This window comes from Hyla sarda, chromosome 1 (assembly GCF_029499605.1).
Source record: "Hyla sarda isolate aHylSar1 chromosome 1, aHylSar1.hap1, whole genome shotgun sequence".
Taxonomy (NCBI): domain Eukaryota; kingdom Metazoa; phylum Chordata; class Amphibia; order Anura; family Hylidae; genus Hyla; species Hyla sarda.
In genome coordinates, this window is record NC_079189.1 from 164479063 (window position 1) to 164551151 (window position 72089).

The 72089-nt window shown below is 42.6% G+C and overlaps 1 long non-coding RNA gene across 1 annotated transcript; it reads left to right on the plus strand.

The window, feature by feature from the left end:
* Nucleotides 1-32455: 32455 nt before the first annotated feature.
* On the plus strand, nucleotides 32456-55554 carry LOC130303014 (uncharacterized). Its single transcript, XR_008853147.1, has 3 exons — nucleotides 32456-32635; nucleotides 32825-32885; nucleotides 55373-55554. It is a non-coding gene; the product is annotated as an uncharacterized LOC130303014 (long non-coding RNA).
* The last annotated feature ends 16535 nt before the right edge of the window (nucleotides 55555-72089 follow it).

Consider the following 72089-nt stretch of genomic DNA (forward strand, 5'->3'; position numbering starts at 1 on the left):
CTAGGCGCAGATTGCAGTGGAGACTGTGGGAGAGGTGGCCAGAGATCTAAGTCTTTTTCCTGGCGGAGCTCTTGATGCCTCTCAGAAAAACGCATGTCAATGCGAGTGGCTAGATGAATGAGTTCATGCAGGCTAGCAGGAGTCTCTCGTGCGGCCAGAACATCTTTAATGTTGCTGGATAGGCCTTTTTTAAAGGTCGCGCAGAGAGCCTCATTATTCCAGGATAGTTCAGAAGCAAGAGTACGGAATTGTATGGCGTACTCGCCAACGGAGGAATTACCCTGGACCAGGTTCAGCAGGGCAGTCTCAGCAGAAGAGGCTCGGGCAGGTTCCTCAAAGACACTTCGAATTTCCGAGAAGAAGGAGTGAACAGAGGCAGTGACGGGGTCATTGCGGTCCCAGAGCGGTGTGGCCCATGACAGGGCTTTTCCAGACAGAAGGCTGACTACGAAAGCCACCTTAGACCTTTCAGTAGGAAACAGGTCCGACATCATCTCCAAGTGCAGAGAACATTGCGAAAGGAAGCCACGGCAAAACTTAGAGTCCCCATTAAATTTGTCCGGCAAAGACAGGCGGAGGCTAGGAGTGGCCACTCGCTGCGGAAGGGGTGCAGGAGCTGGCGGAGGAGATGATTGCTGATGAAGTTGCGACTGAAGTTGGTGCACAATGGTGGACATTTCTGACATCTGGTGGGTTAGATGGGCGATCTGTCGGGCTTGCTGGGCGACCACCGTGGTGATATCAGAGGCAACTGGCAGGGGAACCTCAGCGGGATCCATGGCCGGATCTACTGTCACGATGCCGGCTGGCAGGAGGTGGATCCTCTGTGCCAGAGAGGGATTGGCGAGGACCGCGCTAGTGGACCGGTTCTAAGCCACTACAGGTTTTCACCAGAGCCCGCCGCAAAGCGGGATGGTCTTGCTGCGGCGGTAGTGACCAGGTCGTATCCACTAGCAACGGCTCACCTCTCTGGCTGCTGAAGATACTGAAGAAAGGCGAGGTACAAGGGAGTAGGCAGTAGCAAGGTCGGACGTAGCAGAAGGTCGGGGGCAGGCGGCAAGGTTCGTAGTCAGGGGAGATAGCAAAGGTACTGGTACACAGGCTATAAAACACACAATACGCTTTCACAAGGCACAAGGGCAACAAGATCCGGCAAGGGAGTGCAAGGGAGGAGACTAGATATAGCCAGGGAACAGGTGGGGACCAATTAAGCTAATTGGGCCAGGCACCAATCATTGGTGCACTGGCCCTTTAAGTCTCAGGGAGCTGGCGCGCGCGCGCCCTAGAGAGCGGAGCCGCGCGCGCCAGCACATGACAGCAGGGGACGGGAACGGGTAAGTGACCTGGGATGCGATTCGCGAGCGGGCGCGTCCCGCTGTGCGAATCGCATCCCCAACGGCCATGACAGAGCAGCGCTCCCGGTCAGCGGGACTGACCGGGGAGCTGCAGGGAAAGAGACGCCGTGAGCGCTCCGGGGAGGAGCGGGGACCCGGAGCGCTAGGCGTAACACATATGAGGTATGTGCTTACTCGAGAGAAATTGGGCTACAAATATAAGTATACATTTTCTCCTTTTACCCCTTTTAAAAATTCAAAAATTGGGTCTACAAGAACATGCGAGTGTAAAAAATAAAGCTTGTGAATTTTCTCCTTCACTTTGCTTCTATTTCTGTGAAACACCTAAAGGGTTAAAACACTGACTGAATGTCATTTTGAATACTTTGGGGGATGCAGTTTTTATAATGGGGTTATTTGTGGGGTATTTCTAATATGAAGGCCCTTCAAATCCACTTCAAACCTGAACCGATTCCTGAAAAATAGTGAGTTTGAAAATTTTGTGAAAAATTGGAAAATTGCTGCTGAACTTTGAAGCCCTCTGGTGTCTTCCAAAAGTAAAAACTCATCAATTTTATGATGCAAACATAAAGTAGACATATTGAATATCTGAATAAAAATTTTTTTTATATGTAATATACATTTTCCTTACAAGCAGAGAGCTTCAAAGTTAGAAAAATACAAAATTTTCAAATTTTTCATCAAATTTTAGGATTTTTCACAAGGAAAGAATGCAAGTTATCACAAAAATTTACCACTATGTTAAAGTAGAATATGTCACGAAAAAACTATCTTGGAATCAGAATGATAACTAAAAGCATTGTAGAGTTATTAATGTTTAAAGTGACAGTGGTCAGATGTGCACAAAACGCTCTGGTCCTTAAGGCCAAAATGGGCTTGGTCCTTAAGGGGTTAAATATGGTTTTGCCATAATCATGCTGAACCACAGAATGAAAATAACATGTCAGCATGGTTAATGTCATGAAAATGACCCCTGAACAATGTTTTTGTTTATTATATGTGTTTTTCATTACATTATGTGCACCACTGAATGGCACCATAAAAAAATGCAACTCGTCCAAAATGTAATGTTTTGACTCTGATGAAACATTTTTGAAAGGAATCATTTTACCCTTTTTTAGATGGCATTTTCCTTTAAATGCATCACTTCTATTTATTTTTTAATTATTTTTTTTAAATTATTTTTTATTATGTATCTGCTAATGGAGGAAGCAATCTTATGAGTTGCGACTCTGAAATGTAAACAGCAGCTTAGAGATATGCTGTATAATAAATACATGCGCACATAGTTACATAGTTACATAGTTAGTACGGTCGAAAAAAGACATATGTCCATCAAGTTCAACCAGGGAATTAAGGGGTAGGGGTGTGGCGCGATATTGGGGAAGGGATGAGATTTTATATTTCTTCATAAGCATTAATCTTATTTTGTTCCAGGAATGTATCTAATCCTGTTTTAAAGCTGTTAATTGTTCCTGCTGTGACCAGTTCCTGAGGTAGACTGTTCCATAAGTTCACAGTTCTCATGGTAAAGAAGGCGTGTCGCCCCTTGAGACTAAACTTTTTCTTCTCCAGACGGAGGGAGTGCCCCCTCGTCCTTTGGGGGGGTTTAACCTGGAACAGTTTTTCTCCATATTTTTTGTATGGGCCATTAATATACTTATATACGTTTATCATATCCCCCCTTAAACGTCTCTTCTCAAGACTAAACAATTGTAACTCCTTTAATCGCTCCTCATAGCTAAGATGTTCCATTCCCCATATTAGTTTAGTCGCGCGTCTCTGCACCCTTTCCAACTCCGCAGTGTCCCTTTTATGGACAGGTGCCCAAAACTGAACAGCATATTCCAGGTAAGGCCGTACCAATGATTTATAAAGGGGGAGTATTATGTCCCTGTCCCTTGAGTCCATGCCTCTTTTGATACATGACAATATCCTGCACAAGAAATTTCAGTCAGAAAACTGTAGGCCTGTTCTGTGACCTATGCAGAGGTCATGGGGCAAGGAGGGGAAGCAGGTGAGCTGTGACTGTGAACAATTGTCAATTGTGGTTATATGACATCTTTCGCCATCTTTTATAACAGATGTTTTATCTTATCCTGATGATAATAATTTGACTGCAGCAAACAGGAAGTTATGTGGTTACATAGTTGATAAGGTAGTAAAATGAGAAAGGTCTGTAAAGTCAAACATCAAACCCTACTGTGATGATCAGATGAAGGAAAAAAATCTTATCATGCAGTTGCCAATTGCCCATGCTAGGGAATCTATGGGACTTCAGGCCAATACGTGTAAAGTCTGTTATAGCTGCACGGAGTATAAATGCAATGACGGCACTTGGAGCCATGTGTCTTTTTGAAATGAGGGATATCTAAAGAGGTATCTAGAAAAACATTAGAATTTTAATATGTGAAAAAAGCATTTTCTTTAATGTTCAATTTTTCTATGATGTTTACTATCATTTCTAAAGTATTTATTAAATGTAATTTTTACACATTTTATAGATTCCTATGTCAATATCTATATGAACTTACAATGACTTATGCAATATAAACCTTAAAGATTTAACCTTCTATTTATCCCATTACATTAGCTTTGAAGTGGTTAAAGAGTACCTGTCACCAAACGAAACTTTTGATTTATTGTTCCTTATGTAATCTTAAAACACTTTGCTATTTACTTGCTGTTAAAATTCTCAACTTTTACATGTTTTTAATGTCATTGAAAAAATGGCCACTAGGTGGCTCTGTTCTTTCCCCTGCACAAGTCAGTTAGTTTTGTCTCCTCCTGGCCTCTCAGGAGACCAAACTCAGGAAGTGCATGCGGGGCATTGCGAGGCCTAGCTCTCGCAGGCTTTAGTGACATTGTGCCTGCTGGAGAATGCCCACTTTCTCCTGCCAAGAGCTCAAATAATGTGAGCAAGGGGACAGATATGATACAAAACTTTTTAAAGCTCAGAAAATGTTAGTGTTAGGAGTAGTAAGGGGATATAGTCTGAGTTATTTTAGAAAATACAATAATACAGGAATGTAGGTGCACTACTGTGGTAGATGTAAACAATGACATTGGCTAACCCTCAAAACTGATGTAAAAATTTACAGACATTAGCCAGTATATCCTTATATAAAGGACATACCTGAGCCCGCACACCAATGCCAAGGTTTCTCAAGTGGCACGGGACCTAATACTAAACCTATCTGTGCCAAATGGGCAAAACAAGGGGCCAGTGAGCAATTACAGAAGCATTAGGTCCGACTCACAGCCTGCTCCGAGGTTTCCTCCAGTGTGGCTGGGCACACATACAGTGGGAGGAGGGAGGCAGACTATAAGCCCCACCCAAGTTAGCTGATATGTTGGCATCCTCACAGGTGAACCTAAATGCTGCCTATAATAGTGATCAAGGCACATTAAATATGGAGTTTATACACCTCCAAGTATAAGACTTAAACAACAACAAATATATTGTCATTCATGCTGGAGGATTAGTTTAGAAAATATGATTTGATGACATGTACTCTTTAATAAAGGAAAATCATACCTATTATTAAGTGAATAGAAATTAACAAGAAAAAAATGTACTGTTGGATTCAAGTTAAGTGAAATACAAAGTTTTTGGTAAAGTATATATAAACTGTGAGTGAAAATAAAACTATTCATTAATTTATGTATTTATATTTATGCAAGTTTAACTTTTATTTTTTAACATTGTGTTTTTTTTCCTCTTAAGTTCTCACTATATTCGATAATAAATACTGGCAATGTTTAGCAACAACTGCAAGTGAAAAAATCTGTATCTGAAAAATCTATGTGACTTTAAGCATTGTCTACTTACTTTGAATTAAAATGCAGAACCTAAATCCACCTTCTGCCAGTAATTACTCAAGATTATATTTTAACTACACTCCAGTGTATTATAAAATAAATAGTTATCTAACATTATTTCAGATGGTTTTGACAGTAAAAAAAAAATCAGCATTTACCAGCAGCAGCTTTTATTTATTTATATTTCTTTTTAAACAGTGCATTAAGCTAGTCATCCCAAATAATACCTTTTAAATACGATAATTTTTACCTTGTATTTTTACCTTTGTATTGTTATTATTATTATTATTATCACCAGTATTTTTGCATATCATTATATGTGAATATTGTTGTTTATTTAAAAGCAATACCAATTATATATAATGACAAATTTACCATGAAAGGTCAAGAAAGATTACAAATATCATAGTTCTCAAGAAGGAACTGGATTTGAGAGTATTAAGATAAAGGATTAATTTAACTATTTAGGGCCTTAGGCTATGTTCACACTGTATTTTCAAGCATAATTCAAATTGTGGAAATTTTGCATCCGTTATGTTGCGGCCTCGTGCTATAATAATAATTTAAAAAAATGTGTAAATGTCCCGTCCCGTCCCCCCCCTCCCATCATTCTGCACTTAGTAATAGCCCATAAAAGCAACTTCCAGACTTCTTGGGCATGATATCACAAGGTTTGCACACTTAGATTTGGGGGTTTTCGGCCATTTTTCCCAGCAGATTATCATAGGCTCTGTCAAGTTGGATGGGGACTCTCAGTGGACAGCTATTTTAAGGTCTTTACAAAGATGTTCATTGGGTCAAAGTCAAAGCTATGGTAGGCCGGCCCACTTGTGAACATTTTTTCCTAAGCAACCTAAGTTCCTGTGTTGTCTTGGCTGTGTGCTTAGGCTCACTGTCTGGTTGGAAGGTCTAGTGTGCTGTAGATAAGGTTTTTATTAGGAATATATCTGTCTCAGCTGCTGAAAAACACCCTTACAACATGATTCTGTCATTGTCATGCTTCACTGTAGGGATGGTATTAGACAGGAAATGAGTTAGCAGTGTCAGTTTCCTATAGGCTTGATGCTTTAAATTGAGGTAAAAATTATAATTTGGGTTTCATTAGGCCAGTGAATAATGTTTTTCCCAGTCTGAAGTACTTTTAGGTGTTTTGCAAACACCATACATGTCTTGATTTATCCTTTTCTGAGAGGCTGCTTTTTAGAACCCTTCTCCAGATCTGTGCATCCACACAATCCTGTTTCTAATCTCTACAGGATCTTTCCTCCTCATGGCTTGGTTTTTGCTCTGATATGTAATGTCAGCTGTGAGACCTTATATAGTCAGGGCTGTGTCTTTCCAAATCATATCCAATCAACTGAATTTACCACAAATGACTCCAATCAAGGTGTAGGATCTTAAATGGACTATTTAAGATCACAAAGGGTCTACGTACTTATGCCCATGCAACATTTTAGTTTTTCCTTTTTAAAATGTTTGAAAAACATTTACAATTCTGTTTTCACATTCTCCTTCTGAGGTATTGAGTGCAGATGGATTGGAGAAAACTTAAATATTTTATTTTTTTATTTTAGCACATGACATTAGTATAAAACAATTGAGAAAGTAAAAGGGTCTGGAGATTTTCTGAATGCATTGAATGTCTCATGTTTGTCAGTTTTCTACACATTTTGTTTACAATGATATTAAAAATGAATACCGTTAGCAATACAACAAGACAAAATGTGTAATTTTTTTTTACTACATAAAAAATATTGTTACTATTAGATTTCAAATTTCCACTTCATTGGAGGTTAATGTAAAGATTACTTATATTCACATTACTCCAGAAAGATGTTCAGCTACTAATAATATAGTGATGCCTTTAATTTATTGATCAATTCAACTAAAATCCATTAATTCATTTTTCATTACTTTTGATACTAGAATATTATTCTTATTCTCTTTTAAGTCCATTAGCCAATGACCTTAAATTATGTCTTTAAATTAGTGTTTTTTGGAATGTTGCCCAGTGATGCAAATTTTACATTTTTTATATGGAAAAATTATTTAGTTAGAAAAGGCGAAAGATAAATGATTTTTCAGTGAAATGTGCTATTGAATCAGAATACCCTCTGTAGAGATGTTTTAAGAAATTAAGAATAACAAAGACAAAAAGAGCATTAATATTTCCTGGAGAGATGAAGGTCACTTTTTTAACTTATGGCTCTTAGGATTCTTTTTAATATACCATTTTACTTGTATTGATGGCTTAAAGGGGTACTCCGCTGGAAAACATTTCTTTTTAAATCAACTGGTGCCAGAAAGTTAAACAGATTTTTAAATTATGGATATACAGATATGTGTGACACATTATTATTAAGAGTGCTATTAGTACCACATATGTTCGCTCTGTAGTGTAACAACTTACTGCATTTTTATATTTATTATCTTTTAACCACCTGTGCGCCACCGTAGGGCCCTGCGGGAATGCACTATTTAATACATATTAAATACTAATTTTTATATATTAATTTTATTTTCTCTATTATTGATACCAGACATCCACCAATTAATCTTTTTGATATTGAGCTGAGGACTAATATCCTATTCTTATTAGATTTTTAAATTACTTCTATTGAAAAATATTAATCCTTCTAGTACTTACAATCTTCTGTATGCTTCAGAGGGAATTCTTTTCTTTTTGAATTTCCTTTCTATCTGACCACAGTGCTCTCTCCTGACACCTCTGTCCATTTTAGGAACTGTCCATAGTAGGAGAAAATCCCTATAGCAAACATATCCTGCTGAGAGCAGAGAGCACTGTGGTCAGACAGAAATGAAATTCAAAAAGAAAATAACTTCCTGTGGAGCATACATAAGCCTATGAGTACTAGAAGGATTAGGATTTTTAATAGAAGTTATTTACAAATCTGTTTAAAGTTCTGTCATCAATTGATAAAAAAAAGTGTTTTTCAGTGGAGTACCCCTTTAAATAGAAATAAAAAATAAATAAAAAAATAGAGGTTATGTCCATTTCAAATTAAATAACTATTTATGTACAACTGTTATTGGAAATTATATTGAAATAGCTGTTGGTTATTGTCAGTTTGACACATTGATAACAGTACGCATTTTATTTTTAACACATTTCTCTCCATCATATTCTTTTACAGTATATCTAATACATAGACAATTGAATGTATTTCAGTACTGTAATATGAAAACTACATAATTTATTTAACACTTACCCAAATATACTTGATTTGAGAATCTGTTTATATATGCATTTATCCATCTATGCATATGTATTAAATTCAATGTGTGTGTGTATGTGTATGCTCCTGCATCATGTCCAAATGGCTAAAGATATTAACATGAAACTTGGCACACATGTTACTTATATGTATACAACAAACATAGGATATGTAATTTAACCCTTACTCACCCTCATTTGCCAGGGTAAGGGTTTTTGTTTAAAGTCCCATACAAGTCTATGGGAAATATATGTTACTGCACAACTTCCAAACAGCTGGAGGTAATTTGATAATACTTGGTCACATGTTATTTATATGTCCACTAAAAATATAGCATAGTTAATCTAACCCTTATCTACCCCCATTTGTGGGTGTGAGAGTTTTTGTTTAAAGTCCCATGCAAATCTACAGGAAATGCATGTTCCGGCAAAACTTCCATATTTCAATAATACTTGGTGCACATATTACTTCTATGTCAAATAAAAATATATGATAGTTAAATTAACCCTTACCTACACCTTTATATAAAAGATGGTTTTTTGTTTCAAGTCCCATGCAAGTATATGGGACTTCTAGTACCCGACTCCACAAGCTCCACTCTGCATCTCCTGGTGAATGTGTCAGTACGGCTTGCAAGTGACATCGCATCTCACAAAGACAGGCCCACTGTTTAAGCCCCACCCCTTTTGTTATGTACGCTTTTTGTGCATTGGTCTGGCTAGCAAATCACGCCCAGTCCCACAAAGCCACGTCCCCTTCTATTTTCAGCTTACAATATCTTCATCACAAATCAGTCTCACCTGAGGACAGGATAGAAGGATGGGATATGAGGACAGGATATGAGGTCGGGATATGAAGCCGGGATAGGAGGTCGGGATATGAGGATGGGACAAAAGGACGGGATATGAGGATGAGACATAAGGATGAGATATGAGGACAGGATATGAGGTCGGGATATGAGGATGGGATATAAGGATGAGATATAAGGACAGGATATGAGGTCGGGATCGGAAGATGAGATATGACGACGGGATATGAGGTCTGGATATGAGGTCGGGATATGAGGATGGGACATAAGGACGGGATATGAGGACGGGATATGAGGTCGGGATATGAGGTTGGGATATGAGTACGGGATATGAGGATGGGATATGAGGTCGAGATGGGAGGTCAGGATATGAGGACAGCATATGAGGCTGGGATATGAGGTTGCGAAATGAGGGCGAGATATGAGGTTGGGATAGGAAATTGGGATAGGAGGTTGAGATATGAGGACAGAATATGAGGACAGGATATGAGGACTTGATATGAGGTGGGATATGAGGTTGGGATATGACAACAATAGATGACTATGGGATATGAAGTCAAAAGCTTCCTCCTTTGTTGATTTTCCTCCCCAACAAGGAAACAAGGATAAGGAAGGAAAAACTGGACAACGCCAGGTACTCAGCTAGTATATAAGATAAACTCAATGTATGTGTGTGTGTATGCTTAAGCATCACATCCAAACGGCTAAAGATATTAACATGAAACTTGGCACACATGTTACTTAAATATCAACAACAAACATAGGATAGGTAATGTAACCTTTACTCACCCCCATTTGCCAGGGTTGGGGTTTTTGTTTAAAGTCCCATACAAGTCTATGGGAATATATATGTTATGCATAATTTCCAAACGGCTGGAGATATTTGGATAATTCTCGGCCACATGTTATTTATATGTCCACTAAAAATATAGGATAGTTAATTTAACACTTGACTACCCCCATTTTGAAGGGTCAAGGTTTTTGTTTAAAGTCCCATGCAAATCACACATAACTTCCGTACGGCTGGAGAAATTTCAATAATACCTGGTACACATGTTGCTTATATGTGAAATAAAAATATATGATAATTAAATTAACCCTTACCTACACCCTAATATAAAATATGGATTTTTGTTTCAATTCCCATGCAAGAATATGGGGCTTCCAGTACCTGACTCCACAAGCTCCGCTCTGCATCTCCTGGTGAATGTGTCACTGTTACGCCTAGCGCTCCGGGTCCCCGCTCCTCCCCGGAGCGCTCACGGCGTCTTTCTCCCTGCAGCGCCCCGGTCAGTCCCGCTGACCGGGAGCGCTGCACTGTCTTGGCCGTTGGGGATGCGATTCGCACAGCGGGACGCGCCCGCTCGCGAATCGCATCCCAGGTCACTTACCCGTCCCGGTCCCCTGCTGTCATGTGCTGGCGCGCGCGGCTCCGCTCTCTAGGGCGCGCGCGCGCCAGCTCTCTGAGACTTAAAGGGCCAGTGCACCAATGATTGGTGCCTGGCCCAATTAGCTTAATTGGCTTCCACCTGCTCCCTGCCTTTATCTGACCTCCTCCCATGCACTCCCTTGCCGGATCTTGTTGCCTTGTGCCAGTGAAAGCGTTTAGTGTGTCCAAAGCCTGTGTACCTGAACTTCTGCTACCCATCCTGACTACGAACCTTGCCGCCTGCCCCCGACCTTCTGCTACGTCTGACCTTGCCTCTGCCTAGTCCTTCTGTCCCACGCCTTCTCAGCAGTCAGCGAGGTAGAGCCGTTGCTAGTGGATACGACCTGGTTGCTACTGCCGCAGCAAGACCATCCCGCTTTGCGGCGGGCTCTGGTGAATACCAGTAGCCTCTTAGAACCGGTCCACTAGCACGGTCCACGCCAATCCCTCGCTGACACAGAGGATCCACTACCTGGAAGCCGAATCGTGACAGTAAATCCGGCCATGGATCCCGCTGAGGTGCCGCTGTCAAGTCTCGCTGATCTTCCCACGGTGGTCGCTCAGCAATCGCAGCAGATTGCCCAACAAGGACAGCAGCTGTCGCAGTTGACCGCCATGTTACAGCAACTTCTGCCTCTGCTACAGCAGCAACCATCTCCTCCGCCAGCTCCTGCACCTCCTCCGCAGCGAGTGGCCGCTCCTAACCTCCGCTTGTCCCTGCCGGACAAATTTGATGGGGACTCTAAACTCTGCCGTGGATTTTTGTCTCAGTGTTCCCTGCATATGGAGATGTTGTCGGACTTGTTTCCTTCAGAACGGTCTAAGGTGGCGTTCGTAGTAAGCCTTCTTTCAGGAAAGGCCTTGTCTTGGGCCACACCGCTCTGGGACCGCAATGATCCTGCCACAGCCACAGTCCAGGCCTTCTTCGCTGAACTCCGGAGTGTCTTCGAGGAGCCAGCCCGAGCTTCTTCTGCCGAGACTGCCCTGTTGAACCTGGTCCAGGGTAATTCTTCAGTGGGCGAGTACGCCATCCAATTTCGTACTCTTGCCTCCGAGTTATCATGGAATAACGAGGCTCTCTGCGCGACCTTTAAAAAAGGCCTATCCAGTCGCATCAAGGATGTGCTGGCCGCACGAGAGATTCCTGCCAATCTGCAAGAACTGATCCATCTAGCCACCCGCATTGACATGCGTTTTTCTGAGCGACACCAAGAGCTCCGCCAGGAAAAAGACTTAGATCTCTGGGCACCTCTCCCACAGTATCCGCTGCAATCTACGCCTGGGCCTCCCGCCGAGGAGGCCATGCAAGTGGATAAGTCTCGCCTGACCCAGGAAGAGAGGAATCGCCGTAGGGAAGAAAATCTCTGTCTTTACTGTGCCAGTACCGAGCATTTCTTGGTGGATTGCCCTATCCGTCCTCCACGCCTGGGAAACGCACGCACGCACCCAGCTCACGTGGGTGTGGCGTCTCTTGGTTCCAAGTCTGCTCCTCCACGTCTCACGGTGCCCGTGCGGATTTCTTCTTCAGCCAACTCCTCCCTCTCAGCCGTGGCCTGCTTGGACTCCGGTGCCTCTGGAAATTTTATTTTGGAGTCGTTTGTTAATAAATTCAGCATCCCGGTGACCCGTCTCGTCAAGCCGCTCTACATTTCCGCGGTCAACGGAGCCAGATTGGACTGCACCGTGCGTTACCGCACAGAGCCCCTCCTCATGTCTATTGGACCCCACCTTGAGAGGATTGAGTTCTTCATTCTCCCCAACTGTACCTCTGAGGTCCTCCTCGGTCTGCCTTGGCTCCGGCTTCATTCCCCCACCATTGATTGGACCACCGGGGAGATCAAGAACTGGGACTCTGCCTGCCACAGGAAGTGCCTCTCCCCCCCTCCCAGTCCCGTCAGGCAAGCCTCTGTGCCTCCCCATGGCCCCCGTCCTGGTGTCACACTGCCCCGTGCCAGGCCTCGTCCTCTGCCCTCCCTCCCCATTCCCACTCCTGCTGTACTGCCTGCCGTTGAGGAAACCCTCCATTCTTTCCCGGTGTCCTCATCCCAGGGGAGGCAGTTACCGGACAAAGAGAAGGGGAGACCTAAGGGGGGGGGTACTGTTACGCCTAGCGCTCCGGGTCCCCGCTCCTCCCCGGAGCGCTCACGGCGTCTTTCTCCCTGCAGCGCCCCGGTCAGTCCCGCTGACCGGGAGCGCTGCACTGTCTTGGCCGTTGGGGATGCGATTCGCACAGCGGGACGCGCCCGCTCGCGAATTGCATCCCAGGTCACTTACCCGTCCCGGTCCCCTGCTGTCATGTGCTGGCGCGCGCGGCTCCGCTCTCTAGGGCGCGCGCGCGCCAGCTCTCTGAGACTTAAAGGGCCAGTGCACCAATGATTGGTGCCTGGCCCAATTAGCTTAATTGGCTTCCACCTGCTCCCTGCCTTTATCTGACCTCCTCCCATGCACTCCCTTGCCGGATCTTGTTGCCTTGTGCCAGTGAAAGCGTTTAGTGTGTCCAAAGCCTGTGTACCTGAACTTCTGCTACCCATCCTGACTACGAACCTTGCCGCCTGCCCCCGACCTTCTGCTACGTCTGACCTTGCCTCTGCCTAGTCCTTCTGTCCCACGCCTTCTCAGCAGTCAGCGAGGTAGAGCCGTTGCTAGTGGATACGACCTGGTTGCTACTGCCGCAGCAAGACCATCCCGCTTTGCGGCGGGCTCTGGTGAATACCAGTAGCCTCTTAGAACCGGTCCACTAGCACGGTCCACGCCAATCCCTCGCTGACACAGAGGATCCAATACCTGGAAGCCGAATCGTGACAGTCACTCCAGCTTTCAAGCCACACCTCATCTCTCAAAGACACGCCCACTGTTTAAGACCCACCATTTTAATTATCTACCCTTTTTGTGCATCGGTCTGGCTTGCAAATCACGCCCAGTCCCACAAAGCCACATCCCCTTCCATTTTCAGCTTACAATATCTTCATCACAAATCAGTCACAACTAAGGACAGGATGTAAGGATGGGATATAAGGACGGGATATAAGGACGGGATATGAGGTCACGATATGAGGACGGGATATGAGGTCGGTATATTAGGTTGGGATATGTGGTCAGGATATAAGGAAGGGATATGAGGTCGGGATATGGGGACGGGATATGAGGTCAGGATATGAGGTTGGGATATGAGGAAGGGATATGAGGATAGGATATGAAGATGTGATATGAGGACGGCATATGAGGTCGAATATGAGGACATTATCTTCATTATCTTACTTGGGTACAGGAACTTCTCCCCTTCACAATTCGTGTAGGAGAGTGCTTAAAGACATTATTCAAATGACTAGCAGATCATATTAAGAGAAAAGAAAGACAAAAGAGCACTTCCTGTGAAGAACAGTATTATACCGGACAGGCCCCAATGTTTGGAAGGATTCACCGGGTTCAGTTGTGCTGAAAGGAGGCACAACGCTCGTAAAGGTATATCTGGTGTTTTCCTTTCGGAAGGTTGTATGAATCCAGAGAAACACTTAGGACTGCAGCTGGACCCGCCCTCGCATGTAGCATGGGATTGGAACAATGGAATTTTTTGCACCACCTGTGCAAGTAATGGGAGTATAACAGCGCTGTCCACAACCAAAAAGGGTATTGCTTTTTCTTTATTTAATTTAATACATGTATTAAATTAAATAAAGAAAAAGCAATACTCTTTTTGGTTGTGGACAGCGCTGTTATACTCCCATTACTTGCTCCGGTGGTGCAAAAAAGTTCCATAGCAGATCATATGGCCTGCAAGTCATCCTTAAGCCATAGAGGAAGAAGACAGCAAGAAGAAAGGTGGGTATGTTGTTTCACTATTATAAATATTATGCTTTTTACACCATGTCTTAAACTTCAGTCTCCTCCAAAGCTGCACTCCCTATTCTATTGTTACACCATATCTTATCATCCTGTCACTGTAACGGCTGGTGATGGAGAAGTCAATCCGCTGGACCTGTCTGGAAGATGACGTGGGCCAAAATAGGGAACGGAGACTAATGTGATGCTGGTTTCCACCAGAGCCCGCCTCAAAGGGTGATCAATTTGCTGCGGCAGGCAGCACCCAAGTCGTTACCCCTGATACGACTCATCCACACAGGCTGCCGAGGTGTAGCGTGGCACAGGAAGGATAAAGCAAGCTTGTAGTGAGGTCAGGCAAAAGGTCAAGGCTGGTGGCACAGGAGCGTGGTCAGGGACATAGCAAGGTGGCCAGAGGCTGGCGGTACAGGAGCAAGGTCAGGAATTTAGCAAGAAGGTAAGGTACACGTATAACACAGAAAACGCACAGAGAACACTTTCTCTAAGGTTCTAGGAGACACAAAGATCCAGCAGGGGTCAATGGGAAGTCAGTCCCCTTTATAGAGTCAGAACCCTGCAATTACCAATTACCGGCATGCTGGCCCTTTAAATCTCAGAGAGCCGGCGCATGTGCTCTAGGGGACGGGAGCGCGTGTGTCGGCAACCAGAACACATAGAAGCGTGGACGGTTGAGTAGGGGCAGGGAATACAGGAGTGACCGCGATCTGGGGAGCGGACCCCAGCACCAGAGGGGGCAAAGGCAAGCGCCTGCAGCCTGGACAACGGACAGCAGGAGCACCCATAACAGCAGAGGAGTGGCTGCGGCTGGGGCACCGGACCGCAGGAGCGCTTGTAACAGTACCCCTCCTTAGGTCTCCCCTTCTTTCTAGGGTGCAGAAACCTGAGAACCAGATCCAGGTCCAAGATTCTTCAGGTTCCCAGGATTCCCAGGATTCTTCAGGTTCCCAGGATCTCTACTCTGGACCAAACACCTTCCAGATTAATACGGCATAGAACTTTAAAAGGACCCAAGTATTGCGGCTCCAGTTTGTAACTAGGTTGCTTCAGACAAACATACTTCACAGAGAGCCAAACTTTGTCCCCAGGAGAATAGACTGGTGGAGATCTCCTCTTCTTGTTGGCCTGGGACTTCATGAACTGCTGGTACATCAGAAGAGGCGGGCAGAGGAAGAGGAGTACAAGGATGATGACCGTAGACAATAAAAAATGGAGAGGTACCAGCCAGTAGACTCTAGGAGAGGTACCAGCAGTCACAATGATTGTAAGAGAACTCATCCCAGGGTAACAGATTGGACCAGTCATCCTGCCGAGCAGAAACAAAATGGTGAAGATATTTTCCAAGGACTTGACTCACCTGTTCTACTTGGCCGTTGGTTTGCGTATACTATGCTGATAAAAAATCCAATTTGACTTTGAGACGAGAGCAGAGGGCCTGCCAAAATTTGGAAATTAACTGAACCCCTCTGTCTGATACGATGTGTAGCGGAAGACGATGTAGGCAGAAAATATGTTGGAAGAATTGATCTGCCAACTGAGGAGCAGAAGGAAGTCCAGGCAGTGGTACAAAAGGATCCGTCTTGGAGAAACGATCACCGGCAACTCAGATGACCGTGCAATTAGAGGAATACGGCAAAACGGTGATAAAATTCATGGCAATAGGGTCCACGGACACTCAGGGACGGGCAGAGGCTGTAAGAGGCCAGCAGGTTTGCTACAAGGTTTTTTGTCACGGGCACAAATTTTGCAGGTGCTGGCATAGTCAGCAACATTGCGCTCCAGGTTCTGCCACCAGTAATGATGGGTGATGAGCAAAGTAGATTTCCGAACTTGTGGGTGGCCAACCAATAAGGAAGAATGTCCCCAGGTCATCACTTTAGCCCTTAGGAGAGTGGGCACAAAAGTATTTCCCTGGGGAACTTGCTGAAGATCGACCGGTGCTGCCGAAATCAATCGATCAGGAGGCACTATATGACGAGGCTTAGGTTTCTGGTCCACCACATCGGAGGCTCTAGAAAGGGCATTGGCTCTGACGTTTTTTGTGCACTGGACAAAAATGGATGAGAAAATTAAACCGGGAAAAGAAAAGTGACCACCTGGCCTGCCGAGGGTTTAGACGTTGTGTGGACTGTACGTAAAGAAGATTTGTATGGTCCGGATAGATATTGATGGGAAAAGTTGCTCCTTCTAACAAGTGATGCCATTCTTCCAGGGAGAGCTGAATGGCCAAGAGCGCCCGATCACCGTTGGTGTAATTCCTCTCAGCAGGAGAATTTTTTTTTGCAAAAGAAGCCCTTTTGCCCTTGGAGGAGTCAAAACTGCTCCGGCACCAACTGAAGAGGTGTCCACTTCGAGGTACAATGGTTTGTCAAGATCAGGTCTCGTAAGTTCAGGTGCAGAGGCAAATGCCAACTTCAAACAAGAAAAATCCTTCTCCGCTGCAGATGACAAGGACTTAGGGTTGGTACCTTTATTGTAAGGGCCACAATCGGAGCTACCAAGGGGGAGAAGTGCGGAATGAACTGCCAATAATAGTTGGCAAACCCAAGGAAGCGTTGAATAGCCCGTAGGCCAGAAGATTGCGGCCAGTTAAGAACCAAAGAAAGCTTATCAGGATCCATCTGTAGGCCTTTGTTGGAGACAATATAGCTGAGGAAGGGTAAACTCGATTTCACGAAAAGGCATTTCTCTGGCTTGGTGTAGAGGTGGTTGCTCCGAAGGCGTCGCAAAACCTGACGCACATATGTGCGATGAGCTTCTAAGTTGGGCGAAAAGATCAAAGTGTCATTCAGATACACCTCCACGCAAGTGTAAAGGAGATCTCGGAAAATGTAATTAACAAATTCTTGAAAAACGTCCGGGGCATTACAGAGACCGAACGGCATCACAAGGTACTCGTAATGCCCATTACCAGTATTAAAAGCCGTCTTCCACTCGTCACCTTTCCAAATTCTGATAAGGTTATGTGCCCCTCACAAGTCCAAATTGGTGAAGATCTTGGTTTCCTGTAGGTGGTCGACTAGTTCAGAGATTAGTGAGAGAAGATACTGGCTCTTGGTGGTGATTTTATTGAGTCCCTGGTAATCAATGTATGGACAAAGAGATCCTTCTTTTTTTCCACAAAGAAGAAACCAGCTCCTGCTGGACAGGAAGAATTATATATAAAACCCTTCTGTAGGTTCTCTCTGATGTATTCAGACAGACAAGGGATAATTTCTTCCCTGAGGGGGTGAAGTACTTGGCAGAAGATCAATTGGACAATCATAGGGTTGATGTGGGGGAAGACTCTCCGCCTGCTTCGTCAGCGAAGTCTTGATACGAGGTTGGCAGACCCGGCAAAGAGGGACAAGGAATGGGGTGCTTCAGTTGAATTGTCAACAGACAGCATCTACGAAGTTCCCTGAAGAACCGGAGTCCACAAAGGCAGAAATGTGGAGCGAGGATCCGGTAGAGGTGAAGTACTGGACAGGAATGTATAAAGGAGGAGAGGAAGTATTCACACCTAGAGACGCCTCTCCCATGTGCCCTAGATGCGTGAGTTTCCCTGACACTGAGGCCGAAGAGGGCAATTATTACGAAAATGCTTGCACAGTACAGGCACAGGTTCACTTCCCATCGGCGCGACCTCTCTTGTTTGTACAGGTGAGCACGATCCACCTGCATGGGCCCTTCCGCAGGAGGCTGTGCTCTTCCATTGTTAGAGGCCGGGCTCGACCCGCAATGATGTGGGGCCGCGGCGTGGCTCTGCGTTATAGACAGGGAGCGGACTCAGGATGTACCTGTACGTCCTGGGTCCTTAACAGGTTAAATAATAACTGTAGTGTAGTGGGATTAGTTTTGGACCACTTGAAAAAAGTGATGTCTTCTGATGTCTCTGTGTGCATATAAACCGGCATCTGCCTCTAAAAAGGGATTATTTTTGAACATTAAGTTTAAAAAACATAAAATATCTGCTAGTGCACATTTATTCTGCATGTTATTTACCACAATTTTTATCTAAGTACATGCATACCCTAGGTAACCTTAATGTTATACATTGCTCTTAAGGCTCTCATACAGTGTTATGCACTCATTTTTGGGCTATTGGTAAAGTACAGGTTCGGCTCCCTTAGTGCTAAATTGTGTGTCATATATCAGCTGTTGTTTTTTTATGTCACTCATTATAAAGTTCTTTATTTCATGATAAGTAATATCAGAAATAAAAAAAAAATGTTATTCCATTGTCAAGCAGCTACATACATGCACAATGCCACAATGCCACAAAAACCTTACTAAATTCCTCTTAAGGTATATATGGAATGCCAAAGCTGATTTCATTACCTTTATGGACAGAAAATAATAATACATTTCAATTTCCAAAACATGACGTTGTATGACATTCTACATGTTAAAAAAAAAAAATATGTTTATATCACGTTGCAAGATATTGTAATATTATTTTAATTATGAGATAATCTCACAGGAACAATGTTAGAACACTATTATATATATTGGTAAAGTTCAAACATTACATAAGTTTACATAAAACATAAGTATTCCTATTTTAATGACTGCAACCATTCTCTGTGTGCTTCCACTCTGAAACAGTTTCACTTGATTCTCATCTTCATTTGAAGCATAGCCAAAAAGTAACAAATAGTTCAGCAGTATACTTCCCAGTGAGTGATAGGGTTATGATGGCTGAAAATATGATATCCTTTACCCATGAAGCCTTCAAAGTGTCGTTTCTTTCAAACATATTTTGTGGCAGTGGGCCAGTATTTCTCTTTTTACAAGAACATTGTCATCTTCTGTGAACAGTTCAATACATTTAATTTAAATAATTGTGGCAACCGAGAAATAAAATCAATGTTTTGCACTAACTAAGAGCGACAATAACGATTGGAAACTTTGTAGATGCAATAACTGTTGTATAAAAACATAAAAATAATTTAGCTATTATAATATTTCTAGTTTATGTATTCGTAAATACACAGAAATGTGTCAGTACCTCAAGTTTTCTTTTAAATAAGTATTCAAGTTTGGAAGATTTTTTATACTGGCTGAGCTTGATTTTTATTGCTGACATGTAGACAATTCAAAAGCAAAAATTAACTATATGGGAATCACACCATGAGGCTGGGTTCACACAGTGTAAAATAAAAAATAAATAAATAAATAAACTGCCATAAAAAAAGTTAATAAAACTTCAATTTTTAAAGGGGTACTCTGGTGGAAAACAAATATCAACTGGTGGCAGACATTTTTACAGATTAATTCGTAAATTAATTCTATTTGAAAATCTAAACCAGTCCAGTACTTATCAGCTGCTGTATACTACAGAGAAAATTGTGTAATCATTTGTGTAGTCTTGCAGTCTTATTATATTGCTCTCTGCTGACTCCTCTGTCCTCCTCTTCCATGTCAGGACCGGCCCAGAGCAGGAGAGGTTTGCTTTGGGGATTTGCTCCTACTCTGGACAGTTCCTGACATGGACAGAGGTGTCAGCAGAGTGCACTGTGGTCAGACAGAAAGGAAATTCAAAAATAAATAAACTTCCTCTTTAGTACAGCAGCTGATAAGTACTGGAAGGATTAAGATTTTTAAATGAAAATAATCTGTTAAAATCTGTTTAACTTTCTGGCACCAGTTGATTTAAAAAAAGTTTTCCAGTGGAGTACCCCTTTAAGATTTTTTAATAGAAGTAATTTACATATCTGTATAACTTTCTTGGACCAGTGGATTTGAAAACATTAGTTTTTTCCTCCTTTTAAATGGGCACTGTCAGATACAAAAACTTTTGATATGTTGTAAGGCATGTAAAACCAATAGGTTTTGCAATTGCTTTCATTAGAACATTTTCCATTTTTCATACTGAAAAAGACAGTCAAACAACTGCCCCCCCCCCCCCCCCCCCCGCCTGCTTGCACACATACTAGTCCTGCTATGTCCATGCGTTATCACCTATGTCATGGACACACTTCCTTGATTGACAGCTGTGAGTGCAGGGCTCACAGCTGGAGGAAAAATCCTCACACTGTCAGCTTGTGTCTCGCTACTGTCAGTGAGGACAAGCTGGGAGTTGTAGTTTTGCTAATGCTAGTGGAGGTGTGAGCAGACAGCATACTGAGGGAGGGTGCAGAGACCTGCACAGTGGGGCCATGCCCCCTCCCTTTCAGGGGAATTCAGACTAGTGAGAAAAATTAAAAGTGTAATAAAAAATAAATAAATGTGCTAGACACATAAAGATTAGATGTACATGGTCAGGATTAGGTACTGAGTGATATATTTTAAAAAAAATTGTTGGATCTGACAGGTACGCTTTAACTTATAAGTCTTTGGAAAAGCTGCCACATTGTTTTAATTAAACAAAAAAATGTCAAATTTCCAATGTTTATTCAAGGTTGTCTACCTACAAGGAAACATTTTTTTTTTCTAAAGGAAACATCTCTGTGCATTTGTAAGTCTTTAGTGTTTTTGTACAATTTTATTAAAAAGGAAATTTAGATACTAAAAATTGTTTAACTCTTCACAAAAGAAAATAGTTTCAAATTAATCTGGAAACATTTGTAGTATTCATAAAATGAGTAGGAAAGTCTTATCCATTTTCTTTGATAAACTATTCTAACATTATGTGTGCCATCCACATGAATGTTATTACTCAAATGAGGTTTAGAAGCATATTCAATCTTTCTCACCAATATAAGATTAATGCAGACAAGTCTCTAACCACTTGTGCATCTGTGAATCCGAACTCCAAGGGTAACACTCTTTATTACTCTGTCCTGTTCTATATCATAGTTCCTTTCCCAGTGGAAAATAACATTTTACTGGGCCAATATTTCAAGCAAACTCCACTTCTAATGTTTCCTCCATTTCTAATCTATTTAAGTATCATTTCATTACAAACACTGCAATTTTTTTTTTTTTTAGAAAACTTAATGAAATAGAAAATAATAATTGATGTTGCAACTTATTTAATATAAAATTTTTTAGGTAAAATTAATCACTGAAGATTATTACTATAAATGCATGTGTGCTAAAGAAGGTCTTAAACTACATAGTTATTTTACATTTTATTTATTTATTTATTTTTACACACACACAGGGGATATGAAAATGAAACTTAGAGATTAAATTATTTATACACAAATTTTATTAACTGAAAGAGAAATATATTTTACAAGCCCTCTTGTTCAATGCAGCTTCATGTTTATTGTTTGTCAATCAGGTCGCAGAGACAGGTAATGGTCAACTGCCTGTTTCACGCTCAGATGCGCTTATTCATGACCTTTGTGAGGTAATAAATAAGCGTATCTGAGTGTGAAACAGTCTGTTGGTTGACATGTGAAGAGCTGATCTGCTGCTCTTGAACATAAAAGTCTATGTAGCTGGAGGCAGCTGTGGCTGTGAATAGGTATGGGGCAAGTCCATATGCTTATCAGCAATGCTTCCATATGGGAGAATGGAAGATTCAGTCTTTGCTCCATAGCACAATGAAAATAAAGTTATTTTTCTGAAAATACCTCACTTTTCTGAGGCATTTAATCAAAAACATGGACACGCAAAGTCAGCCACTAGAGTGCAGCTAAAAATAAGGCTTAAAAACAGTGCATCATCTCAGCTTTTAAAAGTTGTTTTATTATTTTGTATGGCTGTATTGAAATTACACATGGAATGTTATAAAAATCTACAAGTCCAATAACACCTTAAGAACGCAGGGCGTACATGTATGCCCTGTGTCCACACCCCTTCTATGATGCACGCTCAGAAGCTGTGTGCACGTCATAGCAGGATGGTCCCAGCAGCTGATTGTGGTGATGCTTTGCATTAACCCTTTAGATGCCACAATCAAAGTTGATTGCTGTGTCTAAAATGTGGGGAAAAAAATGATCCCCGTTGCTCAATCTGGCTGATCCAGATCACTGACAAGCTGAGGGGACTGTGGGAGGGCCTTTACATGCCCCCTCGCCATCATAACATTCAGATTCAATAATTGTTTCCTATATTCTATCGACTGGGTCTGGGATACTGGCACACCCACATATCTGAATGACTAAGTAGTGCTGCATTTATTGAAATATATATATATATATATATATATATATATATATATATATATAGCAGCACATTAGTTCCATTGAAGTAAGACCTTGTTAATGGAGAAAAAAATGGCCAAAAGTAAGCATAGCTTTTTTTTTACTCTGTGTGGACATGGCTTAACCCCCTAAGGATCAAGCCCATTTTCACCTTAAGGACCAGGCTAATTTTATTTTTGTGTTTTCATTTTTTTCTTCTCGCCTTCTAAAACTCTTTAATATTTCAGACCCATATAAGGGCTTGTTTTTGAGTGACCAATTGTACTTTGTAATAAAACCTCTCATTTTACCATGTAATGTACAGCAAACCCAAAAAAATATTGAAATATTTTTTTAGGGAGAAAATGTAAATGAAAACCAAAATTTTGCACATTTTGGAGGGTTTCGTTTTCACACTGTACACTTTACAGTAAAAAGGACATGTGTTCTTTATTCTGTGGGTCAATATGATTAAAATGATACCCATGGCTAGATACTTTTATATTTTTGTATCACTTAACAAAAAATCTAAAACTTTTTGTACAAAATCTAAAATTGCCTTATTTTGACCACCTATAACTTTTCATTTTTTCTGTATATAGGGCGGTATGAGGGCTCATGTTTTGTGCCATCATCTGTACTTTTTATTGCTACCACATTTGGATATATAAAACTTTTAGATAATTTTTTATACTTTTTTTGGAATAAAATGTGACAAAAAAGGTGAATTTTTGGCTTTTTTTTCTTATGTTTACGCTGTTCACCATACGGGATCATAGACATTATATTTTCATAGTTCAGACATTTACGCACGCGGTGATACAAAATATGTTTATAAAAAAATGTTTATGCTTTTTGGGGGTAAAATGGGAAAAACTGACAATTCTTATTGGGGGAGGGGATTTTTAATTTTTTTTTACTTTTTATTTTTAAATTTTTCTACTTTTTTTTACACTTTTTATGTCCCCATAGGGGACTACCTATAGCAATCATTTGATAGCTAATACTGTTCAGTGCTATGCATAGAGCATTGCACTAATCAGTATTATCGGTCATCTTCTGCACTGGTCTGCTCGATCTCAGACCAGAGCAGGAGATGCCTGGAGACGGACGGAGGCAGGTGAGGGGACCTCCGTCCACCATTACAGATGATCAGATCACCGCGGCAGCTCTGCGGGTGATCCAATCATCTATTTTAACATGTGCATTGCCGCAGATGCCGTGATCTGTACACGATTGCGGATGTCGGCAATTACCGGCGGGTCCCCGGCTGATGCTAGCAGCAGGAACCTGTCATGTATGACGCGAGTACCGCTCCGATGCTCGCGGTCATACACAGGACGTAAATGTACGTCCTGGTGTGCGAAGTACCGCCTAACCAGGACCTACATTTACGCCCATGGTCGTTAAGGGGTTAAGTGTGCCAACAAAATAAGGATTCTGATCACAATTTAAATTTAAAAATGTCCCTGCACATGGCTCAATGTGGATGACAACATGGTTATTCAGGCCTATACAAATCGCTTGAAAATGGTCTTTAGAAGTAGAAATAGTTATACTTGTCTGTAACACAGTAATGACGCTCATGGCTAAAAAGGAAGGTTTTTAAAATATTAGTTCAAATTGAATTGTATATTCTGCAAACATGACATTTTGAAGGTGAATTTTCTGTTGGATACGTTTAAAGAGATGCAGAACTCACCTTAAAGGGGTACTCCACTGGAAAACTGTTTTTTTTAAATCAACTGGTGCCAAAAAGTTAAACAGATTTGTAAATTACTGTTATGATCCACAGGAAGATCTTTTCTTTTTTAATTTCCTTTCTGCCTGAACACAGTGCTCTCTGCTGACACCTCTGTCCATTTTAGGAACTGTTCAGAGTAGGAGCAAATCCCCATAGAAAACTTATCCTGCTCTGGACAGTTCCTAAAATGGGTAGAAGTGTCAGCAGAGAGCACTGTGTTCAGGCAGAAAGGAAATTCAAAAAGAAAATAACTTCCTGTGGATCATAACAACAGCTGATATTGGAAAGATTAAGATTTTGTAATAGAATTAATTTACGGATCTGTTTAACTTTCTGGCACCAGTTGATTTAAAATTAATCTTTTCCAGTGGAGTACCCCTTTCACAATAAGCTAAGCTTTAGAAAAGAATAAAGTCACTAATAACTTTGTTTATTTTGTATACTACATAACATTAGAAAGATGGTTCTTGAGTTGCCATATTCTGTCATATATATCAGACAAAATATAGATACTATTGAATTAAACCTATATGAAAAAGTAAAAAATGTTATGTAGCAAGCATAGACAAGAATACATTTGTCAATTTAGATATATCAGTTTAGGTATATCAATAAACCAATTGATTTTCAACTGTAAAAAGGGAATAACTGAATTTACTTGACCATCATTCATCAAAACAATGAAATTCATATTGTATCTCCTAAACTGAATTGCACCGATTTCTTGTTTAATAAATCTAGAAATGTTCCCAACTTAATAAAACACATGACTTCAATGTTCGAAAGAAGCTTATACAGCACTTCTTATATAATAGTACATTGCGTATTGGCTATAATATAAATGGAAAATTTACTGATTCATGAGTAATGTTGATTGTATGTGAATGCAGAGCAAAATACTACAAGGTGTTAAAAATAAAGTTGGGATTTTTCTCTGCTTTATTTCAGAATGTACAGAAAATAGAAATCCATTTTTACTGATTTGTGTGGTCAAATATGTACCCCATAGGAATGTATTCGTTATTGCTTTTGAATATTTTAATTATTTTCAGATTTAAAACTACTTGATGTATGAGGTTAATAATGCCATTGAGACACTTGTGAATGATGACAATTTAAAAGAGAACTAGATTACATCAAGATAATATAATTGTATTTTAACAGGACACAGAAGATAATTTGCATTAAATAACTGTTATTGTAATTTTTCTTTTTTGGACATTTTTGTCGTGGTACAAATTATTATAAAGCTATTGGAAATGGGCTGTATAGTTATAACGCGAATGAACCAGTGCAAATGTAGCAATTCCTTATGTACTTTTTGATACGGTGATCAAATTGCTACAATTTTCTAAGCGCATAACTAAGAAAATAAATTATATTTTCATTATATTGTTTAAAATCAAAAGTTGTTTAGAATTAGAATTAGCTATTTAGCTCAATCCCCAGGCTTCCGGCAAACATGATCAGGAGAAAAGAATGAGAGTCAAGTCCTGCTAAGCTTTTCTTTTTCTCCTCCAGTGAACCTCCTGCACAAGATAGCAACAGCTAAAAACTAACATTGTAAAAATGACAGACCAAACTCTGAAAGATCATCACGGACGTTAAAGAAAATAAAAGCAGCAATTCTAGAAAACCTTTACTCCAACCCTTCCTCCTTTCTGTAATTCTGATCACGTGATCACGAGTCGCTCTAATAAAAACAGCTGAACCAGACCAACCCATCTTAATGATGGCTATTAAAATGCTTATTAGTTGATTTGACTCATTAATTGATATGACACCTGAATGACTACTATACCATGCTTTTACAGAGGGCATTTAAAGAGTACCTGTCATAAAACCATATTTTCTAAACTAACTCAGATTATATTCCCTTACTAGTTCTAACACCCCTCGTTCCCCTAAAAACCTCTGCATCATATCTTTACCCTTGCTCACATTGTGTGAGCTCTTGGCAGGAGAAACTGGGCATTCCCCAGCAGGTGCAACATCACTGAAGCCTGCTAGAGCTGTGCCTCGCCATGTCCCACATGCACTTTCTGAGTTTGGTCATCTGACAGGCCAGGAAGAGACCAAATTAACTGTTTGACTTGCGCAGGGCACAGAACAGAGCCACCTTGTGGCCATTTTTTCAAAGTGTCCTATAATTATATGAGGAGCAATATATTAAAAGTTTAGTTTGGTGACTCTTTAAGGGACTTATTCTGATGCATCTGCTTTTTTGGTACTTCAAAAAAATATAGCAAAAATGTGTTATACACAGCTGAAGCCCCGCCTTGGGCATTAGGGCAAGATCCAAGACCAATAAAAGTTTATTTTTTACTTCTTGGTGCCTTAGATGCTACATTGAATGAAAACCAGAGTGTCTAAGATGTTTGACAAAAAAGCTGCCTCATAAAAATACCAAAAAGGGCTATGATAATAATAATAATATGTTAATTAGTACATGATCCTGACAATGTACATCTATTTTTATGCATCTATCACCTATATTTATTATGAAAAATACCTTCTTACATTAGCTCAAAGTGTTAGAAATCCTTTCAGGGGAAGGTGCCTGTCTCTCCATTGTGATGGTGGGAGGTGATTGGTGATTCTGCTCATGCAGCCTTGTCCATAAGTCATCTCTTGTCCATGACTCATGGACAAGCTGATACTGCTACAGGACTGGTTAGTGTCCCTAATGGAGGGATTTTCAGACAACCAAACAACCATTTTACAAAAGGTCTTTAAGTTTTATCAGTAAGATTTTTGACATAAATTAATAAAAAAATGTAACAAAAAGCTCAAGCTTACTTAGTTAACCCCTTAAGGACTCAGCCCATTTTGGCCTTAAGGACTCAGACAATTTAATTTTTACGTTTTCATTTTTTCCTCCTCGCCTTCTAAAAATCATAACTCTTTTATATTTTCATCCACAGACTAGTATGAGGGCTTGTTTTTTGCGCGACCAGTTGTCCTTTGTAATGACATCACTCATTATGTCATAAAATGTATGGCGCAACCAAAAAACACTATTTTTGTGGGGAAATTAAAACGAAAAACGCAATTTTGCTAATTTTGGAAGGTTTTGTTTTCACGCCGTACAATTTATGGTAAAAATGACGTGTGTTCTTTATTCTGAGGGTCAATACGATTAAAATGATACCCATTATTATATACTTTTATATTATTGTTGCGCTTAAAAAAAATCACAAACTTTTTAACCAAATTAGTACGTTTATAATCCCTTTATTTTGATGACCTATAACTTTTTTATTTTTCAGTATAAGCAGCGGTATGGGGGCTCATTTTATGCGCCATGATCTGTACTTTTTTTTGATACCACATTTGTATATAAAAAACTTTTAATAAATTTTTTATAATTTTTTTTTTAATAAAATGTATTAAAAAAGTAGGAATTTTGGACTTTTTAAATTTTTTTTCGTTCACGCCGTTCACCGTACGGGATCATTAACATTTTATTTTAATAGTTCGGACATTTACGCACGCGGCGATACCAAATATGTCTATAAAAAATGTTTTTTACGCTTTTTGGGGGTAAAATAGGAAAAAACGGACGTTTTACTTTTTTATTGGGGGAGGGGATTTTTCACTTTTTTTTTACTTTTACTTTTACATTTTTTTACATTTTTTTTTACACTTGAATAGTCCCCATAGGGGACTATTCATAGCAATACCATGATTGCTAATACTGATCTGTTCTATGTATAGGACATAGAACAGATCAGTATTATCGGTCATCTCCTGCTCTGGTCTGCTCGATCACAGACCAGAGCAGGAGACGCCGGGAGCCGCACGGAGGAAGGTGAGGGGACCTCCGTGCGGCGTTATGAATGATCGGATCCCCGCAGCAGCGCTGCGGGCGATCCGATCGTTCATTTTAATCGCGAACTCCCGCAGATGCCGGGATCTGTATTGATCCCGGCACCTGAGGGGTTAATGGCGGACGCCCGCGAGATCGCGGGCGTCGGCCATTGCCGGCGGATCCCTGGCTGCGATCAGCAGCCGGGATCAGCCGCGCATGACACGGGCATCGCTCCGATGCCCGCGGTTATGCTCAGGACGTAAATGTACGTCCTGGTGCGTTAAGTACCACCTCACCAGGACGTACATTTACGTCCTGCGTCCTTAAGGGGTTAAAGACTAGTGCAGGAACAGCAGGACAGCATCTATTTTATTTATATTTAGTAACAATGGGAGAGATTTATCAAAACCTGTCCAGAGGAAAAGTTGCTCAGTTGCCCATAGAAACCAATCATCTCCCTTCTTTCCTTTTTAACAAGGCCTCTACAAAATGAAAGAATTGATCTGATTGGTTACTATGGGCAACTCAGCAACTTTTCCTCTGGACAGGTTTTGATAAATCTCCCCCCTGTGTAAAATGATACAATGAACAGGTGTAAACATTTAGTAAATTCTGACAAAAAACATTCTAAGCTGTAATTTCCTGATGGGAAAAAGCCCATATACTGAAAATGCTAGCTAGAATGATAGAAAAAACAAAAAAAAAACAAAAAAAAAAATTATATGTCCTCAGTGGTTGATAGCTTTGAATAGTTAAATGAAAGTATGATATCAAATTTCAAGCTTTTGTGATTACTTTTGTTAAAGAAAAGTATCATTTTTTTTCTGTTAGCCATTAAAAGGTATCAACTAGAGATCACTGTAAATTGTATAATTAATTCCAATTCCTCTCTTCTTACACTAAAGACTTTTCTTTGAAAATGTATTTGTATTGATCTCCACAACAAGTTAAAATGTTAAGCGCACATTAACCCCTTAAGGGGTACTCCGGACAATTTATTTTTTTTAAATCAACTGGTGCCAAAAAGTTAAACAGATTTGTAAATGTCTTCTATAAAAAATTTATCCTTTCAGTACTGATCAGCTGCTGTATACTCAACTGGACGTTCTTTTCTTTCTGAATTTATTTTCTGTCTGACCACAGTGCTCTCTGCTGACACCTCTGTCCATGTCAGGAACTTTCCAGAGCAGGATAGGTTTGCTATGGGGATTTGCTCCTGCTCTGGACAGTTTCTTACATGGACAGAGGTCTCAGCAGAGAGCACTGTGGTCAGACTGAAAAGAAATTCAAAAGAACTTCCTCTAGAGCAAACAGCAGCTGATAAGTACTGGAAGGATTAAGATTTTTAAATAGAAGTAATTTACAAATCTGTTTAACCTTTTGGCACCAGTTGATTTAAAAAAATGTCACCAGAGTACCCCTTACATGATTTTTTTTTTTTCATTTTTGCACCTCCGTTTTTTCTTCATAAACTTCTAAAATTCATAATACTTTCGGTTTTCCAGATACAAACCTATATGAGGGCTTGTTTTTTGCACATCCAATTTTACTTTGTTACAACATCAATTATTTCACCACAAAATCTATGGCGAAACAAAAAAATTGTGGGACAAAATTGAAAAAAAAAATAAAAAGCCCTCCTATTTGTACATTTTGGCATCTTTCGTTTGTATGAAGTGCAAAAATGACACCTTATGTTTATTATGTAGGTACATATGATTAAAACGATACTCAACTTATATAGGTTTGATTTGTATTACTTCTGTTAACCCCTTATGGACTTAGGGTTTTTCTGATTTTGCACTTTCCTCCTTACCTTTTAAAAATCTTCACCCTTTCAATTTTGCACCTACAGACCCATATGATGGTTTGTTTTTTTGTGCCACCAATTGCACTTTGTAATGAAATCAGCACTAAATCTGCTCTATTAAAGCGATTTAAAAATGTTTGAAGCCAGGTAGGGGGTTAGGGCTAGATTACTACTAGGTAGGGACATATTAGATTATATAGTACTTGGTGGGAGCTACCCTTTAAATTTTTTTTCATTTTTATTTTACACTTGTATAGCCACCATAGGGGTCTATAACATACAATCTTCTGAATGAATGCTATGCCGTAGTGCAGTATTGATCAGTGTTATCCACGCTCCATTGCTACAGCCTCGATTTCAGGCATGGAACAATCAAGCGAAGATCGGAAGCCTAGGAGGAAGGTTGGGACCCTCATCGTGTGTCTTGAATGGCCTGACTGGGACATATTTTTTACATTTTAGAGGCGGTGATCAACATTGATCTTGGCATCTAAGGGGTTAATACAGGACATCACCATGATCGGTTATGTACATTATTAGCCACAGGTCCTGGCCGTTGCTAGGGCCTGGGACCGACCCGCTATGACCTGGGGTTAGCACGTGACCCTGCATTATAGCATGGGACCAGGTGAAGAGTGCACAGGCATGCCCTGCGTCCTTAAGAGGTTAAAATTGTCCTCTTCTGAACCCTATAACTTTTTCATTTTTCCATATATGGGATGTGTGAGGGATCATTCTTTGTGCTGTGAGCTGTAGTTTTTATCAGTGTCATTTTTGTTTTGATCACTTCTTATACTTTTTTTAGGTATACAAAGTGGCCAAAAATATGCAATTTTGGACTTTGGTATTTTTTTTACGTATACACCATTGACACCAAATAACATTACATTTCAATAGTTTGGACATTTACGCACATGGCGATACCACAAATGTTTATGCTATTTCAAGCACATAGTCCATAAGAAATACACACAGAGGAATACATATGCAAATTCTTCCGTTTACATAGAAAAAATACTTTACAATTTACAATTCTATGTGAAGCATATTCACCCTAGTGCCCAGTCCAGAGTCTATATTGTAAAGGCTTGCATCTTTACTATTTCTTTATTTCACTCAATTAGGAGCCTTTCATTCAGCAGCCCATGCCACAATTAGTTCATGACAGAGACAGGAAACTCACACCCACATGGAGTGGCCCACTGGATGACCACAAGCCTTATGGATTGGTCTGGTGCTGTTTTCTGCGTGTTTGTTCTACATATGGTTTATGTTTATTTTTGTTTACATATTTTTTTTTATAGGAAATGGGGGGTAATTCAAACTTTTATTAGGTAATTTATTAGGTAAATTCACATTTGTTAACTTTTTTTTAAACATATTTTACGCTATTTTTACACTATTACGTCAAATCCTTGGATTGCATACACTGTTCAAAGCTATGCCATAGCATAGCATTGATCAGTGATATCAGTGATCCATTGCTACAGCCTGCCATGGCTGGCTGGAGCATCAGATCACCGATTAGACGGCGAGGAGGCAGGTAAGGGCCATCCTCTCAGCTGATTGGGATACCGCGGTTTTACCGTGGTGGTCCCGATCAACTCCGTTGAGCTGCTGTGATTGTTTTACTTTAATTTTAGACACAGTGATTAACTTTGATCATGGAGGCTAAGGGGTTAATGCTGGGCATCACCGCAATTGGTCCCTTTAAGGAGTTAACAAAGGTAGCTAGTAAGATCAACTCCTTTTTTATATATATGCTTTATGTGACTCTTTATGTGTTAAGAGTTTTTTGGTAAGATCTTTCATAAGAGCTTTATAGATAAATGTTTGTGAGAATTGAAGGTCATTATTTCCTGAAGAATCACCTTCATCATTTAAATCCCTTTTCCAGAACAACTTTCAAGACAGCTATGGAGCTATATGTAGAACTATTGGAGGTGTTCTTCATAAATGTATCCATATCTTCTTTAAGCTGGGTTATTTTTGAGATTGCTCCTGTATCTATCTATCTATTATCTATCTATCTATCTATCTATCTATCTATCTATCTATCTAGTATCTATCTATGTGATTCCTGCTTGATCCTCAGTCATCCACCTGCACATAAGTGTACACAAGCACATTTCCATGCTTTCTCTTTCAGATATTTTATCCTTCTCTTTCAGTGTTGTGTAGGTTACTCTCATATTCATTCTCCCAAGTCCTGATTCCTCAGTTATAGTACATCATTAGTACACAGCTGAAAGGCAATACTACTACAGTGGGGTACAAATAACCAAATCTCACTTGACATGCTGATGCATTTCAAAGCAAATCTTAAGCTCTTTTCTTAGGTTTCCAATTTATTTAAACAGAACTAGATTTGCTGTGGCAAAGGCACCGTATTCATAATGGGGGAGATTTATCAAAGCCTGTCCAGAGGAACAGTTGCTAAGTAGCCCATAGCAACCAATCAGATAGCTTCTTTCATTTTTGAAAAGGCCTCTGAAAATGAAAGAAGCGATCTGATTGGTTGCTATGGGCAACTCACCAACTTTTCCTCTGGACAGGTTTTGATAAATCTCCCTAAGGGTCTATTCACATGTACAGTATTCTGCGCTGATTTGATGCACAGGATTTCAAGCTGTGTCCAGTTTACATTGAAATCTGCACAGAATACTGTACGTGTGAATAGACCATAAATGTGTTTTGGACAAAAAGCTGTGGCCTTAGCAAAAGAGGTATGGCTATCATAAAAGAGGCAAGTGCACCAAACAAAATAATTGCCAAAGTGTTAATAATCCATTCTGTTTTACTATTACTATTGTGCTTTCTTTTTTGTTATCATTTTTTATTTTCATTGCTCTTTTACACTGATACTGGAGACGTGGTCATCAATGTACATGTGAAATATATATTTGCATTTACAGCATCCACAAAAAAATGAATTAGGCATCAACACCCCTAAGGATATATTTTAGCTTGAGAAAAGTAAGTACTATTTACTAGTTTATTTCAACTCTGAAGTAGTCTGTACAGTATAACTAAATCATATATAAAAAAAAAACTGTCTTTCATCATCAGGTGTTGAGTTTAAAAGCTCATTTCAGCTAGTTACAAAGGATTCTCCATATATGCAAGTTCAAAAGATAAACATTTCCTTTGAAGATGATTTGTTTTGATTATCTACTCATGCGCTTTTTTGTTGCACGGTTGCATGATATGGTGGTATAAGTACATATCTCAAAATAGATATGCTTTCATGGATAGTGTTTTGTCTGGATTTCATTTTTCAATCCACATTTGTAGTGATGTAGTTACAAATAAATAGAAACCAGAAGAAACAGTTTTGATAATTATTGCCAACATTGTATATTAGTAATTATTTATCTTCATAATATTAAAGCAGTGGTCTACATTTTGCAGAAAAAAACACAACTCTAATAAGCACTGCTATACTGGAATTTACAGCTTTATTGCAGCTAAAGAGCCCCTGATTGAACACCAATGTCAGATTTTTTACCCCTTTGAGAACCAACTTATTTAAGCCTTAAGGAAGGGTAGTGATTTTTTTTTTCAGCAGGCATAAGATAATTTTTTTTAAGTATTGTTGTTATATATGGCCATATGAGACCTTGTATGTTGTTGGAAAACCCAATTTAAGCCTATTATATTGTATTGGACAATTCTACTCTTGTTATTATTTTTTTCTAGGAGGGTAAGGCAAAAATATATATATATTTGAGTACATTTGGATATTAAAAACATCTTTGCCATTTACCATTAACCCCTTCACACAAATGGACGTGTATTTACATCCACTTAGCGCTCCCGCAGTTACGACGCATGCACAGCAGGTGAACGTGATTCATACCTGGTGGGTCTCGGTTGCTATCAGCAACCAGGACCCGATGCTAATACCGGACATCACTGATTGGGCTGATGTCCGGTATAAACCCTTTAGACGCCACAAACAAAGTTGATTGCAGCATCTAAAACGGGAGATCGTCATTGCCGGTTAGCTCAGTGGGCTGATCAGGACTGCCGCGGCGTCCCGAACAGCTGAGAGGACAGCGGGAGGGTACTATCCTCTCTTCCCGATCGTCGCTTGATCATCCGATCGTCTGATCGTCGATTGATTGCTCTAAGCCTGAGATCCAGGCTTGAGCAATAGAGCACAGATAACACTGATCAATGCTATGCTATAGCATAGCATTGTTCAGTGTATGCAATCAAAGTATTGCATGTAATAGTCCCCTATGGGGACTAACAAAAAGTGTGAAATTTTTTTTTTTTAAAGTTAATAACTGTGATTTAACCCCTTCCCTAATAAAAGTTTAAATCACCCCCCCTTTCAAAAAAATAAAAAATAAACATATGTGGTATCGCCCAAACTATGAAAATATAATGTTAATTAAACCACACTGACAATTGTGTACACATAAAAAAAAATGCCAAAGTCCAAAATTGCGTATTTTTGGTGTAACGGGATTTGGCAGGTGGTGGATCCTCTGGGCTTGTGTGGATGATGACGTTAGCTGTGCCAGGGAGCGGAGTCTAAGGTGCCGCTGGTTTTCACCAGAGCCTGCCACAAAGCTGGACGGTCATGCTGCGGCAGGTGGCACCTAGGTCGCTACCCCTGGCACGACTCATTCCACACAGGTAGCTGGGAGGTGACGTTGCACAGAAGGAGACTGGCAGGACATGGCAAAATGGCAGTAGATCAGGGCAGCAACACAGGTGCAGGGTAGGTAAGGTAGCAAGGAACAGATGCACAGTAACAGATACACAGAACGTTCACTATGGCAACAGACAACCAAAGATTCAGCAGGGAACCAAAGGAGGAGCTGATATTTAAGGACCAGGGTGCAGGTGTAAACACTTGACTAAATGAGCCCTGGCCCTTTAAGAGTCAGAGCTCTGGCACGCGCGCTCCCTAGGAGGCGGGGGCACGTGCTTCGGGGCTGTGAGGACACAGAGAGGCAGAAGATGAGGGAGGTAAGTGATGGGCTGGGATTCGCATGCGGACGCGTCCCATGATGAGAATCCCAGCCCCGCTGCCAGCGGTAACATGAGCAAAAAGCGCTTACGGCCGGCGTGTCTGGCCGGAGTGCAGGCGTTGTATTTGGTCACTTTGTGTACCCTAAAAAATGTATAAAAAGCGATCAAAAAGTCCCATCAAAACAAAAATGGTACCGATAAAAGCATCAGATCATGGCGCAAAAAATTAGCCCTGTATACGAAAAATGTAAAAGATTATATACTAATACTAATTTTGGTGCGTGTAGTTCCAATTTTTTTACAGTAGTAAAATAAAATAAAACATATATAGATTAAGTATAATTGCGACCATATGGACTTACAGAATAAAGATAATGTGTCATTTGTACTGAAAAGTGCAATGCGTAGAACCGAAAGCCCCCAAAAATTACAAAATGGCTGTTTTTTTTTTCAATTTTTCTGAACAAATATTTTATTTCTGGTTTTGATGTAGATTTTGTGCTGAAATTATTAATGGTTTTACACAGTAAAATTGGTGGTGCAAAAAACAAACCCTCATATGAGTCTGTAGGCGGAACATTGAACGTGTTATGATTTTTAGAAGGTGAGGAGAAAAAAAGTGCAACAGTGAAAAATGGCCACAGGAAAGGGAATATTGCATTATAAGGCCTTGGATATTTTTGGTTGTTGTTTATATATTTATTTATTTTTTTCTACAAAAAAAAAAAATTGGTAGAAACTCCCACTCTATTGCCAAATCTGTTTATAACTCAATATTCAACAAACCTAAAAATTGTCAATTATTATAACTTTTTAATTCAGCAAAATATATATACTGCAGAAGCTTAATCAGGCATGGGATGCACAACTCCAGAGTGTAACACAAGCTCTGCTTCGTTCACACTGCTGTCAGTGCCTGCGATATGGAGCTCTACTGCGAGCCCAGAAATCAGCTGAATTTAGAATGTGTCATGCTGGGCCGATAGAGAAGAAATGTCTCATATTTAAACTATGTAAACTATGTCAAAATATAACGATATGGAACATATTATAATGTATATTTGATAATGGCTGACTAAGGCTCCTTTTGTGCCCTGCAATTTGTGCTTGCAACGTCTTTTTCTCCCGTTATCTTATCATAACGGACGTCAGAGAATCCCATTCAAGTGAATTTAATCCTCTGTGCATGTTATGACTCCCGTTACACTCTGATACAAAAAACTGATGTTAATGGTGGTCAAAGGGGGAAAAAAAAGAGCCTGTTTGTAATGGAGCATAGTTTTTCCTTTGTCTTTTTCTCCATTTTTCTTTCTTTTTCTCTATTCCTGTCTTTTTTCTTTTCCTTTTCCTTCTTTTTTTTATCTTGTATTGTTCTATCATCTTCTTTTTTCTCTCTTCTTTCGTTCCTCCTTCTCTCCAATTCTTTTCTTCTCTTTTACAGATACCTGGAATGTCTGCGGATCCTGAGTTCGGCGATTCATTTTATGCACCCATTAACACCACTCTATATTATATTCCATGTCACACAACACATTGCATTTAATTATATGATACATCTATCTCATCACTTATGTTTACTTCCATACACATATAGAGGAATAGACACACCTATGGATTACACTAATTGATTCACGCTATATCATTTCTTTATAAAATATGTTCATAATTTATTGTTCACTTTCTATGCCATCATGATTATTCATTATTGTAATAATTTTGTTAGCGAGTGGTATATAATATGATTTCTCACATTTCCACTGCATGTATTACTTTATTTTGTTTGGGCACGAGCACCTTGCAAGTTCTTTTCTATGTCACCGCTCTATGTGGTCTAGGTCTGTTGTTCTAAATGTGAAAACCCGCTATTTTATCTGTAACGATATGTATACAAACACGCATGCGCTCGCATATTACGTGCTGATTCATGTTTTGCATGCTCAGCGAATTAGCTCCCCTGCGCATGCGCACCAAATTATTTTGCCAGCACGGCTTCTTGTGTTGTCTGCACGTGTGCCCGCTAGCATCGTGATGACGTCAATGCGTACCCATCCCGGTGGTGCCGTTCGCACGGGCAGTGGTACGCAAGATGGCGCAGATTACTACAAGTCACGCGAACAGCGCACAGCTGCACCAGGTATTCTGTTAAAATGAAATCTGATTGGCCTATGCTATGTATATAAATTTCTGTCTACCCTCCATAAGACACACCCTGAGGAAGCGAGTGAGCAAAACGACATAGGGGTAGGCTCCTGACTGTTTGTAAATATAGCAAGGTGTCATATGGCTGTATGCATGGACAGTTTTGTTTAATTCCACTGTTATAGGGGCACCTGATGCTCCAGCTTTCACAGAGGTAGCCTTTAGCTCCTCAGTCTTGCATGGTAACATCCTTGTTTCCCTTTATATTATATACTGCCGTTGGCATCAGGTAAATTACACTACCAATGCTATACTACTACATATGTCCTTCTTGTGTTTACAGTAGTGTACTGGGTTTACAGATTGTTTTATAGGTATATATTTATACATATGTATTGTGGTCTTTTTAGTCCACCTTGTACAGAGTACCATATGTTATTATCTGTATGGCTTCCTATGAACGTCCTTGGACATTTTTGAAACTTTTGTCTAGAGTCTTTTTCTTCTGACTGCTACTGATATTTTTAATGTTGTCTATTTTATTGGTAATAATAAAGATTGATTTTTTCATGATTTTTTGTGACAGTTTGGTGCACTTTAGGTATACAACAGCGCCAAACAGTGGTTAGTACTTTGTTTGATTTTGGCCTTTATATTGGTTTACACTAGTTTTTAGTGTGAAAGAAGCCTGATATATAACATGGTGTATTCTAATATATAAAATATAAATAAATATATATATATATATATATATATATATATATATATATATATATATATATATATTGTGACACTGTGGCAAGGAAAGGGTGTGTTTCCCTAGCTAACCCTGGAGAAACTTCCACCTGTGGCCTAATTAATTAACTGGCCAGGATAAGCTCACCAGTTGTTAGTTAGTGCATGCTCATCTGTTTAGTTAGTGACCAGACGGTCTAGGGTTTTGTTTTGTTCCTGCTTTATGTTTATTTATCCTGCAACCTATCTAATAAAGTTGGCAAGGTGCCATACTTGCATCAAAAACTGTTGTTTGCCAGTATATTGAGAGGAAACATGTCCCATGGTGGTGTCAAGGACGATCCCAGAGCTATCCCCAGGGAGGAATCCTTATATATATACCCCAAAGAAGTCGCAGCACACCCAGGTAGCATATAGTGCAAAATAGTTGAGCTTTATTGGCCCATGTTATACAACATTTCAATGGTATCATACCATCTTTGTCAAGCATGGTTATGGTGTCAAAATTGAAGAGGTTAAAGGCTTACTCCGACGCTTAGACATCTTATCCCCTCACGTCACAATGCTCTGTCCCCGTGATCAACAGTAATCAGCCCCGGAGCGAACACGTTTTGGGGACTGATTCTAACGGGGTGCGGTGTGCAAGATCACGGGGGTCCCCAGCGGCAGGACTCCCGCGATCAGGCATCTTATCCCCTATCCTTTGGATAGAGGATAAGATGTCTAAGCGCCGGAGTACCCCTTTAAAGAGATTTTTTAATGTAATTTTTATTCATTTAATTTGAATTTATTTTTTTATTTTTTGAGTACCCATGGTGAGCATCAAGCTGATGTTCCGCTGTGACGTGAGCTGCCACCTGTTCCAGCCCCTGCCTCTCAGTCCACCCCCGACTGTCTTACTCAGTGTGGTGGAACTCCAAATGTTTAATTTAATCAGCTTTGGTTCATTGTTATAGCTTCAACCTGTTTAATTGGATTCTTGTGGTAATTCCACAGGTAATATATGATGTTGACGACCATAGGGCCTCAGTCTTGAAAATATTACATTCATTTTTATTTTATTTAAATTTAGGATTTTGATTAGATACACAAGTTTAATGTCCCTGATGCTCAAAGCGTTTACATTGAATTAATACTGTATGACCACAAAACACAATATAACACGAATTCACATGGCGGCACAATGACAGAGCCTAGAGGTGGCAGCAGCCCGACTAGACCATAGAGCCTCACAATAGAAAAGATTAAAGATATTTTTGAAAATTTAAATTTAAAATTTTAGATGGATTGGGGGCGTGGCTTGGCGGTTGAGATGAGCGGTCGCATGGAGTAAGTGCTCCCGCTCAGGACCTGCAATTTCATTATCCTGGACTGAATCCTGGAGACTTTGACCCCACGAACCCGACTGAGGACCCGTAATATGCCTCCTCAACCGGATCAAGCTAAACAAAAAGACCGCACGGCGGTCGAGAAGCTCAGAGATTATGCCCGTGCTGAAAAACAAGATGGCGCTGGGCAGGCCGGAGCGCGCTCTGCAGCAGTAGGGGTGAAGGGCCTGCCGCCTGATCTCCCAGACTCTCCTGAACTGACTCTGCGGGAGGTTAGTGACACCCTTCTCATGGCCATACAGAACTGTCAGACATCTCTTACTGGCAAACTGGAGGAGGTACGGGTGGACGTCGGCCTCCTGCGTCAGGACATGCAGACTCTCCGTGAGCGGGTAACGGAGACGGAGTCCCGTATCTCAACGCTGGAGGATTCTGTGCAGCCCTTGCCCTCCTCCCTCCGGGAGGTGCAGGAGCAATTGGAGGGCGCCCGGCAGAAAAATTATGATTTAGAGAACCGGCTGCGCCGGAATAACATCAGGGTGATTGGCCTACCTGAACGGGCGGAGGGCCAGAACCCCGGGGCCTTTGTTGAAACCTGGATTAAGGAACTCTTCCCGGACGCTCAGTTTTCAGCGGCCTATGTTGTGGAGAGGGCACATAGAGTTCCTGCTAGGCCGCCGGTTCCTGGGGCACCCCCGCGCCCGCTGTTGGCGCGCTTTCTCAACTGTAATGACAGAGACATGATTCTCCGTTCTGCTAGACGACTCCCTGAGATCAAGGTGCACAATGCTAAGGTATCCATTTTCCCTGATTTCTCATCTGACCTGCAGCGCAAGAGGGCCTCCTTCACATCCGTGAAGGCTCGGCTGAGGGAGCGTGGTGTGCCCTATTCTATGGCTTACCCTGCACGCCTCCGGGTGGTGGACGGAGATCGAGCCATCTTTTTCTCCTCCCCGGTCGAGGCGGACGACTGGCTGCGCGGGCGGCGCTGATCCGGGACCTCCCGTTATGGACTGTGACCTGCTATCTTGCACTCAGACTGGGATGGCTCCGAGGGCCCTTTTCTTCTATTTCTTCTCCCTCTTTATGAATGGCTGCAGCTTGGGACCTCTAGGCCACGGAACAGGTACTGTGCCCCTTTCTCATACCTGGATGCCCCCTTCCCAACTGGTCCCCTGGACTTCCACCTTTTTCCCCGAGCCCTGATGATATATTCCCTCCCCCCCCCCTCCTGATCCATGAGACGGTTCTTTGTGGCAGACCTGTGTCACTATCTGACCGCCTGATTGTACCGTGGACTATGCTCTGGGCACCATGTCGGACGCTCTGCTGCACCTTTGCTAGGTTCCAGCTCCCTGACACTCTGGCATATCCGCTCAGGGGCATACAGTGAATTTTATCCTGGACTACCTCTATAACTCATACTGTGGATGATATCAGGATGTCGGTACCTGAATGTTTTTTTTATTTTTATTTTTTATTTTTTTTCTGTGTCTTATCTCCCTGGACTCTCCACCCTCCGCAATATACACATCCCCTCTGATTGCTGCTGGTCGGGATGTACCCTGGCATATTTGCTCACACCTACACCGTCCCCCCCTCCTCCCTTTCCCTTCCCCCCCCCTCTTCCCTTCCTTTCCTTTCCCCCCCCCCTCCTCCCTTCCTTTCCCCCCCCCCCTCCTCCCTTCTTCCCCCCCCCCCTCCTCCCCCCCTTTCCCCCCCCTCCTTCCTCCCCTTTCTCCTCTCTTCCCTACCCTTTTCCCCACACCTCCCTTCCTTTTATTAGGTTCTCCTACCCCTTTCCCAATCCATGTCCGCCTTTCCCTTCCTTTTCTCTTCCTTTCCTTCCCTCCCCCCCTCTCCCCCCGCACGTGTGCACTTTGACTTGTATATATTCTTATGCCCTTCCCCGAGCGGGATTTGATGCTACTTTCTCTTTTATCCGTCTGTTTTTCTCAATGGCCTCTGATACCTCTTCTCCTTTCCCCCTTTTTTCTGCCTTCCCAGCTGCCCTTGCCCTCCCTCCCTTAGCCATTCTTCATTCTAAATCTCTCTCTCGTCTCTCTTGTCCTCATCTCTGGTGCTCGGACTTGTTCCTTTCTCTAGGGGCTCCCTCCTGGTCTGCCTTCGACTTACATTCTCTTCTGACCCTACTTCTGGGTCACTATCTATGCATATATTGTATAGGTCAATTTCTCTATTTTTGCATATGTAAGCAGGTTCTCCCCACTAGATGGAGCTGTTGCTCTTCTGATGCCTGATTGGCTTCAAGTATACATTGTTCTATGTTCTCTTTGGTTAACTGGTTATATAATTGTTAGGGGGATGTTGCTTTGTATATATACTCTTCCTCAGATGCTATCTGGTGAATGTGTTCGGCCATTGATTGCTTATCTGTCATGTGTCAGCAGACCCGTGCGTCCTTGTCTTATATTGTCTGGTGTGTGGCTGTTGTATGTATATGCCCGTGCAATGCTCTACTATGGCGAGTCTTAGAGTGATGTCATGGAATGTTAGGGGTGTGCGTACACCGCGCAAGCGCGCCCTGACATTTGCACATATTAGAAGACACCGCCCTCATATAGTAACTCTTCAGGAGACCCATTTAACGCCTGATAGAGCCCACCTTTTGTCTAGGCCTTGGGTCCAGTGGTCTCATCATTCCTTCCATTCGTCCTATTCTAGAGGGGTTTCAATATTGGTTAGTAGATTGGTGAGATGGGATCCGGTAACGGTTCGTAGGGATCCTCAGGGTCGTTACATTTTTGTACATGCCTACTTGAACAATGTCCCGTATGTGTTTCTTTTCATCTATAATCCTCCCCCTGCCTCTATGGAAATATTGCATAAGGCTGTCACTTTTGCTGCTGCATATCCCTCAGCACGGGTCCTCTGTATGGGCGATTTTAATATGGTGTTAGACCCCACACTGGACCGTCATAGCGCTAGAGGTACTGTCCTGGCTACTGGCGGGGATTCCCTTTCCTCATTTCTGGGGGAGGTGGGGTGGGTTGACATATACCGTGAAAGGTTCCCACATACTAGACAGTACTCATGTCACACTTTGGGACGTCATGCGCTGTCCAGAATCGACCTGGCATGTGGTAACTCGTTGCTTATGTCTCAGGTCGCCGCGATCTCCTACGAGCCGCGTGCTATATCTGACCATTCTCCCCTATTGCTTGATGTCTCCATGGTCGGTTCTGGCACATCGCGTAGATGGAAGATCCACCCCTTTTGGTTGGATCAGATTGGCCCTAATGATAGAATCCCTGATCAACTTCAGATATTTCTTGAGGCTAATACCCCCGAGGGGTCCCCGGCACTGGTGTGGGAAACGTTGAAAGCCTATCTGAGGGGGTGCTTACGCTCTACTATTTCATTCATCAAGAGATCTACAGTTAGGAGAGAGGAGGAATTGGCTCAGAGTTGTGCACAATTGGAAGCTCGTTATGTGGCGGACCCGTCGGAGGCTAATGAGATCTTGTGGCTACGGGAGGGGCGACAATATATGTTGCACCTCCACGAAAAGGCCAATAGGAAATTATTCTTCACCAAACTGTTTTATTTTGAGCACGGGAACCAATCTAGTAAGTTACTGGCTCATATAGTCAGACAGAACTCCTTTGTTGCTCCTATTCTTAAACTCCGGGCCTCGGATGGGTCCGTCATGTTGGGTAATGATGAGCTGTTACAATGTTTCTCTACGTTTTATTCTACTTTATATACTTCGCAGGTGCAGTATGGTGTTGCTGAGTTGGCTGCCTACCTGGACGGCATTGATTTTCCTAAATTATCGGCTGAAGATAGGGTCTTTTTAGATGCTCCTCTCACTTTACTAGAGCTGCAAGAAGCTTTGGCAGACATGGCCAGGGGCAAGTCTCCGGGCCCTGACGGCCTCCCTTTGGAGGTTTACTTGAAGTATAGTGACGTACTCCTGCCTTCCCTGCTAGCAATGTATGACAGAGCCTTTACTGATGGGGTCCTGCCTGATTCCTTATATGAGGCGACGATTGTTGTCCTCCTAAAACCTGATAAAGACCCTATGGAGTGCGGTTCCTACAGGTCTATCTCCTTATTGAACCTTGATTATAAACTTCTAACTAAAGCCCTGGCCAATAGACTGAATCGGGTTGTATTATCGCTTGTGCATCATGATCAATCCGGTTTTATGCCAGGCAAATCCACTTCGGATAATATCCGTCGTGTCCAAACTGCCGTCCAGGTGGGTGGTGTTCTGGGAGGGGACTGGGCCGTGGCGTCACTTGATGCAGCTAAGGCCTTTGACTCGATTGAGTGGGGATACCTCTTGGAAGTGCTTTGTAGGTTTGGCTTTGGTCACAATTTTAGGTACTGGGTCTCCCTCCTCTACAGGTGTCCGCGGGCCCAGGTCCTTGTGAATGGTGTGTGTTCTCCCCTATTTCACCTAGGTCGTGGTACGCGTCAGGGGTGCCCCCTGTCCCCGCTTCTGTTTGCGGTGGCGGTGGAGCCCCTTGCTTTGCGTATACGTCAGGATCCTGGTTTCCGGGGCATGTCTGTGGGAGGTAGGGAGGACCGCATAGGCCTTTATGCCGATGACATGGTTCTCTTTGTGTCTGACCCCACTACAATGATCCCCTATGCGATCGACCTGACGGATCGTTTCGGATTTTTTTCGGGACTGTTCATTAATTGGTCCAAATCGGCGGTCATGCCTCTACTGCCTAGAGCGTGGCCCCCGACGTTGGGTGGTCTCCCGGTTGTCACTACATTTAAATATTTGGGGGTGTATATCAATAGGGATCCCATGCTGGATCTTGAGGACAATGTTCTCTCCCTCCTGCCCTACATTAAATCTAAGTTTAGGATATGGGCCCAGCTGCCACTGTCCGTCTCTGGACGTATTAATCTTATCAAACTTATTGTTCTCCCCAAATGCTTGTATGCCCTAGAACATGCTTCTGTTCCTGTCCCTAAATCCTTTTTTGATTCTGTACATTCCCTTCTGCCCCCGTTTATTTGGGGACCTAGCAGACCTAAGATTAGTCTCACCACTCTCCCACATCCCAAGCTGGAGGCGGGTATGTCCCTTCCCGATTTTTACTTATATTACCTGGCGGGGCAGTTGAGATATATTAGACATTGGGTTCTGGGTGACTCCATGCCTGACTCTGAACAATGCCTGGATAGGTTCGTCCCCTCAGTGTCTCCCCGGATGCTTTTAGAAAGCCCTACTCTAGGGGGTCGTGCTTACCTACCTTCACATAAGCTGGCTGTAAAAGTGTGGCGGGCCGCTAAGTCAGTATATGGATATGCTGATATCCCGTCTGATACCCCTCTATGGCACAACCCCTTTCTCATCCATGTGGGTGAGACTCTAGACTCTGTTTTTTGGATGAATGCTGGTGTGCTCACTCTGGGCGATGTGTATCGGGATAATGTTTTGTGTTCCTTCGAGCAATTGCAATCAGAATATGATTTGCCCCGACATTGCTTCTTTAAATACCTGCAGCTCCGTCATGCATTGTCAACACAGTTCCCTGCTGGACGTGCACCCATATCGGCATTCCCTCTTATTGGTATTTTAAAATCGCAGGGTCCTAGGGGACTGGTGTCCATCCTATATACGCACCTCATTTAGGCCAAGAACTCCCGTTCCCGGTTGCCGGCTGTCCGACACTGGGAATCTCATATTCCCAATTTGACCAAAGATGATTGGGAGGAGATGCTTTCCTCACATATGGTGGTGTCTCCTTCTGCTAATAATAAACTGATTCAATTAAATATTATACATTATAGTTACATCACCCCCGTTCGTTTGCATAGAATGGGTCGTTCTGACTCGGACGCCTGCCATAGATGTGGTGCGGCTAAAGCTGATTTTTGGCATCTTATCTGGGCTTGCCCTGATATAAGATCCTTCTGGCAGGATGTCCTTGGTCTTCTTGCCACAATTATCCAACCTTCCCCGGGGTGTGACCCTCTGATTTGTTTATTTGGAGTTCTGGATGAGGAAGTGTGGCCACATTACGTGCGCACTTTATTGCGAGAATCCTTATTTTTTGCTAGGAAGTCGATTGCCCTCAAATGGATGGACCCCGGCCCGCCTTCCCTGTCTCAGTGGAAAGCTTTGGTTAATGCTATGATACCCTTCTCCCATCTTGTTTACAAGAATAGAAAATGCCCTGGTAAATTTCTTTCTGTGTGGGGTCCCTGGTGCTCCTCACCATTGACCCAATGTTCATACTCTGCATCCCCTGAGGGGACTTAAGGTCATGATTGCCCTTCCCTTTCTAGATGTGGTTGTATATACCCCTTTGATTTATGTATGTTAAGATGTTGTGCTGGATGTGTGTACTCCCTCTCCTCTGTGGACGCATGGGTCTGCTTTAACATTAGAAACATTATGCTTGGCACTCGTGACTAGATGTGACGATATCTGCTGAATTCTACACTACGGCCTCTATTCAATATTATTTTGCCAATTTTATATTACATACCATCCCCGTTTTCTTTTCTTTTCCTTTTTTCGTTCACCTTGTTCACCCTCTTTTTGTGTTAAGGTTTCTCAACTGGCTGTTCTTGGTTTCCTCAGACTGTGCCCTCACTGCACTGATTACTGCCGGATCTTTATATGATATTATGTCGTTTACATTCTGCTTACTTGTACATGTTCTCAGTGCCTTTTTTTTTTTTACTTGTGTACTCCGCTTTATACCATTTTGCTCTGTGAGGCGATTTGTCTGATGTTTGTTTAATCTTCAATAAAACGTATTTAAAAAAAAAAAATTTTTAGATGGATTCAAATTTTAAAAGTTCAATTTAAGGTGCCAACAGTATAAGGAGACCATATAGTGGCAGAACGACCCAGCCTGGAGGTGCCAACAGCCTAAGGAGACCATAGGGCCTCGCAATAGAGAAGAATAAAGATTTTTTTTTTTTTATTAAATTGAAGATTTTAGATAGATTAACATTTTAAAAGTTTAATTTAAAGAGGTACTCCGGTGGATAACCTTTTTTTTTTTTTTTTTTTTTTTAAATCAACTGGTGCCAGAAAGTTAAACAGAATTGTAAATTACTTCTATTAAAAAATCTTAATCATTCCAGTACTTATTAGCTGCTGAATACTACAGAGGAAATTATTTTCTTTTTGCAACACAGTGCTCTCTGCTGACATCACGAGCACATTGCTCTATGCTGATATCTCTGTCCATTTTAAGAACTGTCCAGAGCAGCATATGTTTGCTATGAGGATTTTCCCCTATTCTGGACAGTTCTTAAAATGGACAGAGATGTCAACTTCCTGGCACCAGTTGATTTAAATAAAAAAAAGTTTTCCACCGGAGTACCCCTTTAAGGTGCCAACAACATAAGGAGACCATATGGTGGCACAATGACACAGCCTAGAGGTGACAGCAGCATGAGGAGACCATAGTCTGACCACCTGGAATTGGCAGCAGCAATAGGAGCAATAGGTGGCAACAGTCTGACAAGACCATAGGGCCTCACAATTGAAAGGATTAAAGATATTTTGTAAAATTTTAATTGAAGATTTAAAATAGATTAAATTTCATTTAATGTGCCAGCAGCAGGAGGAAACCACATGGCCATGGTGTGTCTGGGTCCTCTGTCTTGTCTTCCTCATCACCTTGTAGCTGTCACGATTCGGCTTCCAAGTAGTGGATCCTCTGTGTCAGCGAGGGAATGGCGTGGACCGTGCTAGTGGACCGGTTCTAAGAGGCTACTGGTGTTCACCAGAGCCCGCCGCAAAGCGGGATGGTCTTGCTGCGGCAGTAGCAACCAGGTCGTATCCACTAGCAACGGCTTAACCTCGCTGACTGCTGAGAAGGCGTGGGACAGAAGGACTAGGCAGAGGCAAGGTCAGACGTAGCAGAAGGTCGGGGCAGGCGGCAAGGTTCGTAGTCAAGATGGATAGCAGAAGTTCAGGTAACACAGGCTTTGGACACACTAAACGCTTTCACTGGCACAAGGCAACAAGATCCGGCAGGGGAGTGCAGGGGCAGTGATCAGATATAGTCTGGTAGCAGGTGGGAGCCAATTAAGCTAATTGGGCCAGGCACCAATCATTGGTGCACTGGCCCTTTAAGTCTCAGAGAGCTGGCGCGCGCGCGCCCTAGAGAGCGGAGCCGCGCGCGCCAGCACATGACAGCAGGGGACCGGGACGGGTAAGTGACTTGGGATGCGATTCGCGAGCGGGCGCGTCCCGCTGTGCGAATCGCATCCCCGACGGCCATGACAGTGCAGCGCTCCCGGTCAGCGGGACCGACCGGGGCGCTGCGGGGAGAGAGACGCCGTAAGCGCTCCGCGGAGGAGCGGGGACCCGGAGCGCTAGGCGTAACAGTACCCCCCCCTTAGGTCTCCCCTTTTCTTTGTCCGGTAACTGCCTCCCCTGGGATGAGGACACCGGAAAAGAATGGAGGGTTTCCTCAATGGCAGGCAGCACAGCAGGAGTGGGAATGGGGAGGGAGGGCAGAGGGCGAAGCCTGGCACGGGGCAGTGTGACACCAGGACGGGGGCCATGAGGAGGCACTGAGGCTTGCCTGACGGGACTGGGAGGGGGGGAGAGGCACTTCCTATGGCAGGCAGAGTCCCAGTTCTTGATCTCCCCGGTGGTCCAATCAAGGGTGGGAGAATGAAGCCGGAGCCATGGCAGACCGAGGAGGACCTCAGAGGTACAGTTGGGAAGGACGAATAACTCAATCCTTTCGTGGTGGGGTCCAATAGACATCAGGAGGGGTTCTGTGCGGTAACGCACGAAGCAATCCAATCTGACTCCGTTGACCGCGGAAATGTAGAGCGGCTTGACGAGACGGGTCACCGGGATGCTGAATTTATTCACAAACGACTCCAAAATAAAATTCCCAGAGGCACCAGAGTCCAAGCAGGCCACGGCTGAGAGGGAGGAGTTGGCTGAAGGAGAAATCCGCACGGGCACCGTGAGACGTGGAGAAGCAGACTTAGAACCAAGAGACGCCACACCCACGTGAGCTGGGTGCGTGCGTGCGTTTCCCAGACGTGGAGGACGGATAGGGCAATCCACCAAGAAATGCTCGGTACTGGCACAGTAAAGACAGAGATTTTCTTCCCTACGGCGATTCCTCTCTTCCTGGGTCAGGCGAGACCGATCCACTTGCATGGCCTCCTCGGCGGGAGGCCCAGGCGTAGATTGCAACGGATACTGTGGGAGAGGTGCCCAGAGATCTAAGTCTTTTTCCTGGCGGAGCTCTTGGTGTCGCTCAGAAAAACGCATGTCAATGCGGGTAGCCAAATGGATGAGTTCTTGCAGGTTGGCAGGAATCTCTCGTGCGGCCAGCACATCCTTGATGCGACTGGATAGGCCTTTTTTAAAGGTCGCGCAGAGAGCCTCGTTATTCCATGATAACTCGGAAGCAAGAGTACGAAATTGGATGGCGTACTCGCCCACTGAAGAATTACCCTGGACCAGGTTCAACAGGGCAGTCTCGGCAGAAGAAGCTCGGGCTGGCTCCTCGAAGACACTCCGGACTTCAGCGAAGAAGGACTGGACTGTGGCTGTGGCAGGATCATTGCGGTCCCAGAGCGGTGTGGCCCAAGACAAGGCCTTTCCTGAAAGAAGGCTTACTACGAACGCCACCTTAGACCGTTCTGTAGGAAACAAGTCCGACAACATCTCCATATGCAGGGAACACTGAGACAAAAATCCACGGCAGAGTTTAGAGTCCCCATCAAATTTGTCCGGCAGGGACAAGCGGAGGCTAGGAGCGGCCACTCGCTGCGGAGGAGGTGCAGGAGCTGGCGGAGGAGATGGTTGCTGCTGTAGCAGAGGCAGAAGTTGCTGTAACATGGCGGTCAACTGCGACAGCTGCTGTCCTTGTTGGGCAATCTGCTGCGATTGCTGAGCGACCACCGTGGGAAGGTCAGCGAGACTTGGCAGCGGCACCTCAGCGGGATCCATGGCCGGATCTACTGTCACGATTCGGCTTCCAGGTAGTGGATCCTCTGTGTCAGCGAGGAAATGGCGTGGACCGTGCTAGTGGACCGGTTCTAAGAGGCTACTGGTGTTCACCAGAGCCCGCCGCAAAGCGGGATGGTCTTGCTGCGGCAGTAGCAACCAGGTCGTATCCACTAGCAACGGCTCAACCTCGCTGACTGCTGAGAAGGCGTGGGACAGAAGGACTAGGCAGAGGCAAGGTCAGACGTAGCAGAAGGTCGGGGCAGGCGGCAAGGTTCGTAGTCAAGATGGATAGCAGAAGTTCAGGTAACACAGGCTTTGGACACACTAAACGCTTTCACTGGCACAAGGCAACAAGATCCGGCAGGGGAGTGCAGGGGCAGTGATCAGATATAGTCTGGGAGCAGGTGGAAGCCAATTAAGCTAATTGGGCCAGGCACCAATCATTGGTGCACTGGCCCTTTAAGTCTCAGAGAGCTGGCGCGCGCGCGCCCTAGAGAGCGGAGCCGCGCGCGCCAGCGCATGACAGCAGGGGACCGGGACGGGTAAGTGACCTGGGATGCGATTCGCGAGCGGGCGCGTCCCGCTGTGCGAATCGCATCCCCGACGGCCATGACAGTGCAGCGCTCCCGGTCAGCGGGACCGACCGGGGCGCTGCGGGGAGAGAGACGCCGTGAGCGCTCCGGGGAGGAGCGGGGACCCGGAGCGCTAGGCGTAACAGTAGCTCAACATCCAGCTCCTCCTCTCCTTTAGAAGACTATAAAAACCACCCATTTTGCAAAGCCTTGCCTGTGCTCCACTGTCCCCCTCCCCCTCCTCCACCCAGTTCAGCCCCCACAGGGCTCATGTGGCCTCGAGATGTAGGCCCCACGTCTCCAGTGCCCTGACCAGCCATCATTTCCAACACATGTTGTAGGAAATGAAGCAGTGGAATTACATCGTTCATCCCGTAATCCTTGCGACTGACTAATAATGTGGCTTCCTCAAAAGGGCCTGAGCAAATGCCAGGTATCACGTATGAGCTGCCACTCGTTGATATTGAAGTTGCACAGGGGAGTTCCCCTATACGCTTTTCTCGGTGCAGTGATGGCTTTTCTCTGTTTATATAGTTGGTCAAACACATGGAGGGTAGAATTCCAACATGTGTTAACGTCGCAAATCAGACTATGTTAGGGGATGCCGTTCTCACGCTGCAGCTCAAGTAGGGTGTGGTTAGCTGTGTACGAGTGGCTGAAGTGCATGCAAAGTTTTCTCCCCATTGGTAGGATGTCTTGCAGATAAGGGTAACAGTTCAAAATTTCTTGACAACCAGATTGAACACGAGTGTAATGCAGGGCGCATGGCTCACACTTCCTTGAAGCAGCACAGACAAGAAGTATTTCCCATTGTCGGTCACCATGGTTCTCATTTCCAGTTTTTGTGGAGTAAGCCATGATTAGATTTCTTGATGAATGACTTTTAGCAGTTACTCCCCTTTGTGACTCTGTTCGCCAAGGCAAACCATGTGAAGAACAGTGTGACACTGCCATGCCCTGCATACAAGGTATGCTGGAGGGGCATTTTTATCAAAATTATTAATTAAAGGAAATGTCTCATGGAGAAAAAATGGACAGGTTTAGGTGCAGACATTAAAGTTATTTAACATTGTAAATCACTTAAATCACCCATCCTGCATGGAAAGTATGTTTTCACGGATTCTTTTGTCAGACAAAAGACTTTTGTCAGACAGCAGTTCAGGTTTCTGGTGACTTGCGACTCCCCATTCACCTCCGTTATACTGGGGGCCGTGACGTAACACATTCCCACAATACCCCACGCAGCCTTCAGTTCAGCTGCCCGCCCCGTGCACGGCCTCTGCCCGCCCCATCTGATAAATATTCATTTACCCCCCCTCCCCTCCTACGTGGTTGGCTGAGCAGCTTTGAATATGCAATAGCTGCTTCAGCCAATTAGAGCAGCCCCTGCGCGCACTCTCACATTCATTGTTCTCCCATGGCAGGGGAGAGTGTGACCTGGCAGTGTTCTGCCCTGCCTCAGTCCAAAAAACTGTAATCTTCCTCATTTGTCCCCTGTATTTGTCCCCCTGCACTCTCCCCTACATCTGTCCAGTTTATCTCTGTGTCCTCCCGGCAGCACTATATCACCGAGGACTCAGCGCTGATCTGAACAAGAATATGGACTTCTATAGCCCAGGAGCGTGCTCCCCTGCGTCTGGGCTATAGAAGTAGGTGTCCCCGCTTTGATCAGCGCTGAAGCTGCAGTAACATAGTGCTACAGGTCAGGAGAGGGCATGAGATCGCTGTTCTCCCCTGTTTATAGAAGTTAAAGTAAATTGTGTGTGCCGAGGCAGGCACTCCCCCCTGCTCCAAGAACCAGTTTTTGCAATCCAGGGTGCCTTCAGCTGTCCGGGCATGCTGGGAATTGTAGTTTTTCAACAGCTGGGGGCACCCTGGTTGGGAAACACAGTGTTTCCCAACCAGTGTGCCTCCTGCTGTTGCAAAACTACAACTCCCAACATGCCCAGACAGCCTTCCAGTGGCGTTGCTAGGGTTGGTGTCACCCGGTGCGGTAGAAAATGGTTTCACCCCCATACCTACCCCCTCCCCCTGTAAGTTTTTGGCCTGTTGTGACAGACACCACTGGTGTAGCGCATTGTGAGAAATTCCAGTATAATAATCAGATATACCAGTTTCCACAGAATAGGAAAGTGTTTTCACCATTTAAATATACAGCTCCCAGAATTACTTAAAGGGGTACTCAACTGGAAAACATTTTCTTTTATATCAACTGGTGCCAGAAAGTTAAACAGATTTTTAAATTACTTCTATTTAAAATCTTAATCCTTATACAGTACTTATAAGCTGGTGTATGCTCCACAGGAAGTTGTGTAGTTCTTTCCAGTCTGACCACAGTGCTATTTGCTGACACCTCTGTCCATGTCAGGAACTGTCCAGAGCAGGATAGGTTTGCTATGGGAATTTGCTCTTACTATGGACAGTTCTGGACATGGACAAAGGTGTCAGCACAGAGCACTGTGGTCAGACAGAAAAGAAATTAAAAAAGAAAAGAACTTCCTGTGAATCGCTTATACAGCAGCTAATAAGTAGTGGAAGGATTAAGATTTTGAAATAGAAGTAATTTACAAATCTGTTTAACTTTGTAGCACCAGTTGCTAATTTTTTTTTTTTCAGTAGAGTACACCTTTGAGCAGTTGTAAGGTTATGCTGGGAGTTGTAGTTTCACTCACCATAAATGTAGAACTGACAAGCGACTACAGCTCTGATAGGACATAGTGAGGAGAATGTACAATGATATCAGTGACTACAGGTGACGTCTTCTCTATAGTCTTCCCTTATCTAATTCAGATGGTACATACCGCCAGGACTTGTTCCAGCTAAAACATCTGTCTGCAGAATGTGACGCCCAGACGTCTCCTCACTATACCACACACCGTACCCTCTGAATATAATACTACCACACACTGTACATTCTGAATATAATACCAACACATACTGTACACTCTGAATATAAATCTGCCACATACTGTACCCCTGAATATAATACCGCCACACACTATACCCTCTGAATATAATACTACCACCCACTGTGCCCTCTGTATATAATACTACCACAAACTGCACCCTCTGAATATAATACTACCACAAACTGCACCCTCTGAATATAATACTACCAAAAACTACGCCCTCTGAATATAAAGTTGCCATACAGTGCACCCTCTGATTATAATACCACAACCGCAGTAACACCCCTCAACATCGTTAGCTGATGCTATTACCATGGGAGGGGGGTATTGGTGGTGTTGCTAGTGGATGATGGGGGTGCTACTACTGGGGGGGGGGGGGGGGGTGTTGCTGGAGGATGATGAGGGTGCTACTGGCCATCACCCCCATCATCCATCGGCAGGATCATCCTCCTGGCAGGAGCACCGCCATCATCCACCATCAGGATCTGCTGATGGTGGTGTTGCTGGTGGATCATGAGGGTGCTACTGCCAGGGGGGAGCATTAGTTAGGCAGCAGTTCCCCCACTTTAGGTAGGCAGCAGTTCCCCCACATCAGGTAGGTAGCATTTTCCCCACATTAGGTAGCATATTTTCCCCACATTAGGCAGCATAGATTCCCCACATTTGTTACCAGTTTCCCCACATTAGGTAGGTACCAGTTACCCCACATTAGGTAGCAATTTCCCCACATTAGGTAGCAATTTCCCCACATTAGGTAGCACAGATTCCCCACATTATGTAACATAGACTCCCCACATTTGGTAGCACAGATTCCCCACATTAGGTAGCAGTTTCCCCGCATTAGGTAGCATAGACTCCCCACATTAGGTAGCATAGACTCCCCACATTAGGTAGCATAGACTCCGCACATTTGGTAGTAGTTTACCCACATTAGGCAGCAGGTTCCCTTGCAGGTTCCCCACAATTGGTCAAAGTCTCCCCACATTAGATCGCTGGTTCAAACCCCCCCCCCCAAAAAAAAAAAAAAAAATAACACATACAACACAGAGAGACACACACAAACACACACACAGTCAGAGGGACACACACTCACAGAAAGACACACACACACACACATACTCACAGTCACACACACACAGAGTCACACACACACACACACACAGAGTCACACACACACAGAGTCACACAGTCACACACACACACACACACAGAGAGAGAAAATAAGGCATACTTGGCACACCAGAAGGCCTCCTACATAATTCCAATGCAAGAACTGATTGTGGACAGGGGTGTAGCTTAAAGCTCCTGGGTCCCCCTGCAACATTTATTACAGGTCCTCCTCACCTCACCTACTATCTGCCATAAATGTGACTACTGCCTCTGCCCCACCTTTATCTATGCTTCTGAATTAGGGAATGAGATATAACAAAAAAAACAAAGTCACAGAGTGACACAGTCACACACACACAGTCACATACAAACACACAGTCACATACACACACACACACAGAGTCACACACACACACAGAGTCAATAAGGCATACTTGGCACAACAGAAGGCCTCCTACATAACTCCAATGCAAGAAATGATTGTGGGCAGGGGTGTAGCTTAAAGCTCTTGGGTCCCCCTGCAACACACACACACAGTCACATACACACACACAGAGTCACACACACACACAGCATCACACACAAACATACAGTCACATACACACATACACAGAGTCACACACAGACAGTCACGGGGGGGGGGGGGTGCTGACGGACCGGCGCACGGCACAGCGCAGGTGAAGGCAGGAGGGGGGTATGCTGACGGACGGGAGGCTGGTCGGGTACAGATGGGGGGTGTCGGTATAGCTGGGGCGGGGGGGGTGGGTGTCACCCCATTAGGTTGGTGTCACCCGGTGCGGGCCGCACCTCCCACCCCCGGGTCGCAACGCCACTGCAGCCTTCAGCTGTCCAGTCATTCTGGGAGTTGTAGCTTTGCAACTGCTGGGGGCATCCTGGTTAGCGGGGATTGGATGAGACAGGCTGCCAGCTGTGCTGGGGAAGCTGGGGGCGTAGCAGAACGGGGGAGGGTGGGGAAGGAGAGGAATGTGTGGGCGTAATTGAATTAATGAGGGGGTGGAGAAGTGAGGCAGTGGAGGCTGGGCTGGTGCCGTGCTAGACATGCAAGGCACTGTGGGACCTGAAGTGTAGACCGGAAATAAGGGAGATAATGAACCCAGAGGTTACTGGATTTCAGCGGCGATTGCGGGCGAACAGAACGGGCAATTTGGACGTGGACCAGATCATCATGAAAGTCAGAACATGTACTTTAATATGAGCTATTTTTTTTATTTTTTTTATTGGGGCATGGGATTTCTTCTTTAAAATGTATGTATTAAAATGAATTAAAATTAGTTATTATTTAAAAATTTTATGTAATGTTCCAGAAGCACACGATACCACATGGCGGCACAATGACACAGCCTGGAGGTGGCAGGAGCATAAGGAGACCATATAGTGGCAGAATGACCAAGCCTGGAGGTGGCAGTAGCAATAGGAGACCATAAGGCCTCTCAATTGAAAAGATTAAAGATATATTTTCTAATTTAAATTGAAGATTTTAAATAGATGACCATAACATTTTTTAGGTAATGTCCCAGCAGCATGAGGAGACCATAGGGCCTCATAATTGAAAGATTAAATGTATGTTTTCAAATTTAAATTGAAGATTTTAAATAGATTACCATAAAAATATGTAGGTCATGTCCCAGCAGCAGGAGGAGACCATAGGGCCTCACAATTGAAAAGATTAAAGATATATTTTCAAATTTAAATGAAAGATTTTAAATAGATTACCATAATTTTTTTTTAGATAATGTCCCAGCAGCATGAGGAGACCACATGGCTGCGCAATGACACAGCCTGGAGGTGGCACCAGCATGAGGAGACCAAAATGTGGCAGAATGACCAAGCCTGTAGGTGGCAGCAGCAAGAGGAGACCATATGGTGACAAAATGACACAGCTTGAAGGTGGCGGCAGCCTTACCAGACCAAAGGGCCTCCCAATTGAAAAGATTAAAGATATTTTTTTTTTAATTGAATGTGGCCATGTTTACATCCTCCAAATACTTGATGAAAAACTGCCACACCGTAGAGTAGCTGATTTTCCCCCCAACAGTCTGCACTGACTGACTGCTAATGATACCGACTCCCGGGACCCCTGTTCCACTACCTCCCGGGCAGGTAGGCTGCCACGAAGCAGGGGGTATACCCCGGGCATGTTTGGCTCCAGACTTCCCACTGCTCCCAACCATGCTACCACCTTGCTGGCTCAACTGCTTCCTCACGGGCAACCTGTCACCCTCTTTTCCTGTTGATGATGATGAAGCCCCTTCTGTACCTAGCTCCCAAGTGCGATCGGCTTCATCATCATCGAGTTGTGTCAGCATTTCACTGATGTCCTCCTCAGATTCCTCAACAGTGTGTACTTCAGGAGCCTGAAAGCTCCCAACACCATCTACCACACCACTCTCCTCATCACTACATGCCCGCCAAGCAGATGTCTCCTCCACTTCTTGGTTGGGCACTAGCTGCTGACTGTCCTCTAGTAGACCATCTAGTAGATTAAAAAGTGGAGCTGAACCACATAGGAAACTGCTATGGGGGAGGGAACAGCATAGGACAGAGGCAATGGGAGGACAGGGACTGCTCCCGGGCCATGCCAACTGATGGTTGGGTCTGAGAAACCCACCGACTGTTGACTGGGGCAGTCAGATGTCACTTGTGATGAAGTGGATGACCGAGTTAACCAATCATTGTCAGCAGATGTTGAGACACGACCGCTAGCTGATAAAAGAAGGTCAGGCCTCTCGCTGTTACTCCTTCTGCCACTTGTCCCTAGTCTGCTGTGACCTTGGCCTGCGCCTAATGAATTTAGGCCTCTGCCACTGCTCTGTTAAAGTCCTGGCACTTCTCTGCCTGACATACCTAGTGTGGATATGAGGGGAGTACAATACGCTTCACTAAGCTTAACCTCCCTGGCGGTATGATTCTTTCTGGAAATTTGTACCAAAAGCGGTACAATTTTTTGCACTGAATTTCACATCTCCCCCCCGCCCATTTCACATCTCCCCCATCACATTCCCCCTCCCTTGTCACATTCCCCCCCTTGTCACATCCCCCCCTTGTCACATTCCCCCCTTGTCACATTTCCCCCCTTGTCACATCCCCCCCCTTGTCACATTCCCCCCCTTGTCACATTCTCCCCCTTCATGTTACATTCCCCTCCCCCTGTCACATCCCCCCCTTGTCACATCCCCCCCTTCATGTCACATTCCCCCTCCCCTGTCACATTCCCCCCTCTTGTCACATCCCCCCCCTTGTCACATTCCCCCCTGTCACATCCCCCCCTTCATGTCACATTCCCCCCCCCCCCTTGTCACATCCCCCCTCTGTCACATTCTTCCTATCCCCCCCCCCCCCCCTTGTCACCTTGTCCTGCAGCAGAATACACTGGGTTTGCCGGGCAGATTTCAAACCTAGTGTATTTGCTGCAGAACAAGCCCTTTCCCCTTCAGCCAATCACAGGCTTTACACCACTGCGGCCTGTGATTGGCTGAAAAGTGAAAGGTCCTGTAAGATGAATAGAGCAGGGACCAGAGCGCACGGAGGGGAACGACATCTTCAGGGACCGGGATTAGGTAAGCAAAAGTTTTTTTTATTTTACTACTTTTTCCTTTTACATTTAGCTCAGTGTTGCTTCAAGGCCCGATTGTAATGTCCCAATTCTAAAATTTGCATATAAGCTGGGTTCTGCTATTGTAGGCTATTTCCTTAGGTAACCCATTGAGTTCAAATACCTCCTAAATACCTCCAGATTGATTGGTAGCCAGAAGAAGCACCTGTTTGGTGTGAAACATCGCTCCACTATGGCATGTCGATCCGTGTATGTCTCCCCACTATAGCTGAGTCTCCTTGTATATGAAGATACGAAGATACAAATAAATATTTTTTTTTAGGCAACTTGCATGGTGAGTGTTCCGTCCTATACTTTCTTCTTATTCATTCCTATCGATTTATGGACTTACCTGCCAGGACATATGAACACCACTAGTTGCTGTTTTAGCTGTCCGGTCACTTCCACGCTGCATGTGTACTGCTGAAAACTAGATATTTGAGCGGTGCCCAGTGAAATTTTCTACTTATTGACTGGACTATTAGTAAGTAAGTATAGAAGTGCTTACCATTCAGAATAGGCTGCAGGGGACCCACAGAAAGGCCAAAGCATATGTTATCACATCCTTTCTTACACTGTGCCATTAGAACATGTGTTACAGGGCTCACAATAACTGTTGCCTGGCTGCTTTGAAATTATGGTTTCTTACATAGCATAGGTAGACTGGGTGGTTCAGGCACTAAGTACTTCTCACTAGGCTTTTCAGGCAGAGCAGAGCTTTGAGTGGTTAGACTGTTAGGTATACTAGATAAAATGCAATCATCAGGTATGATTTTTGTATGGGTACTCTTTGTCTGCATCGGTTTTAATGTTTTTAGTGCCCGTAAGATAACCATGTATTTGATTTAGGAAAGAAGGAGAGCCCACCTATCCTGTCGTGGAGATAAATGTTTGGAATCAAAGAGGTATACTAATTTTTTGTGGTCTGTAAGTATTAAAATAGATACGGTACAGTACGATACAGCTGTCAACACACCACCCTCCCCATCCTCTAGTTATGTCTCCCACTGTGCATTCATGTCATTTTCATGACAAAAAATAAAGGATTCTAGATGTTATAGTGCAGTGAGTGCTCCAGTTCAACTCTCTACATTCCATTTCTGTATTGTGCTGTGTCTGTTTTCAAAGAAATGTTGAGCATCCTGGATAATATCCTATGGCCTTTCGAATAATTATTCTAGACATGCATTCCATGCATACCTAGATGTATATTACACTGTGCTCTGAATCAAAGCTCCTCTTTTCTTCTCTTATTAGAATAGTAGGTAGTACTCTCAAGCAACTGCCGCCATTCCTTGAAAGAAATTTATGGCTTAAAGCTCTAAATCACAAATGTTTAAGTTGCATTCAACTGAAGAAAGTGTCTTAGAAATCCAAAAGGATGTAATGCGTTTTCCTGAGTAGCATGTGGAGACAGGAGGGTGTCTTCTCCTGTCTGACTTATTGACTTCAAGTATGAACGGTAGAGCTAGTTTGGATGAACCACAATTGAAGCTGTGGCAAAGGCAGTTTTTAGAGTTTCAAATGACCATATTGTATCCAAATGACCATATATGTATTCAGTTTTTACTATAGAAGAAACAATCCCATATGAACTTCCTGCAATAGATTGCAAAACCCAAAAATCATTGTAAACAATATACATTGGTACCACAAGGCCATTGTAGTACTGCTGATAACTTCTGTGGGTCCATCATAAACCCTTCCACAGAAATCCCATACCCTAGAAAAGTGACTTGGCTTTGGTGAAAATCAAATTTTTCCAGTTTCCAGTTTAGTATAGACAATTCTCTTGAATCTTTGTATTACCCTGAAGACATTTGCTTTGTGGGCCTTTAAAGGGGTACTTCCCTGGAAAACATTTCTTTTAAATCAACTGGTGCCTGAAAGTTAAACAGATTTGTAAATTACTTCTATTTAAAAATTTTAATCCTTCCAGTACTTATCAGCTGTTGTATGCTCCACAGGAAGTTATATTATTTTTTAATTTATTTTCTGTCTGACCACAGTGCTCTCTGCTGCTGACACCTCTGTCCATTTTAGGAACTGCCGAGAGCAGGATAGGTTTGCCATGGGGATTTGCTCCTACTCTGGACAGTTCCTAAAATGGACAGAGGTGTCAGCAGAGAGCACTGTAGTCAGACAGAAAGGAAATTCAAAAAGGAAATAACTTCCTGTGGAGCATAAAACAGCTAATTCGTACAGGAAGAATTAAGATTTTTATATAAAAGTAATTTACAAAACTGTTTAACTTTCTGGCACCAGTTGATTTAAAAAAAAAAATGTTTTCCTTTAAGGATGGTGGGTAAATTATGATGTAATCCAGGTATAAAACTGCATACTGCTGAATCATATCTTTGAAGACATTGTTAATAAATACTTTGAAAACAGCTGGAGGCATTACATAGCTTAAAGGGCATAACAAATTATTTATAATGCCCACTTCATATGAACTCATTCCCTTATTTGATTCTTAAGAGATTATATGCACCTTTTAAATCTAATTTGGTAAAGATGATAGCTCCCCTAAGGTGGTGAAGAAGTTCTGAAATCAGAGGAATGGGGTACACATTTCTACTTAATTGTAATACAATCAATACTGGGCTTTAACTTGCCACTCTACCTCTTGAAATAAAACAAGCTCCTGCTAATGAAGTAGATTTATCAATCCCCAGGACAGTGGACTCACTACATTATCATCCATGACATGGTTCTCTGCCATCGACAGAGAGCAGACTCAGCCCTTCACATCCGGTTGAAGTTGAGTAGCACAATCATAGGGTCTGTGGAAAGGGAGAGCCCCCAACCATACCTTAGACAGCATTGCCTTACTCCTGGTATCCTTTAGGAACAGAAGAGACTGAGGAGGTACAAAGCAACTAAATCAGCCTATGTATACAGGTAGTATCACACTGAGGGGACCAAGACAAAACCTCAGATGTGCATCAGTCATAACACAAATTATGTTTCTGTAACCAGGTATAACTGAGCACAACCGGATAATGAGAAGAATGTATCACCTGGAACTTGAGAGTCTTCTGGTGGAGAGCCCTTATCTCCATAGACAAGGGAACTGTTTCATGGGTAATGTAAGCAGAGTAGCGTTCCAAAGCTTTAGTGAAATAGCATTTTTTGCTACAAGTGTTATGCACAAAAAAGCCTGAGGCACCAAAGAGCCTGCATGACCAAGGAGAAATTGGCCCAATGAGAGGATAAATGTAATCATAGGTTTGTCTTTTGGAATTTGCCAGGAATGAGGAAGCCTACTGAACATCTGTCCCCAGCAAAACCGTAGGTGTAGAAAATTCTTATCCAGAACGGGCTATGATCTCAGCAAATTACCTCAATTTCTATAATAAAGACACCACTCTTCCTTCCTCTGATAAAGGCAAGTGAACATTGGGGATAAATACTGAGGTGTCAATCCAACAGGATCCACAATATAAAACTTCCTCCAAACCTGTGACGGGAGTAAAAGGGCACTGGAACAGTGCCCTTTTACTCCCGTCACAGGTTTTAAGGAATTTTTATATTGTGGATTTTTATACAGACGTGGAGCGGCCACATGCACCTTTATTTTACAATCTATTCCATTGTTACACTTGGTGGAGTGTAACTTAATAGAGTAAGCACTACCTTACTTACCCTTACGTGAGTTTTAACATTATTACACCACGGAGCACTGTCTTTATTCTTTTTAAGCTAATCCAACAGGATGGCTACACAGGCTTTCCTTAAATTATGGTCTTGTCATGGCCTAGTATCAATAAATATGATGAAAAACACTAGCTCCTCGAGGTCGGTGAGCAGATGTCTGGCCACAATTATTCCAGTTCTTGTCTTCTGCCAGATTCCGGAACTTTTTGGTAACTTTTTTGTGAGATGAAGTGAAAAAAAAAAACACATATTTTGGCATTGTTATTTTTATTACCTTTAAGTTTTTTTTTTATGACCATTAAGTTACAAACTATTTTACAGCTTTGATTGTTATGGATACGGCAATGCCAAACGTGTGTACTTTTTTTTTTTTTTTTTTTTAGCATAATAGAAGCTATAATTACAATAGTTTTCAATTGTTTTATAATTTAATATTTTTATATTGGATTTGATCTCTTATAAGCTTGTAATGCACCTAATATATCTTATGCCTGTTGTGGCTCCTGACTCGTTAAAACCCCAGAATTGCATTGGGGAGGGGTTGATGGGGTGCAAGGGGTAGTTTTCTCCCATTGTCAAACCATTTAGATCTGCGGGCTGCATTGACCATGGCATTCAAGGGATTGAATGAAAGATCTGATTTTCCAATTATCAACTTTGGTTACAGAAAGATGATCAGTGTATAATATAGCTGGCATATTGTAATATGTTTTGTACATATGAAAAGTTGAACCAAAGAGAAGCAATTACCTATACTTACCAATGTATAGTCTGCATGACATTTACAATTGCACAGTATAGTACGTGCTAGAATAGTGTATTTATATTCATCTTTTGCGAACATGGGGTGTCAACTTCATAAAGGTCTTGCTAGAATATCCTACATCACAAATTTCCCATTAAAACATATTACAATTTTAAACTAAAATAATAATATTTTACAATCTATTCCATTGTTACACTTGGTGGAGTGTAACTTAATGGAGTAAGCACTACCTTACTTACCCTTACGTGAGTTTTAACATTATTACACCACGGAGCACTGTCTTTATTCTTTTTAAGCTAATCCAACAGGATGACTACACAGGCTTTCCTTAAATTATGGTCTTGTCATGGCCTAGTATCAATAAATATGATGAAAAACACTAGCTCCTCGAGGTCGATGAGCAGATGTCTGGCCACAATTATTCCAGTTCTTGTCTTCTGCCAGATTCTGGAACTTTTTGGTAACTTTTTTGTGAGATGAAGTGAAAAAAAACCCACATATTTTGGCATTATTATTTTTATTACCTTTAAGTTTTTTTTATGACCATTAAGTTAAGAACTATTTTACAGCTTTGATTGTTATGGATACGGCAATGCCAAACGTGTGTACTTATTTTTTATTTTTTTTAGCATAATAGAAGCTATAATTACAATAGTTTTCAATTGTTTTATAATTTTATATTTTTATATTGGATTTGATCTCTTATAAGCTTGTAACGCACCTAATATATGTTATGCCTGTTGTGGCTCCTGACTCATTAAAACGCCAGAATTGCATTGGGGAGGGGTTGATGGGGTCCAAGGGGTAGTTTTCTCCCATTGTCAAACCATTTACATCTGCGGGCTGCATTGACCATGGCATTCAAGGGATTGAATGAAAGATCTGATTTTCCTATTATCAACTTTGGTTACAGAAAGATGATCAGTGTAAAATATAGCTGGTATATTGTAATATGTTTTGTACATATGAAAAGTTGAACCAAGGAAAAGCAATTACCTATACTTACCAATGTATAGACTGCATGACATTTACAATTGCACAGTATAGTACGTGCTAGAATGGTGTATTTATATTCATCTTTTGCAAACATGGGGTGTCAACTTCATACAGGTCTTGCTAGAATATCCTACATCACAAATTTCCCATTAAAACATATTGCAATTTTAAACTAAAATAATACCATTCTTGGTCTTTGTTAAAAGTCATTTACACATATATTTTGAATACTGCCTTATCTTTATAATAAGTGATCAAACTTTTTTCAAAGGTTACATCAATCAAAATAACTGCTTTTTAGAACCAGCCTTAGATTTACTCTGTTTACTTGTTTGCTTGCTTCTTCATGTTTATTACTGAATTGGCTAGCCTAGATGTTGTTTCTTGAAAGAGCATTCTATTTAATCAGTGAGAATTGACATTTTCTTCTTTAAATATTATGCTATGCATTTTTTTGTCTAATGTATTTTAGCAAACTGTGGGCAGTCCTTTTATTCATGAAATTTGCTAGTTAAGAACAATTGGAACACGTTTTTGTCAAAAAGACTAGTTTAATTGTTTTCTCCATGCCAAAATAAATGTTCTAATACTTTTAGGCCTCCTTCACATAGTGTTTTTTTTCTAGTGTTTTAACTACTAAAGGACACAGACACATTTGATTTTGGCCCTCATATGCACAGAGCCATATGAGGACTTTTTTTTTTTTTTGCACAACCAATTGTTCTTTGTAATGACATCAATCATTTCACAATAAAATGTATGTAGAAACCGGAAAAATATTATTTGTGTAGGAAACTGAAAAAACACCCTGCAATTTAGCAACTTTTAGAGGGTTTAGTTCTGACACTGTACACTTTATGGTAAAACTGACAAGTTCTCTTTATTTTGTGGATTAATACAATTAAAATGTCACCAATGTGTAAATACTTTTCTATTATTGTACTACTTAAAAAACAAACAAAACAAATTTGCCCTCTTGATCGTATGGGATTATTAACATTGCATTTCAATAGTTTAGACATTTACACACACGCCAATACCCCATACATTTATTAATATTTATTTTACACTTTTTTTTTGTATAGTGGGAAAAAGGGAAAATGACATTTTTAGGGGGGGGGGGGACTTATTTAAATTTTTACAAAAACTTTTTTTTTTTTACTTTTATTTTACACTTTTTTTTTTACCCATAGGGAACTATTTATAGCAATCATTCAATTGATAATATTGTTCAGTGCTATGCATAGGCATTGCACTGGTCAGTACTTTCTATGATCTACTTCTGTGGTCTGCCTTCTGGAAGATTGCAGCAGAGTGTAAGGAGGCAGGCGAGGAGACCCATGGCCACCATCTTGGCTCTTCATCTTGGTGGCCTGATGAGTCTTACTAAGCCCCCATAATGCTTCAGATGGTGTGATCAGTCTGAAAGTTTAATGGCATGCAGCAGCATGCTCGCTGATGTCAGCCATTACCAGCAGGTCCCCGGCTGATATCAGATGTCAAATGTTTGTTAAAATGATAGGTACTCTTTCACTGTATGTAAATCGAGCCTTCTAATTGACCTGTGATATTATACCACACTGCTTTGTTTTGTATCTATCATTTTGTATCCTTCTAAGAAAAAGCAAGAAGTTCATTTTCTATGATGTTTCTACTATTATATATCACCACATTTCTTATGTACCTGCGTTGTGTTTCCTTAAAATGTCTTCATACTTCCACATATATTAACCCAAACATAGCATTTATACTACTTACACACAGGAGTCTATTGATCAGTATTTTTACATCACATATGTCTGTGGGTCAAAATAAGGAGAAGAACACACTATATAATAGTTGCACTTTTCTGTGTTTTGGGCCATCTTTTGGTTTGGCCAATAAACACTTGCAAAATACTCACTAAAATACTGTAACATTAAAGTTATGTACAGCTTGTTTCAGAGGTCCATAATTTATCTTTATTTGAGGGACCTTCACAGTTCTAATGAAATCATTATAAAACTCAGTGGTGATGTAATTGTGGTAAGTCTATTGTGACCACAATATTGCCAAGATATAGGTTAAACTTGGAAGTTTCCTTCTCATAAATATATAGATTTTAATTAAACTAAACTATAAATATAAAATCTAAAAGATATTCAAACAATGGCTTAAATGTATGGGTTTGGCCAGCATTTAGGTAATGTTAACGGTCACCTTTAGACCACTCTCCATTCCTACTAACCAACTGCTGACATGGCCCTACCAGTATACAAAAGCTTAAAGGGGTGGCATCAGAGAGCACTGTGATCAGACAGAAAATAAATTAAAAAGAAAGGAACTTCCTGTGGAGCATACAGCAGCTGATGAGTACTGGAAGGGTTAATATTTTTAAATAGAAGTCATTTACAAATCTGTTTAACTTTCTGGCACCAGTTGATAAAAATAAAAATAAATTCTACCAGAGGACCCCTTTAAAAGTGATCTTTATTGTACTCATTGGTCAGTCTGCATTTTTCAAGATTTGTTGTAATAAAGTGATGTAGAAAGTTAGAAAATAGGGTTTATATAAAAACAAAATAAATCATTTTCCGATTATAGATTCCACTTAAGTAAAGTGAATAGACTAAATATGTGTGGTCCAAGCATTAATGAGAAGAGGGAAAAATCAATGGGTGTCCTGTCTTTAGCCTGAAACCTGCGGGTAGTAAAAGCAAATCATCAGTAAATGACAGCATTGTCTCAGGTTAATTGTCTAAGAATCACAGCAGAACTTATTTCTTAGAGACCTTGGCTATGCGGTATTTCTTTTATGCTATGAGATAGTTTTTTTAATTAGGTTTAGAAAACTACTTTTAGATCAGCATTTGTTACATATCTAGTAGGATTTACTTAAAAATCAAAATATAATTTGTCCAATGACTGAGTGATAAAACAGCCATCAGACAAATGTAATCAGATTTAGGTAGTATAATGAAATCATGAATAGTTCTCTACAGGTGATAATTTTACAACTCGAGCAAAATTAATAATACTCTCAATCAACCAGCGGGAGTTTTTTTTAGATTACACAAGTAATCAGTGAGAAAATTTATTGTGATTTCATGAAGCGTGATAATGTTTGTGTAATATATGCAAAATTAGAACTTTGTTCTCAGTGGTACAGAACTCTAGGTCCTTATCACCGAGACATATTTAATGGCTTGACAAAGCTGAAGGAATAGCTCTAAACAGTCATTAAAGAGTGATTAATTTCTCCTGCAGAAGTCTACCTTTTGTGAAGCATGCAGCCATAAATGGAATAAAGCTGTTTTATCTGATTTATGATAATTACTTAGTATAATTAATTTTAACTATTTCAAATTTTTATTCTGGTTTTAATGGGAAATGTTCTGTGAAACAGTTAGTAAATGGTGAAGATATATAGTTATATGCTTATTTCAAATAGGTATATGCTTAATGTACAGTACTGTTCAAAACTTTCAGGCAGGTATGGGAAAAATGCAAAAAAAAGTAAGATGCCTCCCATCAGGGAAGTGTCTGTCTCAAAATTGTTATTTTACAGCAGGACAATGACCCCAACCATATACCCATTGTTATTAAGAACTTTTTTCAGTGTAAAAAAAGAGCAAGGGGTCCTGGAAGTGATTACATGCCTCCACAGAGCCCTGATCTCAATAACATCAAGTTGATTACATAAAGAATTTAAAGGGGTACTCCGCCCCTAAACATCTTATCCCCTATGCAAAGCATATGGGATAGGATGTAAGATTGTGGGGGTCCTGCTGCTGGGACCCCCCCCATGTTCCCTGGTGCTGCACCCCAGTTCCCCGGTGCACAGAGTGAACATCGCTCCACACCGGATGATGGGTGACCACAGCTGCCACGACTCCTCCATTTATTTCTATGGGAGGAGGTGTAATGATTATGTATTAGCCGTCATGCCCCCTCCCATAGACATAAATGGAGAGGGCGTGACGTGACATCACGAACACGGAAGCTTAAAGCTTCCTTGTTCAGTATGCAATGGTGCCGGCCCGGAGATTGGGTAGGTCTCAGCGGCTGGACCACCCTGCAATCAGACATCTTATCCCCTATCCTTTGGATAAATTGGTTAAATCAGTATTCAAATCTACAACTCCCCTATCCAAGTGTCTGATCACGGAGGATTTAACCCCTATCTGAGACTGTTCCCATAGACAATTGCAGTAGGTGTGCATGTGTTCTGATTGAAAATCAGGTCCTCGTTGTTGAATAGGAGATAAGTATTATACTCTCTCTCGTCTTACTGCTTTCTCCTGCAGCTTTTTGTCTTTAGAAGGAAGTCAGTAAAAAGGAAAACTGATTTCTCTTACACCAAGAGCGGAATGATAATAAAATACAGAGCTACCAAAAAATTATCTAGTATTAACTACACATATACTAAAGCAAAAAGCCTTACTAAGGGGAAGCCTGAACTTTAATAATGGTAGTAATAATTTTCCAGCACATTAATTTCATACACTAGGTTTCACTTTTAATCATCTACCTTTGTTATGTTACTAAATGTATGTTATTTCAAGGAGAATGGTTAAAGATAGCAATTAGAATTTGCTGTAAAAAACTGTATACTTTTCTGCACATTTTAGGTAATCACCATTGTAAGGGAGAGAAAATTATGAATAATTTTTGTTATATACTTTGTTTTCTTTATGACAGTAAGACTCCTCTTTCCTCCATTTGCTTAAATACTGTAATAATGACATAATAATGTATGTATTTTAATTTACAACCTGAAAAGAGTGACTTGTAATTAGAGCCACTATAAACTGTTCATTCAACTTCTGTGTCCATAAAGTTTTGTTAATATGTATTTCCAACTTAAAGGGAAACTGACAACAGCATGACCTACACTAACCTGAATATTTTGGTTCATAATGCGGGTGCCGTTTAAAATACAAATAACCTGGAAATAATATTATGCTTTGTTCCTGGGCTATCTGTTGTTATCGAAATATTCTCTTTTTATTTTCTGAGCAGTGGAGGTGTTCTCCAGCCTTTTGAGAACTGTTTTTTCCACCCACTCTGCCCAATGTTACCTGCCCCTTCATAAAAATACACTTTTTCCAATTGAGTAACTTACATATTAGTGCAGGTACTTGGGCATTAATCTTACAATTTATTATTTACATATTTTTCTACTGAAATTTGAACTCAAAATATCTTAAATCCTCCACATAACAAGCAAATATAGTCTATTTATATTATTCTGGATAGGCAGGGGTACTGCTTTTAATGGCCTGAAACATTTGTTGCCCTGTTGATCGTTCACCCCTTCCCCCTGAATGTTTTCCATCCTACTTCCCTGCACAAAGACCTTGGTGAGTGTTACGCCGAGCGCTCCGGGTCCCTGCTCCTCCCCGGAGCGCTCACAGCGTTTTCCTCTCTGCAGCGCCCCAGTCAGACCCGCTGACCGGGAGCGCTGCACTGACACTGCCGGCGGGGATGCGATCCGCATAGCGGGACGCGCCCGCTCGCGGGTCGCATCCCAATCTACTCACCTGTCCCGTTCCCCGGCTGTCACATCCTGGTGCGTGTGTCTCCGCTCTCTAGGGCGCGCGCGTGCCAGCTCTCTATGATTCAAAGGGCCAGTGCACCACTAATTGGTGCCTGGCCCAATCAGTGTAATTAGTTCCCATCTGCTCCATGCCTATAAAACCTCACTTCCCCTTCCCAGCATTGCCGGATCTTGTTGCCTCAGTGCCAGTGAAAGCGTTTTCTGTGTTTGCCTTACCAGTGTTACCAGACCTTCTGCCATTGCCCTTGACTACGTACCTTGCCACCTGCCCTGACCTTCTGCTACGTCTGACCTCGCCTCTGTCTAGTCCTCCTGTCCCACGTCACTCTCAGCAGTCAGTGAGGTTGAGCCGTTACCGGTGGACACGACCTGGTTGCTAGCGCTGCAGCAAGACCATCCCGCTTTGCGGCGGGCTCTGGTGAATACCAGTAGCAACTTAGAACCGGTACGATCCACGCCAATCCCTCTCTGACACAGAGGATCCACCTCCAGCCTGCCGAATCCTAACAGTGAGTGCTCTATCATTCTCTCTTTTTTTTTTTTTTTTTTTTTTTTTTAAGAAAGAATTTTGTATTAATTAAAAAACAAATTATCAGCCAGATACCAACCAAGCAGCCTACCAGGGTGGGCAAGGATCATTGTTATTGGCCCTCCCCACCCTAAATAATGCCAGCTTGTTACCACCTAAGCCCAGGAGTGCCATTATTGACACTCTTGGCTTGTTGGTACTGGTCTCCCTGTAGTGGTGAGTTCCAGGGTAATAATTGGGGCTTAATGCTAGCTGTTTTTGGGGCTAACTCTAAGCCCTGACTTAATAATCGACACACTCCGTGTATGAGACGGCTCCTACTACTATGCATGCAAGTCGAAGTGAAAAAAAAACACAATGCAGACAAAAAAAATTATGTAAAAATTTCACAGTGAAACTGGGTTTACCGGGCTCAGCTTGCTCGTCTCTGTTCCTGATATAGCTTTGGCACTATGGTGGTGATTTTTTAAGAGTGGCATTTGTTTCACATATCCATCTTAGTAAAGCCCTGGCAGCAATAGCATTAGGCCAGTTCACTTTCAGGCTCCAGCCTCTTAATTAATCAGGCCTGGGATGGCTGCCTAGAGTCTGAGCTCCTGCAGTACGCGACTGTTACAGCGACAGTGACCCTCGAGCAACACCTCAAAACTCTCAAAATATAGCGGAACAGACGTCTAAACCTCTCCAGCACAAGATGACATCCTGCAGAAGAGGGAGATCGTCACACAAGCCGTGCAAACTCACGGACTTCTATGAACCCTCACCCGGACAGGCCTCCCAGCATTGCGCCGTAGACTCTTCTCAAAGTGGCTGCTCTAACGGACAGTATGCTAAAAGGTCAGACAACATACCGCTCACAGAACGCCTCAGGCATAGCGCCTCTTTACTTTTGGTAATGGAGTTCTTAGCCCCAGATGAACGAGTCGATCAGCCTGAGAAATAGAGTAGTCCTGCCACAGAGTCTCTCGCTTCGCGCCAACATGGCGCCTCTGCACCATCCTCCCCGTCCTCGGCTTCCAAAAGCCCCCTTAACCCCTTCCCGACCTATGACATACCTGTACGTCATGGGTGGCAAGGTGTTCCCAAACCATAACATACAGGTACGTCATGAATATTTTTGCCGCTACTCGCGGCACCCCGCAGCGCCCGGAAAGATGGTGGCTATCACTGATAGCAAGCCATCTTACCATTCCACCACAGGGGGTTTCATCCCCCCCCCCAGCGATCGCTGCTATCAGCTGGTCAAATCTGACTAGATGATAGCAGCGTTTCGCTATGAAAATACTTAGCAGCGCGGTGTGTGAGTCCCGATCACGGGGATCGGGACACACACCGCTCTGCTAAGTGTCCCTGACCCGTCCCCCGGCGTCACTTACCCGTCCGAGCGGTGTCCCGAGCGGTCCCGGCGGCGAGCGGTGTCCTCCATGCGGTCCCGGCGGCGCTGCGTCCCGGAGGTGAGTTTCCGGCAGCAGTGCGGCATCTTCATTGGTAGCAGTGAGATCGCCGTAAAGCGATCTCACTGCTGCCTCTGGGAGTTTCAAAACTGCAACTCCCAGCATGCACAGACAGCCTTTGGCTTTCTGGGCATGCTGGGAGTTGTAGTTTTGCAACATCTGGAGGTCCTCAGTTTGGAGAGCACTGTATAATGGTCTCCAATCTGTGCTCTTCCAGATGTTGCAAAACTACAAATCTCAGCATGCTCAGTCTGTCCAGGCATGCTGGGAGTTGTAGTTCTCTAACATCTGGAAGAGCACAGATTGGAGACCATTATACAGTGGTCTCCAAACTGTGGACCTCCAGATGTTGCAAAACTACAACTCCCAGCATGCCCAGACTGCCCAAGCATGCTGGAAGTTGTAGTTCGGCAACATCTGATCCTTCAGATATTACCGAACTACAACTTCCAGCATGCCTGGGCAGTCTGGGCATGCTGGGAGTTGTAGTTTTGCAACAACTGGAGGCACACTAGTTGGGAAACATTGTCCGTTTCCTACCTCAGTGCCTCCAGCTGTTGCAATTGTTGCAAAACTTTAACTCCCAGCATGCACTGACAGACCATGCATGCTGGGAGTTGTAGTTTTGCAACAGCTGGAGGCACACTGGTTTGGAAACACTAAGTTTGGTTGCAAAACACTTGAAAGTTTATTACTTAACTTAGTGTTTCCAAACCAGTGTTCCTCCAGCTGTTGCAAAACTACAACTCCCAGCATGCACGGACAGCCAAAGGGCATGCTCGGGGTTTGCAACAGCTGGATGTTTGCCCCCTCCACCCAATGTGAATGTACAGGGTACACTCACATGGGCGGAGGTTTACAGTGAGTGCTGCAAGTTTGAGATGGCACAAATTTTGCGCTGCAGCTCAAACTTCCAGCGGCAAACTTGCTGTGAACCTCTGCCCATGTGACTGTACCCTAAAAACACTACACTACACTTACACTAACCTAAAATAAAAAGTAAAAAACACTACATATACACATATCCCCACACAGCCCCCCCTCCCCAAAAAAATGAAAAACGTCTCCAGCTGTTGCTAAATAATAACTCCCAGTATTGCCGGACAGCCATTGACTGTCCAGGCATGCTGGGAGTTTTGCAACAGCTGGAGGCACCCTGTTTGGGAATCATTGGCATAGAATACCCCTATGTCCACCCCTATGCAAATCCCTAATTCAGGCCTCAAATGCGCATGGTGCTCTCTCACTTCGGAGCCCTGTCGTATTTCAGGGCAACAGTTTTGGGACACATATGGGGTATCACCGTACTCGGGAGAAATTGCCTTACAAATTTTGGGGGGCTTTTTCTTCTTTAACCCCTTATGAAAAGGTGAAATTGGGGTCTACACCAGCATGTTAGTGTAAAAAAATTAATTTTTTACACTGACATGCTGGTGTTGCCCTATACTTTTCATTTTCACAAGAGGTAAAAGGGAAAAAAGACCCTCTAAATTTGTAATGCAATTTCTCCCGACTACGGAGATACCCCATATGTGGGCGCAAAGTGCTCTGGGGGCGCACAACAAGGCCCAGAAGGGAGAGTGCACCATGTACATTTGAGGCGATTTGCACATGGGTGGCTGATTGTTACAGCAGTTCTGACAAACGCAAAACAATTAATATCCATATGTGACCCCATTTTGGAAACTACACCCCTCACGGAATGTAATAAGGGGTGCAGTGAGCATTTACACCCCACTGGTGTATAACAGATTTTTGGAACAGTGGTCTGTGAAAATGAAAAATAAAATTTTTGATTTGCACAGTCCACTGTTTCAAATATCTGTCAAACGCCAGTGGGGTGTAAATGCTCACTGCACCCCTTATTAAATTCCATGAGGGGTATAGTTTCCAAAATGGGGTCACATGTGGGG